General features: G+C 40.2%; 1 protein-coding gene, 1 long non-coding RNA gene and 1 other non-coding gene across 3 annotated transcripts in view; 2 read left to right on the top strand and 1 right to left on the bottom strand.

Annotated features, from left to right (window-relative positions):
• Positions 1 to 31,882: 31,882 nt before the first annotated feature.
• Positions 31,883 to 64,169, top strand: HAS2 (hyaluronan synthase 2). Its single transcript, XM_025871054.2, has 4 exons — positions 31,883 to 32,506; positions 45,112 to 45,738; positions 59,664 to 59,765; positions 61,261 to 64,169. The coding sequence occupies exons 2-4, from the start codon at positions 45,112 to 45,114 to the stop codon at positions 62,188 to 62,190; spliced, it is 1,659 nt and encodes a 552-aa protein (XP_025726839.1). The 5' UTR covers positions 31,883 to 32,506; the 3' UTR covers positions 62,191 to 64,169.
• Positions 56,686 to 56,788, bottom strand: LOC112823728 (U6 spliceosomal RNA). The gene has a single exon (XR_003208105.1). It is a non-coding gene; the product is annotated as a U6 spliceosomal RNA (small nuclear RNA).
• Positions 64,170 to 72,053: 7,884 nt separating the features above from the next.
• LOC141372764 (uncharacterized) overlaps positions 72,054 to 72,089 on the top strand; it is a 670-nt gene continuing 634 nt past the window's right edge. The window contains exon 1 of the long non-coding RNA XR_012378168.1: positions 72,054 to 72,089. This exon is cut by the window's right edge and continues 92 nt beyond it. This is a non-coding gene — a long non-coding RNA (uncharacterized lncRNA).

Here is a 72,089-nt window from a genome sequence, read left to right as displayed (position 1 = left end):
CAAGGGAAGCAAGGACAAAAATGAACTCTTGGGATTTCATCAAGATAAAAAGCTTTTGCACAGCAAAAGAAACAGTCCACAAAACCAAAAGACAACCGACAGAATGGGAGAAGATATTTGCAAATGACACATCAGATAAAGGGCTAGTATCCAAAATCTATAAAGAACTTATCAAACTCAACCCAAAGAACAAATAATCCAATCAAGAAATGGGCAGAAGACATGAACAGATATTTTTCCAAAGAAGACATCCAAATGGCCAACAGACACATGAAAAGTGCTCAACATCGCTTGGCATCAGGGAAATCCAAATCAAAACCTCAATGAGATACCACCTCACACCCGTCAGAATGGCTAAAATTAACAAGTCAGTAAATGACAGATGTTGGCGGGGATGCGGAGAAAGGGGAACCCTCCTACACTGTTGGTCGGAATGCAAGCTGGTGCAACCACTCTGGAAAACAGTGTGGAGGTTCCTCAAAAAGTTGAAAATAGAGCTACCCTATGACCCAGCAATTGCACTACTGGGTATTTACCCCAAAGATACAAATGTAGGAATCTGAAGGGGTACATGCACCCCAATGTTTATAGCAGCAATGTCCACAAGGGCCAAACTGTGGAAAGAGCCAAGATGTCCATTGACAGATGAATGGATAAAGAAGAAGTGGTATATATATACAATGGAATATTATGCAGCCATCTAAAGGAATGAGATCTTGCCATTTGCAACGACATGGATGGAACTGGAGGGTGTTATGCTGAGTGAAATAAGTCAATCAGAGAAAGACATGTATCATATGACCTCACTGATATGAGGAATTCTTAATCTCAGGCAACAAACTGAGGGTTGCTGGAGTGGGGGTGGGGTGGGAGGGATGGGGTGGCTGGGTGATAGACATTGGGGAGGGTATGTGCTATGGTGAGCGCTGTGAATTGTGCAAGACTGTAGAATCACAGATCTGTACCTCTGAAACAAATAATGCAATATATGTTAAGAAAAAAAAAGAAGAAGAAGAAGATAGCAGGAGGGGAAGAATGAAGGGGGGTAAATCGGAGGGGGAGATGAACCATGAGAGACAATGGACTCCGAAAAACAAACTGAGGGTTCTAGAGGGGAGGGGGGTGGGCGGATGGGTTAGCCTGGTGATGGGTATTAAAGAGGGCACGTTCTGCATGGAGCACTGGGTGTTATGCACAAACAATGAATCATGGCACACTACATCACAATCTAATGACATAATGTATGGTGATTAAAAAAAATTTTTAATTAACATTAAAAAATTTAAAGGGAAAAAAAACATAAGTCTTCAAGAAAAATGTGTTAAATAAATCTTATAAAGGTCAATGGTGTCTGAGGCAGCTTCAAAGTAAGTATATGGCTCATTATCCTACACGAAGTAATTACCACAGGAAAAAAATCTTTCATGTTCACAGCAGAAATAAAATATGTAGATTTTCACAAAAATCTCAAACTTTCCCCTTCGTCAATGTATTTGCCCCCTTTGCCTTAAGCAGTCCCTTTGCTGTGTTCCTTCCCAAGGCCTAAAGAGGACTGTTTAAAGATGATTATTTTCTGTCCGGTGGGATGTGGTTGAGAAGAGAGAGGGAAGTGACTACAACATGGCCCTACCTGGATCATCTCTAGGTTGAATGAGTCAGTCCTCAAAGAATGGAAACCCTGTAAGAAGAGGATTTCTTTTGGAAGAGAATGGGAAAGAGCCTTGTTATAAGTGCCACCTCTTCTGTGAATCACGGTAGATAGAAGGCATTCCTGACTGCCTGGTGCCTACCTCTGTCACCGGGAATCAGTGAGAAAGCTGTGTTCTTGAAGGGCCTTTGTTAAGGAAGAAAATTATCACAGGGAACAGAGGTGTGACCATTGCTTGCTGGCTTTCTTTCTTTCTTAAGATTTTTTTTCAAGATTATATTTCTTTATTTGACAGAGAGAGAGAGAGCATGAGCTGGGAGGGGGGCAAAGGGAGAGGGAGAAGCAGACTCTCACTGAGCAGGGAGCCCACTGCCGGGCTCCATCCCAGGACCCCAAGATCATGACCTGAGCTAAAGGCAGATGCCTAACCAACTGAGCCACGCAGGCCCCCCAATCATTGCTTCTTTAATGTGCCAGTAGGTTTGGCAGATCTATCCTTGAAGTGCTGATATATTGTCTGTTTGCTCATCAGGTGGTCATGGATAGTTTGGGACTTCACATGGAAGATTTAGCAGTTATTGCAGTTGCTATTTTAGGCAAAATGTACAGTAAACAGTGGGAAGAATTCCTGTCCCGTCCTCCTAATCACTTGCTACAGGTTTCCAAAATCCCATCACGGGAGATCCATCCCTTTGTGTCAAAGAACAAGGCAGCACCTCTCCAAGCTTCAACTTTAAGAAGCCCCTGGGAGCTAGTAACTCATTAAGCATCCCATCATCGTGAACACTTCCTGATGCTAATCAACTGACCATCAAGCCTAAGTTCAATCCTGGGCCTTGCCTACAAAGAGTTTACCGTGTAATTGCATGGAGGAAAAGGTGCAGAAAAGGCACTGTGATCCTATAAATTCCCTTATAAGAGAATCAAATACAAGGGGCAAACCATGAAAGCTACAAGACTACTGGGAGGCAAGCTTTATCAATTCTTCCCTCTCTCATGAATCATCAGTTATTGCCTCTCTCGGGAAACATGCAAGATTTCTTCCACCTAAACCAAACAATAACCACAACAAAAAATTGTCCTAGGACACTGCAATCTCCTCCAGTACCATTTCCCTGTGACTTCAGGAACTAAATTCCTTGAAAATGTAGCCTTTAATTCCCTTCATTCTTGTTTTCTCTCAAAATCATTCTAGTTGGACCATACAGCCCCACCATGTCATCAAAATATCCAGGGACTGCCACAGCACTAAATCTCATGCATTTAACTTATTTGATCTATCAGCTATCTTTGGCTCAGTGATTACTCTCCTCTCCTTGAAATATTTTCTTAATATTCTAATTCTAATATTTTTGCTTTTGTTTTTAATTCAGTGGCAATTCTTGGTTTCTTTTTCTTTTTTGACCATCCTTATCTTACAAATCACTAACCATTGAATGCATTAGGCTGAATCCTGTCATTACTTCTGTTCTCTCTGCATTAATTCCTGGAAGGTCTCATCTAATTTTATGGCTTGAATTGCCATTATTTGCTGACAACTCCCAAATCTATATGTCCAGCTGCAACTTAGTGTGCTCAGGACCAAACACCGGATCTTCTTCCCAAACCTGCCCTGAATCGTCCTTTCAGTTGCTCAGACTAAATACCTGGAAGTCATGCTTGGCTTCTGCTGTGCTCTCAGATCCATTTCCAATTTCCAATGGGTCTGTATATCTTTCAACCTAATCTAATAAATCTACTTATCTATCTTTCAATTTAACCAATAAATCTTTACAACGGGGACCAAGTAAACAAGGTCTATTTCATTAAGCAGATTAAAGTCTGGATATATGGAGAATCAGAAAATGAGATAAGCAATCACATGCAGTGTGTTAAGTTTTATGTCCGGTATGTTAGCTATAGTTAGGTTTGCTTTCCTTGAAGAGAAAAGCAAATAGAACTTTTTAAAAGATATAAATTTATTTCTCTTTCAAGTAAAATGAAAGAATGAATGAATGAATGAATGAATGAATCCTGGTAAGAGAGTAGTCCAGGTCTGAGAGAACATATCTCCAAAATTCTCAGGGAACTTACATGGTTTCCAACCTCAGGGACCACTTCTGGTCCCAGATAGCTCTTGGCTACATAGCCAGTGCATCTACATTCTAGGTGTGCTCAAGAAGTGTGAAGGAGTAGAGAGAACTTCTAGCCACGTCTGCATCCCTTAAGCAGCTTAGAAGTCCCACACAGTACTTCCACTCACATTGTATTGGCCAGAAATTACATTGCCACATCTGTGACATTAGTCACATGGCCACATTTAGCTGCAAAAGGATGATGGGAAATGGATTATTCTAATATGTACATTGTTATCCCAAATAACACCGGTGTTCTGTTATTAAGAAGGGGGGACTGGACATTGATTGGTGATAGGCATTCTTTGCCATAAATACAGCATGTTATAGGTGTTCAGATGAATGGTCAGAAACCCACATTTGGGAGGTCAGAGGTCAGAAGATGCAGAGAGGAAGTGATTTCTGCACCATTCCCAGTTTGCCCTGATGTTGAATTACATCTGCATATTTCTGTCTTCCCACCAGACTATGAGCCCTGAGAGAGCAGGCACTGTGCCCTCTTCCTATTGGTAACCCCCATAGGGGAACTTTTAACACAGCAGATCCTCAATATGTTTTTGGTAAGTTAAGATGAAGGTAAGAAAGTTTTTGAAGAGAAAGAGGGTGAGGTGTGTCAGTTTTGCTCGAATTTTCACTATCTTTAATCTTCACACACACACACACACACACACACACACACACACACACCTCAGGCTTTATATCACAAAGGCAACTTATATAAACAATTCTTTGGAACATTTATACTCTGTAACCCTTAAAAGGTCTTCTTATTTTTTACTCATCTCATTGAGTAGACCTTCTCCCCCTTCCCCTGCTTCCACCGTCACTCCTGCCCTGGAGGTCCAAACTTGGCCAAGAGCTTAAAAGACAGGCCAACTTCAAAATCAGTCCAGATCATAGGCTTTAAGTAGGTAAGGAGCAGCGACTCAAGGTTGCCGAGACCATGACTTACCACCCTTTCCCGGAACATAGCTCTTGGAATAGGTATGACTATAAAACCAAGATTTGGACACAGATCATTACCGTAACTGATTCCCACATGAATCACATTAGCTATTTCCGGATTTACGGGGTTATCTAACGTTGAACATGACAACTGCTACTTTAAAGAGTCTAAAACCCCAACTAAGACAGATCCTGACGGCCGGGGGAAATTTAAAAGCAGCTACTAACACATTTTCTCTTACTCCGTCTCATTTGTCTAAGCTGGTTTGAGATTACACACAGAAGGAATGCCTCTGTCAGATGACTGCTGATTTACCCAGAAATGAAACCTAAACTCTAACAGCTAGTTACCTTCCTGTTTGGTTTCATATTCTGTTACTAAGAAATGCATGTCTCCATACATGTTAATAATGGCAAAGCGGATGGAAACTTGGCTGCTATGTCTAGGCACTGGCTGAGCCTGGATCTGGCTGGAGACCTGGTCCAGCTCGAACCTAGATTATTCCTTGACCCCGAATTGCCTCTTCCCACTTTCCAATTCTGAGACAGCCTGATATAGGCATGCTGCCAGTTGCCTCAACTCCAACATCCGTGCATTATCAGTTTGGTGTGGAGGAGAGAAAGCAGACTGCCCAGCTTCAGATTCTGCCCAGTAGATATGGAGAGTCATGTTGGAATGCGGATTTCCGAGGATCCCTAAGATGTGCTCTTAAGTGCTCTTCAATAGATGAGCTACTTAGAACTTTTTCTTATCTCTTAGGAAAAAGAGATAATTTTCTCTGTTACGTTTCCGGTTTTCACATGTGATGACTTGTGAAGAAGCTATAAAGCCATGAGGTCCAACTTGCTGTTTAGGACAGTAGTACTATTGAACAGGGCAAGTTGATAAGCTCATGAAGTTTGGGAGCATAAAGATAACCAGGAACTTTCATTCTGCTCTTGAGCCTGAGAAGCACTTTAAGCACAAAGTCTCAAGGAAGAAAGGAGAAAAACCACCCTTGCAAATAGGAAATGCTCCTTTATTTAGTTAAGTCTACAGAAATCTCAAAAATCCAGAACACCTGGTGGGTTGAAATGTTTGGTCCTGTGGACAATGGAATATGGGAAGCAAAGAGTCAAAATATCACAGAGCTGTGGCATACCTTAGATTTCAAATCCAACACTCTTGTGTTCCAGATGGTGAAGCCAAGACCTGGAGAGGTAGAGTCAGTGATTTCAAACCTAGTCCTAGTATAATGATGTGCTCACAAATCTAACTCCTATCTTAGCATCTCAGTAAACTCAGTTGTTTAGGGCCATCACTAACAGAAATAAGACTGCATGTTAACTAATTTATTTGCTTTTGACTGGAATTACATCAGCTCAGTGTGGGCCACTGGTTTCCCATGCTAAAATGAAATAATAATGTCTAATGAATTCAAGATGGCCTAATGGAAAGAGTATGAGTTTAATCCTAGCTCTATTAATCCATTGTGAATTGAACAGGTTACTTAAACTCTCCAAGCCACAGCTTTTTCATCTATAAAACAGAGATAATTCTCACCTGCAGGGTTAACAAAAAGACTTCAGATAATGTATGGAAAGGATCCAATATGGTGTTTGGCACTGTTTGTGCTCAACAAATAGCAATTGTTATTATTGTTGTCATTAAATAATAGGAAGGCAAATTCCCAACTTGAAGATGAGAGGACAGCTCATTGAATCATATCTCTACAAATAGTCAAACGACTCGTTGCCAGCTTTCTCAGAGAAACTTCTTTTCTATGTATAAAAAAACCTTAGCTTTTTCACCTGGCAGTTCATAGTCAAGCCTCCACTTAATCCCCCGACTCCCCGGAGGAGGTGCCCCTCAAACCTTCTTGTCCTAAATTACCCAGTGTTCTTGGATATACTTCCATCCCACATACATTTGTTGTGTTCCAAATATTTCTGCGGTTGCCATGGTTTCTAAATACTCATTTCTAATCTGCAGCAGAATGTCTGAACCGAGAGGTTACCAGTTAAGTAAGGTAGGGACAAGGCAGGCAGGGTCTTGTCACACTTTTTAGGTTATTCAATACAACGTGGTCTCAAATTACCAGTCGATCCTCGTATTTTCCTTTTTTATAAAATAGGATCATTATACCTATTTCACAAGTTTACCGTAGGAATTACATGGACAAATGCATGTTGAAACATATAGCTGGCAATATATCCAGTGTTCATTCTTTATGCCCAGGCTGTCCCATCATAAAGACGACAATCCTACCAGTCTGGTAGGCAAACCTGTCCTTGGCATGCAGACATCTTTTCCTCTTTGTTCTACTCTCCTCTCAAGCAGCTAGTCCTCCCCTTCTTTTGAACCACAGAATTATATGTAATTGTAGCAAAGAATAAGGGACCTTTTACAACTGGCTTTTTATTACTGGCTTCTTTGCTCCACCTAAACGAAAGCTGCCGAAATTCTTTGAGGAACAAGAAGAAGTCCCAGAAAGCATGGACTGTGTTGCTTAGTCAAGTCTGTAACTCCAGAGCTGAGCCAACAGTCTAGCATCCAGTGGGCACTTCATATGTGTCAGGAGTCGGCATGTGGCTCTAGAATCTGAATTTGCAATCTTAAACTTTTCTTGCTACCCTTGGACTTGAGGCAAGTCACTTAACCTTTGTCCATTCTGTTTCTTCATCTGTAAAGTGGAGATAATAGTAGCAGTTTCCTCTGTATTCTGTTGAGGATAAAATGTAAAATGCCTATATCAAGTGTCCAATATATTTTACCTATTTATTGACAGTTATAATTAAATAACTATTAAAATAGCACAAGGAGATAAAATAACTGACAAACAATGCACAAGTAATTTGATATCATTTAACCTGTAGATCGAGAGTTAGATGAGCAAGGACCTTGGGGACACTTTGACTCTTTTATCAAAGGACACCCCAGCCAAATGACATTCTTCTTTGTCCCCACAAAGTCTCCTTCGTGCTGCCATGACATTACCTTTGTTCCTGTACTTCATTCCATTTTGAATGCCTCTTCCTTTCTGGCCTTTAGAAATTGTATCCTCCTTTCAAGATACAAACTTGCATGCAGAGACCCATAGGGTGTCTTCTTGGATTCCCCCACCAACCGCCTTCCACGTCCCTCTCTCCCATTCCTTCCAAATACAACAGGTCATGGGTCTCCCCATCCTCTGTTACTCCCAGGCAACCCGCCCACACCTCTCTCACAGCACTGCATGGACTTGCTGGATTGGCTTCGATGGCTTATCTCTATTAGAGTATGAACTTCTTGCCAGCAGGGCTGGCTTCATTTTTTATCTCCCAAAGTAGGGAACCTGGCAGACCTCCGTCCCATTTGATGGGATCACACTGGATTGATTTAGTTGGAACTAACAGCAGTTTGTGAAATCATTGCTTCTGCAGCTTCTTATGTTCTTGTGGATGGTTTACTCTAATTACCTCTTACTGGAACTATATTGTCAGTTTAGTTTCTTGAGATGGGAAATTAAAACAACAAACAGGATCCAGTGGGGTGGGGCTGCCTTAAGGGTGATTAGAAAGGATTTGAAAGCAGTCCTGTAGAGACATGCAAATCAGTACCAAGAACCCACCCCACCTCATTCTCAGAGTTTTGTAGTTTGTCGCCTTTTCTTTAGGGAGGAATCAGTCTGGTGCATTGAGCACAAGGGTTGGTCTAACAACAAGCGGACTGGAAACACGTGTGAACTCCCTAACTCTTTGGATGACTTTAACTGTGCAAGCGTCTTATGGGAGAGCCCAGCCTTATCCATAGGTTTGGTTTTGAAAACAAAAACAAAACCAAAACCAAAACAAAACTTCCAGCTTAGGAAGGGGTGCCTGGCTGGCTTAGTTGGTGGAACTAAGTTGGTGGAACATGCGACTCTTGATCTCGGGGTTGTGAGTTCAAGCTCCATGTTGGGTGTAGAGATTATTTTAAAAATTAAAAAAAAAAGGGGGGGGGAGCGCCTGGGTGGCTCAGTCAGTTAAACATCTGCCTTCAGCTGAGGTCATGATCCCAGGGTCCTGGGATCGCACCTCACGTCAGCCTTCCTGCTCAGCAGTGAGTCTGTTTCTCCCTCTCCCTCTCTGCCTGCTTGTGCTCTCTCAAATAAATAAATAAAATCTTAAAAAAAAAAATCCAAAATCTTAAGAAAAAAAAATTAAGGGGCACCTGGGTGGCTTAGTCGGTTGTGTATCTGCCTTCGGTTCAGGTTGTGATCTTGGGGTCCTGGGATCAAGCCGCATGTGAGGCTCTCTGCTCAGTGGGGAGTCTGCTTATCCCTCTCCCTTTGTGCTCTCCCTCACTCTCAAGTAAATAAATAAAATCTTTTAAAAAAATTAAAAAAGAAACACCAAAAAAGCTTAGGAAAAAGACTCTCCTATTTCTAGAAAACATCTGTACATTAAAAATATCTCAGTGTACACTGGTATCATATTTTTAGTTTTTTTCCTTGAAAAACATTTTGAACCCCCTCCTGATTTTTTAACTATCTTTAAAATAAATAAATACTTTTTTTATCCGTTACAAAGTGGCATTTTAAAATTATATAAAAATTCTCATAAAATATCTTTTATTTGGGAAAATTATGAGCTATATTCAAGTTATGCAAATAATTGTAATGAATTCATCACACCTTGAAGATGCCACAGGTGTTGAAGGCAGGGGACCACATGACCCTGGACCCCTTCCATCACTGTGGGTCCTTGATGCTATAAAGACAAGAAAAGGGTCCTGTCCTTACTCACACTCTATTTAGAAGAAACCAAGGAAAGTGAAAGAATTAAACTATCTTCTAAATACTGACAGCCAAGAAACAGGGAGCACCGGAAGCAAATAAAAATCTTTGTTTCAGGGGCGCCTGGGTGGCTCAGTCGGTTAAGCGGCTGCCTTTGGCTCAGGTCCCAGGGTCCTGGAATTGAGTCCCACATCGGGCTCCGTGCTCAGCAGGGAGCCTGCTTCTCCCTCTTCCTCTGCCTGCCTGCCTACTTGTGATCTCTTGTTCTCTGTCAAATAAATAAATAAAATCTTAAAAAAATAAAAAATCTTTGTTTCAGAAACTCCAGCTGACCAAAACATTCTATTGGTTTTGCTATTTAAAAGCCCAGAGATTCTAGGGATGCCTCAGTGATTCAGTTGGTTAAGCATCTGCCTTCAGCTCAGATTGTGATCCCAGGGTCCTGGGATCGAGTCCTGCATGGGGCTCCTGGCTCAGCGGGGAGCCTGCTTCTCCCTCTGCCTGCCATTCCCCCTCTTGTGCTCTCTGTCTTTGTCTTTCTCTCTCTCTGACAAAATGAGTAAATACAATTTAAAAAAATAATAAATAAATAAAAGGCCAGAGATTCTAATGGCCAAATGGAGTTTACAGTCTTCCACTAATCACCTAACTTCCAGTTGGAGCTCAGGTGGCGTGACGTTTATCAAAAAGGAGAGGACACAGTTTCTTTCTTTGAGCATGCTGTCCTGGATCAGTAACTTAACACACATTTGTCTCAGCCTCGGTTGGCTTTCTTCTTAGTTTTCAGAGTAATTCCTGTTTATCCTTCAAGAACCAGTTCAAAAGTTACCTCCTCTCTGTTTTTTCTATTTGCCCCCACACTCCCAACAGTATTAAACACATTATCCTCGAGGATTCTACTACACTCCAGCATGTATCTTTATTTTTTTTTAAGACTTGTATTTATTTATTTTTTAGAGAGACAGAGAGTGAGTGGGGGTGGGGGTGAGCAGAGGGAGAGGGACAAGCAGACTTGGCGCTGAGTGTGGAGCCCGACGTGGGGCTTGATCTCACCACCCTGAGATTATGACCTGAGCCGAAATCAAGAGTCAGACACCCAACAGCCTGAGCCATCCAGGTGCCCCTAGCATGTATCTTTATTATAATACATAGTATCAGATAACTAAAGGTTAGGAGTACCTGGCTGGCTCAGTCAGTAGAGCATGGAATGCTTGATCTTGGCATCTTGATCAAAGAAAAGGAAAATGCTTACTAGAAATTAAAAATAATTAAAGGGATGCCTGGGTGGCTCGGTTGGTTAAGTGTCTGCCTTCGGCTCAGGTCAAGATCCCAGGGTCCTGGGATCGAGTCCTGCGTCAGGCTCCCTGCTCAGTGGGGAGACTGCTTCACCCTCTGCCTGCCATTCCCCCTGCTTGTGCTCTCTCTCTCTCTGACAAATAAATAAATCATTTAAAAAAATAGATAAAAATAATTAAAGTTTAATGTGTTACTTATTCTGTAAATATGCAATTTGGGGTATGTCTGACTATATTAATACATGTATTGTTATTACATATCTTGTTTGGCATTCACTAAGGATTGCCTCTTGAGGAACCAGAAGACCAGGTTTTAGGTCTGTCACTAATTATGTGACCTTGGGTATGTTGCTTAATCTCTAGAATTTAGTTTCTTTAGCTACAAAGTGCTAATTTGACTATATAACTACAAAGATACTTTGGGGCTCCCAAATTCTGAGTTTATAACATCATGTAAATTAAAATATGTGGTTTTGTTCTCTATTTCATTTCATTTCATTTTATTTCATTTCATTTATTTATTTTTAAAGTAAGCTCTAGGCCCAACATGGGGCTTGAACTCATGACCCTGAAATCAAAAGTCAGGTGTTCTACCACCTGAGCCAGCCAGCCACCCCAACTTCCCTTTATTTCAAAAATTAGAAAAGCAGAGCTCAGAGAGCATTAGCGCTATTCATGGTATTTAGGAAATAAAGCATGGTGTTTCAAAGAACAGGCTCTAGAGATGGAATGCCTGGGTTTGAATATCGCTTCCACTGCTTGCTTGCTCTGTGATTTTAGGTAAGTTGTTTGAACATTCTGTCCTTTTCTTATCTATAAAGTGGGAGATGACGATGATATCTATAAGATAAAGGTTGATATAAAAATTTGTTAGTTAGCATATGTAAAGTGCTAAGAACAGTGCCTGATTCATCAGAAGTATTAAAGGTCAGTTCCCACCCTTACCCAACATCTCACACCAGTTAACAAAACAGAGGGTCTAGGAACCAAGTCTCCTGGCCACACAAACAGTGCATTTTACACTGTACCACATGGCCTCTAATAGAGTGCTTTAATTAACTACCAACATACACACACATACAGACTGAGTTCGCTATGTATTCTGTGCTGTGCTAAGCACCTTACTACCTTTGTTCTTTATTTCTTACAGTGATCCTATAAGGTGAGTGTTTTCAGTCCGCAATACCTTACCTGCAATTCCAAAATGAGAGAAACTCTGAACACTGAAAGTGTTTCATTATTCATTGGATGACTTGACTTGAACTCCTTTAGAGGCAAAAATATGACTTGAGTTGACATAAAGCTATGAATAAGCTTTACTCCATTTAGTGTGAACATGAGTATGATTCACTATATTTAATGTTTTGTTTTTTTTTTAATGGAGTGCTGTCTCAAATCCCCTGAGAATGTTAACATACATTATTAGGTTGTTAGATAATATATAGTGTTTGCACTGCATTGCCTTTTATTATTCTAAACTTCTTCTTTTTTTTTAATTTATTTGACAGAGATAGAAAGAGAGAGCACAAGTAGGAGTGGCAGGCAGAGGGAGAGGGAGAAGCAGGCTCCCTGCTGAGCAGGGAGCCCAACGCGGGGCTCGATCCCAGGACCCTGGGATTATGACTCAAGCCGAAGGCAGCCTCTTAATGCATTGAGCCACCCAGGCATACCCCAAAACTTCTAAATTGTATCTTTTTAGGATGATGGAAATGTTTTATAACTGAATTGTGAGGACAGTTGTACAATTCCATCAATTTCCTTAAAAAATTACTGAATTGGGTATGCCTGGCTGGCTCAGCCAGTGGAGCATGCGACTACTGATCTTGGGGTTTTAAGTTTGAGCACCACGTTGGGTGCAGAGATTACTTAAAAATAAAATCTGAAAAAAAAATCATTGCATTGTGCACATAAAACAGATCAATGTATATAATATATAAATCATATTAATAAAAAGATAAAAATAAAATACCTTAATAAAGCTATGTTCGAAAGGCCATTACAAAAAGAAAAACATGTTTCATTACTAGGAAGTTAATTAAGGAACACCTGTAACAACTGACCATGGTGCTTAGGGTTTTAGACTGAAGCTGGACCTAGCTGATAAAAGTACTTGAGTGCTATTTACACAGGATTTGAATCTGTAATGATGTGAGCGAGTAGTGTAGCAGTTTTCACAAAAGAGAAGGAAACCACACACACATACACAAAATGAACTAGAGTAGTAAAATATTTAATGAAAAATTAATGAAATTGAAGAATAAGTCCAAATACAACCTCTTTTTATAATTTTTCTTGAATCACCCCATTCCATCAGAATTCATTTTCTCCCTCTGAGCTTCCATAGACTCTATAAGGAACTTAATAATGCATTCTAGTCATCTGCATTTGTTATACAGAATTGTAAGCTGCTAAACAGAGAGGATAGTTTTATCCATTTTTGTATTACTCATGGAGTATGAAAAATGCCTAACTAGGAGTCCAATGAATATCCAAATTATATTGAACCACTTCCTCAATAAAAGTTTCTACATAAAGGGGCACCTGGGTGGCTCAGGCAGTTAAGTGTCTGCCTTCAGCTCAGGTCATGATCTCGGGGTCCTGGGATCAAGCCCCCTGTAGGGGTTCCCTGCTCAGCTGGGAGACTGCTTCTCCCTCTCCCTCTGCCGCTCCCCCTGCTTGTGCTCTCTCTCTCTCTGTCAAATAAATAAATAAATTATTTTTTTAAGTTTATACATAAAAACTATATATTTTACTTCTAAATTCCAAACACAGCTGATCCCGAGTTTTGATTAAGAGATTATAGGCCATTATCACCATAACAGTTTTACAAAAACAAAAGGTTGGTAATGTCAAGTTCCTTGCTCAAGATGACACAGCTATTAAATGCTGGAGCTGGTATTCCAATCTGTGTCTGGTAAACTTAGAACCCAAACTTTCATCTGCTTCTCTTGAAGAAATTTGTAACTCTGGGTACAAAACTAACAAATAAGTAATCTCTTGATATAAAAAAAAAATCCTCTGTAATATATCAGGCAATGTTATTGAAATTTAGAATTTCTAATTTTCTTAATTTTTTTGGTTAGAACGGTAATCAACCTACTTTCTACTCTTCAGAACCTATACTCTATCAGAATATTCAAAACTATTGAGTTTTTATTCTTTTCTTTGTCCACTCTCTTCAAACTGTAAGCATTACCTGAGCTAACCTCAACAGCCAGAATTAGATAAGATAGTACAGGAAAAAAAAAAAAAAAGAAACATTTATCACCAATTGGGTTTTCTTTTTTTTATCAAACTCTTTAACAAATTATCTCCCCAAGCCCATCTTCTCCTCATACATTTGGGTGCCTTACCATGATGTGAGGCCACAGGATGAACTGTCAGATTTGAAAAGCAATAAATACAGTACAGTCCAGTTTCCTGGGAAAGATCAAATGTTTTGAGTTTGACTTCCTCTCTATCCCTAAAAAACATTTCAGAAGGAAAAGACTGATGGATTCCTCTTTGGTTTTTTTCTTTTTTTTTTTTTTTTAGTTTTTTTTTTTTTTTTTTTTTTTTAGCCAAGCTGTGAAAAGTTGTTCATTAATGAAATGCAGAAAGTAGTCAAGGTCCTTTGAAGTTTAAAACAGCATCTGTTCCACTGTCCAAAGAAAGTAGAGAAATTAATATCTCCATCACATGGGTTTCAATGTAATTCAAGTTATTACCACCCAGAAGTTGCAGGTGCAAGGATATAGCTAGCTTTGTTTTATGATACATATTCGTGTGTGTGCATGTGTGTGTGCATGCGTGTGTGCGTGCGTGCGTGCGTGCACCCCTGTGCAACATAAGGATCAGATCTCATAAAAGGAATATTTTAAAAGGTAAGTTACAAATACATTCATATTAAGTTAAAATTGCTCTTTGGGTGGATTTTTCTGTTACCTGTCAAAACCATTTACAGTTCAGTCGATAATGATCTAAGTCTTGTAAGAAAAGCAATAAATATAGTGCAGTCCAGTAGGAAGGAAAAATCTAAATTTTGTAGGAAAAAGCTAAAATTTTCTAAGGGACAACTTAACTTTTTCAGTCCAGCTAATTGAAAGGGATACATTTAAAAGTGGGAAATCAAATTTGAGCAGCATATAAAGAATTCTTATCTCACTTGTTCTTCCCAATCAAGATTTAAAAAGTTAGAGTATTAAAAAAATAAATAAAGATTATATTTTAGCTGAACTTTGCATGTAAATGCACTTTAATTTGTCAGTCTTTTGATGTATAGTTATGGCATTTTGGAGAAGAGAAGAAGCATAAGTCAACTCATCTATGCCATCTACCTTTTATGAGCCCTATCAGTAATTCAACTTCTGTAATTTCAGTTTTGGTTTCCATAGGGCAGAGTGAGAACTCTAGAAACACTTAGAACATGATCTCAATGCAGAAACCATCAATACATTTAATAGTTTCTCATCCATACCTAATGTGATAGCTATTATTTCAAACAACGTTAGTTTTTATAGATCCATTTATTGCCCCGACACACACAATGTTCTATTAATTTATGTATCATTTATTAAAGTAATCACAATAATAACGGCCAAAAATAGGGTAAGCTTATGCTTCTAAGAAGACAGAGTAGATAAACTTCTATTTCTCCTACGAAGTACAACTAAAAACCTCAGAAATTATATAGAAGATAAACAAAAGAAAACTTTGAAAAGTCTGTTTCTGGAAAACAGAAAGAATATGGACAGAAAAAATAAAAAGAACAGAGCTCTAGCAACCTGTGGGACCGTCACAAAAGATTCGATATTTGTGAATAGGAAATTTTTATGACAATTATAAAAGGTGGAAATTAAAGGGACACAAAGGGGAGGTAAGGTTTTTACATTTCACTCAAGCTGATAAAATTTCAACACCAGTAACTAGTTGACAGTGGAACTCTAGAGATCGGAAGAGCGTCGTGAAAGATATATATATATATATAATGTAGTATCTACAGCAACCATTAAAAAAGTTATATAAAGATATGAACCCGGGCGCCTGGGTGGCTCAGTTGGTTAAGTGTCTGCCTTTGGCTCAGGTCAGGATCCCAGGGTCTTGGGATTGAGGCCCACATGGGCTTCTTGCTCGGCGGGGAGCCTGCTTCTCCCTCTCCCTCTGCTGCTCCCCCTACTTGTACTCCCTCTCTCTGCGTCAAGTAAATAAAGTCTTTAAAAAAAGATATGAACCGAAGGAACTCTAAATGAATCAAAATGGAATTTAAAAAAAAATGTTTAAGCAATCCATAGGAAGGAAAGGAAAAAAGACAGAAGTGAAAAACAGGGAGAAGGAAAGAAAATTTCAAATGGTGGACTTTAAGCCCCAACATATCAATAACATTAAATGTAAATGTAAGATACACCAATTATAAGATACAAAAAAGCAGAGTAGATTAAAAAAAACATGGTGCAAGTATATGCACTCTATAAGAAGCTTACTTCCAGTATAATGATACAAGTAGGTTAAAAGTAAATGAATGGAAAAAGATAAATCTTATAAACAGTAAAAGAAAGTAGGGGCACCTGGCTGGCTCAGTTGATGGAGCATGCAATTCTGGATCTTGGCGTTGTGTATGAGCCCTGCATTGGGTAGAGATTACTTAAAAATAATCTTAAAAAAAAATTGAAAGAAAGCAGAAATAGCTGTATTAATACCAACTAAATTAGATTTCAAAGCAATAAAAATTACCATGTAGTAAGAGGTATATTATATAATGATAGGATCATAGGGGAAGAGAGGAAAAAATAAAACAAGATGAAATCAGAGGGAGACAAACCATAAGGGACTCTTAAGCATAGGAAACAAACTGAGGGTTGCTGGAGGGGAGAGAGGTGGGGGGATGGGTTAACCGGGTGATGGACATTAAGGAGGGCACGTGATGTAATGAGTACTTGGTATTAAATAAGACTGATGAATCACTGACCTCTACCTCTGAAACCAATAATACATTATATGTTAATTGAATTTTTAAGTAAAAACAAACAGATTTTTTAAAAAGAGGTATATTACATAATGATAAAAATATCAATCTACAAAAAAAATATTAATCCTAAATGTGTTTGCATCAAACAACAGAGCTTCAAAATCTGTGAAGGAAAAAATAACAGAAATGAAGGGAGAAACAGACAAATTCACAGTTAGAAACTTCCAATATTGCTCTCCCAACAATTGGGAGAACCAGACAGAAAATCAGAAAAACAATAAAACTGAACAACACCATCAACAAACACTATTCACACTCCATTCATCCAGAGGGGAATATATTCAAGTGTCCACAGAAAATACTGTTAGAGGGATCGTATCATGGGCCATAAAACAAGTTTCAAAACATTTAAAAGAAATGAAATCATACAAAGTGTGTTTTCTGCCGCAGTGGAATCAAACTAGAAATTGATAACAGAAAGGAAAGAAAACCACCAAACATGTGGAAACTAAACCACATACTTTTAAATAATCCATGGGTCAAAGAGGAACTTTCAAGGTAAATAAGAAAATATACCGAATGGAATGAAAATAAAAATACAGCACATCAAAGCATGTGGGGAGTAGTTAAAACAGTGTTGAGAGGGAAATTTATAGTTCTACATGCCTGCTTTAGAAAAGAAGAAATATCTAAATAAGTATGAGAGAAATTTTTTAAAAATTCTTACATACTAATGTAGATTCACTTATGTTCTTAAAATCCCACCAGTTGCTAATTTATTTTAGTACTACTACTGATTTACAAATTTATATGACTAAGAGACAAAAAAGGATATTTTTAATTGCCACAATAAATAACAAATAAAAAATATAGGAAACAAAAGTACCTACAATTTTACTACTAAATAGAATAAAGTAGCAACTGATATTAAATTGCTATCGTGGCTTTCATTTGGTGTGTATTATCCACCATTTCCAAATTTCTATTAGTTTCTTTCTTTCTTTCTTTCTTTCTTTCTTTCTTTCTTTCTTTCTTTCTTTCCCTCTTTTTTTGGCTTGGTTTTTTTTTTTGGTGTTGTTGAAAATGTATCTGTTTTGGAAAAAAAGTGGTAGAGTTCTGTGTGTGTGTGTGTGTGTGTGTGTGTGTGTGTGTGTGTGTGATAGGCAAAATGGAAATCTGGCTTTTTATCCAAGTAAACTTAATACATTTAGGTCTACTGTATTGCTATTATAATTGGACTTTTAAAAATATAATTAGACTTATTTTTACCTCTGGTTTCATATGTTCTATTTACCATACAATTGTATTTGTGAAAATAAATGACCTATTTTTATAACATTGATTTTTTTTAAAAGCTTTTACTAATTCCAGTTGATTTAAGTAAGCTCTATGTTCAATATGAGGCTTGAACTCATGACTCCACGATCAAGAGCCACAAGCTCTACTGAGCCAACCACGTGCCCCAGAAAAATGACATTTTATTTATTTATTTATTTATTTGCCAGAGAGAGAGAGGGGGAGAGTACAAGCAGGGGAAGTGTCAGGCAGAGGGAGAGGCAGGCTCCTTGCCAAGCAAGGAGCTGGATGTGGGACTCGATCCCAGGACCCTGAGATCATGACCTGAGCTGAAGGCAAATGCTTAACCATCTGAGCCACCCAGGCGCCCCCCGCCCCCCGCTTTAAAAGATTTTATTTATTTATTTGCCAGGGGGGTGGGTAGAGAAAAATGACATTTTAGATCTGTGCACGCTGCATACTTCACAGTGGTGGCTATATATGGAATTAATCTATGATTGGAAGACCTGTATAAATACTGAGAAACTGAACAACGGACTGGTAGGTGAGTTACAGAGGTGAGATTAGATTTGAGAAATGTATGAAATCAAAACAACTTGAGTGTTCATTGAATGAGGCAAGTGGCAGACAAAAAGATGACTTCGTAAACTCTAGCTGGGAGGACGTACCAGAGGGTATCACTGCACAACATAATAAATGCAGTATAGTTACCATTCCTCTCCCTAGAGCTCCTATCCCTTGGGAGGGCTCCTCCCTGTGGAAGAATTAGACTTTCCACCCATTTGATGTCAGTTTTGTCCATGTGACTTGTTTAGACCAATGAACTCTGAGCAGAGCACTTCTGAGCAGAAGCTTCCGGGACTCCAGCCTCCTCTGCCACCTTCTCTTTTTCCTTTGAATGTCCCAGGCAGGAGCTGTTCTGTCAGCCTAGACACCAAAATAAAAGCCATGAAGCAGAGCCTCAGTCGATCACACAAATACAGTGAGAAAGAAACCTTTGCTTTCATAAGTCACCGTGATTTGGGGTCATTTTTTGTACTGTAGTATAACTTAGTCTCAGCTGACTGATATATGCAAATGAATTTCCTTATTATCCTGTAGGATCCCGTTATTTCTATTAGCTGTAGGCATTGACGCCACTTTTCTCCTAGACTCAAGACTTGCATGAATGGTATGATATATATCAAGTGAATAAAGCTTTAGAATATTTGAAATCGGGACTGCCTAATAAATTCTCCCTCTATAGTCAATTTATTTAAAGAATGTGGACACATATGTGGGTGGGGAGAAAGAATTTATATATATCTGTATATATTTCTTTATATGTTTATATTGTTATATAAATTTGTCATACATTATATATAATTATATTTATTTCAACTTGATATTATTTTTATAGCAAAAGAAAACATTTTTATGTTAGTCTCTACAAAGAATAGGCGTATTTGTGAAAGAAGCAGCACGATTTACGCCAGTTTGTTTAAAGAATTATTTTTAAACCACAATCATTCTCCCCTACTGATCCTAATGGCACCATTTCCCCCAAAATAAAAACTCTTAGCCTTTTAGATTAGAACCCATATTTCAAAATATAAAAGGAGTATTTGGAGAGAGATAAAAGAACAAAGAACCTTTGAAGACTGATCTAATCTCACGTGGGTCAGTTATTGTGGATGTTTGGGGATGATTAAAATTTCATCTGTCAAAATAAAAATAAGCCAATGACAGTTATTGTTAAAGAATAATATTTTGTAGAAGATATCAGCACTAGACTCCCTTTCTTCTTAGCTCCTTCCCTCCTTGTATATAAATATATATATGTTTACGATCTAACACATACCAGGCAGTATGCTAGATCCTAGGGATTAATCAAAGAATAGGGCAGAATCTGGTCCTGCCTAAAATGAATTACACGTTTTTACTTAAAAACTACTGCCTACTTAGCACACATTGCTTCCTCATCGAAAGAAGTGACAAGATTTTCAACAAACTTGCAATCTTCACCAAATGAAAAAATGAATCGCCCTCAGGTGTAGCTGGTTTGTTAGAGGCCATTGAAGAAATAGAAGGTTGTTTTTCTCCCATTTGTGTTTTCTCACTGGCAAAAGGAGAGACCGCCTGTACAAACAGTGATTCTAAGAAGCCAATACCTGTGGCAGAATTCTTCATTAGGATGCAGTGGTGGAAAACCATTATTTAGTTAAAAAGCAAAGTGGTATATTTGAGAAAACACTAGACTGGAGGGAAAACAAAGTATGGGGCTCCTTCTGCAAGGCAGGTAACCTTGGGCAAATCGTTCTTCTATCCGAGTTCTTCATCCGCAAAAGAGAGGCAATGAGATCAGCTTTATCTTTTCATAGCTTTGGTAAGAATATCAAATCAACACAGGTAATGGGGGCACCTGAGTGGCTCAGTCAGTGGAGCGTCTGACTCTTGGTTTCAGCTCAGGTCATGATCTCAAGTTTGTGAGATAGAGCCCCCCCTAGGCTCCCCGCTCAGCAGGGAGTCTGCTTCTCTCTCTCTCCTTCTGCCCCTCCCCACCCTCTCCCCCGCAGCCTATGTGCTCTCTCTCCCAAATAAATAAAATAAATCTAAAAAAAAACCCCGAAAACCGCATGTAATGAAGTGTGTCACTGCAAAGGTACCTCACTATTTTGATTTTAAGCCTTATTATTTCCTTTTTTTCTTTTCTTTCATGCAATTTTTATCTAGGTAAACAAGTAGCATAAATCCAGATGGGCTCCTCCCAGAACATCCAATTACAGTACTGCATTAGGTCAGTTATATAAATAGATATTAAGTAATCAATTGCTAATTTACTAATGAATTTATTTATGTAGGCAATATTTATTTATTATCTATTATTTTTAAGGTTTCACATCGGGCGCTCCAAGAGATACAGAAGTGAATGGCACAATTGCTTTGATAGGATAGAAACTCAGGGCGCCTGGGTGGCTCAGTCATGAAGCGTCTGCCTTCGGCTCAGGTCATGATCCCAGGGTCCTGGGATCGAGCCCCGCGTCGGGCTCCCTGCTCCACGGAGAAGCCTGCTTCTCCCTCTCCCACTCCCCCTGCTTGTATTCCCTCTCTCGTTGTCTCTCTCTGTCAAATTAATAAAATCTTAAAAAAAAAAAAAAAAGGATAGAAACTCAGTTTAAAGAATTTATCCCAAGGGGATAATTGTACATGACTGGAACTGTTTAAAATGAAGAACATGTCTTACAATATTTTTTCATAATAGATAACAGAGAATAAAATAAACGGTGAAGCAAGAGAGATTGGTTAAACCAATTCTAAAGTAATACTAGTGTAGAATAAGAGTCATTTAAAAAGACCGTAGATCTCTATATCAATAGAAAAAAAAGGTACAAAAGATCAATGTTCCTCTTTGTGTAACTTCTATACATCAATCCGTGAGTCCACATGAAAAAATTGGCAACATTTCTGAGTTTTTATTCTCTTTATGCCCTCTATTGTGGTGTGATTCATTTACAACAAATAAGCATACTTTCTACAAAAATAAAAAAAGCTCTTTTCAAAGAACTGAAAGAAAGTGAACGGTACAGTACTAGTCTTCAAGACATCACAACCAAACTAGTTTAAGCACATAACTAGAGACTTAGTAAGGGATAAGTCTGATAGAATAGCATGGAGTTTCCTAAGGGATAAGGAAGGATGAAAAAGAGTATCAAGCCAGGCAGAGACAGAAAAAATATTTTAGACAGAAAGGACAAATAGAGTAAGTTACAGAGATGGAAAGAGGCTCTAACTTGTTTACCATGAGTACACTGGTGTTAAAGAACAAAAACTCAATGAGTAAATTTAAAGATCTAATGGGTTTTATTAAGGGATTCATGAATGGGGCAGCATCCCATCTAGCAAGCAGAGGGGGGTTCTGAGGAGGTGTACAAAATAGGTTTTTATAGGAAAGAGGTTGGGGTGAGAAGTTATTAGCAAAAGGAAGTATTGTTCCAGGCAAGGTCACATTCCCTTAGGGAGAAGGGCAGGGGTTCTTATTAGGTGGGTTACCTCATTTTTGGGGGGCATGGAGAGGTCCCATGTGATAGATTACCTCATTGGTGTTGATCAGAAAATTCCTGACTGACTTGTCAAGATTTACATTTCTGGGGAAAGTTGAAACTGCATTGAGGTTAGTTAGATATTAAGCCCAGGTTTGGTGACTTGGCCTAAGTGACACCATTTTGGACCTGTGGTTTTCTTTTTAACTCTATAAATGGAAAAGTGTGCTATCAGGTTGGAAAGTTAAAGGCCAGATCACGCTAAGAATTTGGGCTTTTGCTGAGTTGACAATGAAAAGTGGTGATATTTTAGAAAAACGATATACTCAGATTGCACAGTAGAAAATTTTAGTCTTGTATGGCTGTCCTGGTCTGGCTCCTGGCCATACCACCCTTAGACTCAAGCATGAAAGGTCTTATTTCTGAGCCTACTTCCAGGGCTAGCAGAAGCTTCTACCCTAGTTTGGAGGGCAGAGGTCCAAAGAATGGTGCAGTGGTGCCTGATGTCAGGAACTGTGGATGCACTTGGATGTGTAAGCTGGTATTCAATGCATGTGTTCAAGGCCCATTGTCACCAGCTAGACCCCAAGATCTGACATTTACTGCCCAACTGCTTACACTTACTAATGTTTGTCCCACATTTTTCCTTAAGCTCTTCCTGCCAGCTTACCTCTTTTTTAAAAAAATTTTTTTAAGGTTTTATTTATTTGCGAGAGAGAACGAGAGACAGAGAGCATGAGAGGGAGGAGGGTCAGAGGGAGAAGTAGACTTCCTGCTGAGCAGGGAGCCCCAGCTTACCTCTTAACTCAGCCAAATGAAACCCCAAACCACCCCTCAGGTGATGGTGACTACCCTGACAAGACCTCGAGCCCCACCAGACCCCGCAGACCTTCTGAGAGATACCAAACTAGCGCCTGTGCAGCTGGACCAGGGAGTGACCTCTGGAATGACCCACCATTACCTTTACTTCATTATAATACTAAAATCTCTACCCAAGGAGAAGCCTCAGCCTCATTTACATAATATACAACGTAAGTGTAGGCACGTTTTCTTAAGGTGCATGAGCCATCTTATGCCTGCCTCTACATGCAATGGCAAGGCTTCCCTATCTAAATATTCATCGGAACCCTAAACAAAAGGAACCCATTCATCCTCTCTTGGGGAGCCATGGCGTTGAAAACCATTCTGTGATCTCCTTATTTACTGCAAATAAAAGTTTTCTTTGTACAACTCAACCCAGTGCAGTTTCTGACTCACCAACGTGAGTGAACTCACGTTGGTTCGGTTACACATCACATTATAGAATGCAGCCAGGAGTGGGAAAAAAGAAGTCAGTTTGATTTATAAATATTAGGCATTTAGACATATGGCGTGTAAGCCTTCCTTTGTACCCTTGTGTTGAGTCCTGCAAATGCTGGTGGCAAGACTGTAGAATAGCCCATAGTAGACAATCAATAAGCTTTTGGGGAATGAATACTTGGCAACAATGAACACAATAACTCAAACTGAAGAGTGATGACAGAGAGTAGACCAAATTGGCCAGAATTTAAAAGAGAGAAACTCTTCTGCTATACTTCCAAGTCAGTATAGTCAAATAGCATAAATTTAGTTATTTAGATGGCAGTTGGGAAGCCATGTTTGAGTTATTATATTTAGAAATATGTTTTCAAATTTTATTTAGAAATTTAAATTTAATAAAGATGCAAACAAATAGCAAATGTATCCCTTTTCTTTGCTCTAAAAACAGAAGTGAAAATATTTATCTCAGTTAACCATTTATTTGTGGACACTCCTACCGAAGAAACCTGCCAGAAGCCCAGGCATAAAAATCCTTGATTCAGTCAGGCCTGAATCACTGACATATTGTGTGTGACCCGGGGCAAGTCACTTGACCTCTCAGCACCGCAGAACATTCAGCTGGAAACACAGGTGTAAAGCAAGGGTGTGCTGAAAACCCGATGCTCCATCTAAATTGGCTTCTTTTGGTAAATATATCATGGGAGAAAAAGAACATTCAATTCTTTCAAAGAAGTATTTTAAATTTGGCTTTTAATTCTTAGATGTGGGGCTTCTTATAATGTAGGTGGACTTGGTGAACACTTCCATAGCAAATTCCTTATGAACTGCATACTTGCTGCTGGTACTCAATTAGTCCCTTAAAAAGATTTTCTTCAGGAATTAAAAACCAAATCTGCGGCTTTTAAATCTTCAAGATTTGACCAGTTTTTAAACGTTTTGAATTCTGAGCAGATCTAGAAATATACATGAGCAGGAAGCCTACCAGAACAGGGGAGGCTGAACATCTCCACAGCAATGAAGGAACAAGATCTTGGCTATTTGTCTTTCAACTTGACATTGTTTTCAATGACACCAATAATATGATTAACACTGCCTGCACACTTACCAGAGCTTAAGATGGATAATTTTATTTATTTCCCACATGAACTTCTAAGGTCAAGTTTTACTACTATGCCTGTTTTACATAAGAGAGAAATGAGGCATAGAGAATTAAGCAGTTTGCCCGAGACTATACGGTTTTGCCCCAAACAGGTAGTGTGAGGTAAGAGTTCTCACTTTCATACTTGCTATTGCCTCACTTGTGGTAGAAATCACTGGATTCAGATGCAAGCAGACAACGTACTGATGATATAAACCTCATCAAAACAAAAATGCTGTCATTAAAAGAGAAATTCTTTGGAATTCACAATTCAATAGCAGTTGTATTCTGCCAAAGAAGCATTTTTATTTTTATTTTTTAAGATTTTATTTATTTATTTGACAGAGAGAGACAGCAAGAGAGGGAACACAAGCAGGGGGAGTGGGAGAGGGAGAAGCAGGCTTCCCACTGAGCAGGGAGCTCGATGTGGGGCTCGAACCGAGGACCCCGAGATCATCACCTGAGCCGAAGGCAGACGCTTAACGACTGAGCCACCCAGGCGCCACTTGACTCTTGTTATCCAAGGAGAGTTAGGGACAAAAATCGAATCTTAAAGAACTATGTGTAAAAAGCCCAGGAAATGATCTCTCCATCTACAAACATGTCTAAAGCAGAAGTTTCCAAGCATCAGACTGCATAAAAATTAATTATGCAATTTTTCAAAATAGGCACGTTCCCAGGACTCGCTGCTATAGATTTGGATGAAGGAGGTCTGGGGTTTGGACACGGAATCTGTATTTTTAAAAGCAGCCAGGTAACTGCCATGGAGGCCACCCTCCATCCACATGTGTAGAGAGTTTTTAAATTTTTTGTCACCTCATTTTTTGTCACCAGGTGGAGACACCCGGCTTTTCAAAACAAACAATAAGGCTACTTCCCAAATTGCTTAATTAGAAGCTTGACAAATTTGGTGCGAACAAACACCAGGTGCTATCTGCAAGAGGTGAGTCAGGACCCAGGTTAAAATGTGTCCTGGTTCTTGGTTTCAGCATAATACATAGATGGAACCATGGCCTACTAAGTTCTCAAAACCACAGAGATCTGGGTTGAACTTCGTAACTTTAAAACACTCGAAAGAAAATGCTGTGGGTGAGAACATTTGCATAATTCAGAAAAAAAATGTAATTCTTTCGAGTAGCAGCTCAGTTGCCAGTTTTATCCCCAAATTATCCTGATACCTACGGTAGGCAGGAAGTGACTAATGCAATGCGTGGAGTCACACCTCTTAATGGTATTTTTAGGCCTGATAGCGGCGGGACCAGCCCTCAGGTGCCATTGGAATGGTAATTCAGCTAATTGGGTCTTGAAGCTAACACCTCTCTTGGATAAAGGTAGGAAGTCTCACTTTACTGAATGGGTTCAGGGTTTTTCCTCCCAAAGATTTCAGCCACCTGTATTTGAAGGCAGGCTTCTTACCTGGAAAGTTTGCAATCACTTTGGGATGTTGTTGTTTTCCTAAAAATACAAAATCAGGTCTCAATGCCCGAGGAAGGCTAGATGTAATGGATTCTTGAAAAACTTTGTATTTCCAGGTTCATATTCCCTTTGAAGGGCTTTCTCCCAAATGCCTAAAATTCCTTTAATTTGAGATTTCCCCTCCCCCAAATTGATGACTTAAAAAGAAAATTAGTGTGAATCATTAGAGAAAAGAAAAGGTTCACTTAGTTTCCCCCCCACTTTGTCTTCTTTTTCAACCTTTAAGTATATGGTGTGGTTTACAATGAATTAGGAAGATGCAGTCTTTCCAAAGACTGAGTAATACTTCTTTGGAAAAAGGGGATTTTCAGTTCCTCCATAAACAGGTTTTGGGGAAAGCAATCTATGAAACCCCTGAACTAGTATGAAAAATTTTGAGTGAATATTCACTTTTCTGGGAACAGAATCACTTTTTTTTTTTCATTACATAAAAAGGATCCCTCCACCTAGAAAACTGTTAACAACTAGTAAGAAATAAATTAGTTTATAATAAATAAGAATAAGAAATAAATTAGTTTCCAGAAATTAAGCATATCCTTTTTAAGATTTTTTTAAAAGGCTGGAAAGTTTGTTAATCTCAGGAATAAGTTGAAATCTCCAAGGCAGATAATTTAAATATTGTGACTACTTACTCTTAATTCCACAATTAAGACTATTAGCAACTGCTTGTGGACACCAGACATAACCTCTTCTCCTTAGTCATTATGATTAAGACTACTAAAATATCAAAGGACAATTAGACCACAGGCTTCCCCCTTGAGTAGCACTTTCTGCTTTTATTGATCTGTCATGTAAATTATAAACCCTTGTTGACAGAAATTGTTGGCATTTAAATCAAGGAGGTTAAATAGTTTTGTCCTTTTCTGTAATCTGAGTCAGAAAAATGCAAGTGATAAACTTGTCCTTTAGGCTGGGTAAAAGAACTTGTCCCCCCTCCAATCTGAAATACATAGGAGTCTGGATGTAATTTTAAAAATTTAAATACTGCAATAATATGAAAGTAAAGCTCCCCCATATTCAGTGATTTAAGGTAAAGTTCCAAAATATAAAGCTTTCTTTTTAATTAAAAAAATTATATAAACATATATTAAGTAAACTCTACACCATGTGTGGGCCTGGAAGTCTCATGCTCTACTGACTGAGCCAGCCAGGCACCCCTTTTTTTTTCTTTTTCTTTTCTTTTCAAGATTTTATTTATTTATTTGACAGAGAGAGACACAGTGAGAGAGGGAACGCAAGCAGGGGGAGTGGGAGAGGGAGAAGCAGGCTTCTCCGCGGAGCAGGGAGCCCGATGCGGGGCTCGATCCCAGGACTCTGGGATCATGACCTGAGCCGAAGGTAGACGCTTAACGACTGAGCCACCCAGGTGCCCCATATTTTAAAACTAGTATCCTCACCTGTGGCAAGACATGCTAGAAGACAATTACAAATAGTGTCTGATGAGAAAGGAATTTTTGCCCCTTTTCTTTCATTTGCGTAATCTCTAAAGCAAACCTCTAATAATACTCAGTATCTAATTTGAAATCACCAACAATTGATAATTTAGTACTCTCATATGGTAAGATGTTCAAAAACTATAATTATAATAAGAAATAAAGTATCCTCTTCTACCTATATCAATGAATCAATAAGCATTTTGATCTCTTCCTAATGTGTTCATTCTAAAACCTTGCGTGTCTGATAGATGCTTCCTTATCTCCCCCTATCCACATCTTCAAATTTAGTCATAAACATAGTTAGCCATACCCTCTTCAAAATTTGGTCTGAATACTAGAGCCTCAAGAGTTTAGCCTTGGAATTAACACTAAAAGTAAGAAGTCCAATTTCTATGTGATTACTGGAAACTCCTTCACATCATCCAAACTGGGATCTAGAAGACTACAGTCCAGGTCAATCTCTTTCCATCTTTGCACAACTCAGACTCACAGAGTTCTATCTCTTGTAAAGCTGAAAAATGCTGTGTTTTAATCCCCACCGGGGTACAGTCTTAGGGTTTAGAGAATGTTACATCTCACACGTACACGGAATAATGAAATATATCAACATTTGGAAAATCTGCATAACTCAGTGCAATGGTATTTTCCAAAGAATCAATTCAGGATATAAATTCATGCGTGGTTTTAAAAGATGCATTTAAAGTGTAAAATAAACCAACAGATTTTAATGTAAAAGAGTACACACAGTTCATTCCTGTTGTTTTAGATACAACATTGCAACTTGCCTTTATAAAATTACTGTGTTGGGGTGTCTGGCAGGCTCAGTGCCTAGAGCATGAGCATGCTACTCTCAAAATCGTGAGTTTGAGCCCCATGTTTTGGGTAGTGTTTACTCGAAAAAAAAAAGAAAACTGTTTGTCAAGTTTTGACCTAGTATCAAAGACTATCTAAAAAGACTACTAAGATACTTTTCCATTTTCCAATTGAAGCCAGATTTTTTTATATATACTTCAGTCAAAACAATTGGATGATAAAGCAAATATGAGAATCCAGCTGTCTTCTATTAAGCCTGCTAGTAGAGATTTGCAAAAATGGAAAACAATGTTACATTTCACACAAGTGTTATTAAGTTGACAGGCCATTGTGTCTGTTATTGTTTTAAATGAACTAATAAATATTTTTAAACTTTTCAGTCAGCTTTTATTTCTAATATGGTAAATATTGATGGATATGACCCATATAAACAAAGTTTTATGAAGTCCTCAATAATTTTTTAAGAGTGTATAGAGGCACTTGACACTAACAAGTTTGAGAACCACTTATATATAGAATTGTGAAGGTACTAAATCCTTTTTCTGGAACCTGTCTCTCAGACATAAGGAGCACTTCTTTCGTGATGCAGGAGGGAGGAGATCAGCAACAATAGACTGCTAACTCACATTAACTGAAGTAAAACTCTTACCTCCAAAGTTCTTTACCACATTGTCTTGTAGAGTTGAAAACGTTGGATAAGGTATGAGTTAACCTGAAACATCTGTCAAAACCCGAAACATCTGTCATCTTCTGATTCAAATGGCTCATGTTTAAAATAGAAGTTAAAATTTAAATTAATTATCAAATTTTATTCAATTGGTTGGTGTCATAGCTTTTTTGTGAAACTGGATCTCATGTCCCCTAATCTATTGCTTGTGCATCAGTACTGGATGGCTGGTAGCCATAATTCAGGCCTGGGACTCAGAAAGGAATTTTGGTTAAATGCGAAGGTTTGGATATATCCATGGGCACACAGAATAATTCAGTCCGTGAGAGTCAGCGAGGGGACAGCAGAAAGCTGAAGTAGGTCAAATAAATGAACTTGGGATAAAACCTCAGTTAATGCTTACCAAGAAAAATATAAAGAATAGAAAGCCAGGAGAAGGGTGCTAATGCTCTTTGAATACGCCCAATGGTTATATTAGAAACCACTGGGTTACATGAGGAACCATTGGCTTACATTACCTTAGGGGAGACGTTAGGCCCTATATTAATCTCTTACTATAATTTAACTATACCATCATAACAACTCTGTAAAGCAGCTATTTTCATCATTTATCAACTAGGAAATAAAGGTCTAGTGAGGTGAATACACTTCCAGGGTCACACAAACGGATTCCACATCACACAATGCCACGTCAAAGATAGGGTTTGAATTTCACGTCTCTCTTATCCTGGATCATCCCTAAGATAATCCGATATATATATATATATATATATATATATATATATAATATTCTACCCTCAAGAAATTTCATGTCTGGCTTTAAATTGTACTGGCCTCTTCTCTATTCTCTTGAGGTCGGGGGAGCTGATACATGGATGTGTAATAAGCTTTTATATTCATCATTAGTCAGGCAACATTTTACTTTTTCTTTATGGGCCATGAATTATAAGTACAAGGGGACAAACAACAAATGCGTTTTTGTTTAATAAAGAAACCCCGTTTTACTAAATGTTCTCATTGCTGGAACTATTAGCAAGGGGACAGCTAAATGCTACTAAAGCAAGAATCCACAATCCTGCGTTACATATAATATTCATGGAAATTTAGAGCTAAGGTTAAGTGTTCCTGTGGGGTCCCACAGCTAGACACTTGACACCCACGATTTTCACCCTACCCCTAAATAAGTTTAATCCATATTATACGTAAGAGTACATAAGTTAGATAATATATTTTATTTTATTTTTTCAAAGATTTTATTTATTTATTTGAGAGAGCGAGAATGAGAGAGAGAGAGAGCACTTGAGAGGGGGGAGGGTCAGAGGGAGAAGCAAAGGGAGCCTGATGCTGGACTCCCCCGACTCCAGGATCACGACCTGAGCCGAAGGCAGTCGCTTAACCAACTGAGCCACCCAGACGCCCCTAGATAATATATTTTAAATTACAACTTAGCATTTAAAAGCTACCATACAACTAAAATTCAAGAAACAGGAGTCTAAGTGGGATGAAATTGTGCTCTGAAATTTAAGCCAGTTCCTCAAGAGCTGAATCACCTAAGGCACTGTTCAAACAAAGGCTGAAGGCTTGAAGGTTTGTAGGGGAAAATTAGTAAGTGGGTTTCCCCAGAGCAGTGTGAAGTCATCAGGCCGGGGTAATGCTTCCCAGAGGTGTAACCGCGCGGGGGTGGGGGGGTGGGGGGGTGGGAAGGGGGGTGGTGCGGGCGGAAATGCGTGGTACTTTGCAGGTCGGCCCCTGGGGACTGGCTTGGCTGACTACCTGGTATTGCCATTAAATTCTTGACCTCTAAGCACATCCCCTAACACCACACCCTGCACGACTTGTTGAAAAGCATCGTTTCTAGTTTTACTCGACTTTTCTGTTTTGACTTGTTCACTATTGTCCAAAATATGTGATAAGGAGCAAAACCCCACTTTTCAAGGCCTAGCCGAGTTCCAAAGACGTCTACACTTCAGAGAAACCTCGGGAGGGAAGGAAAGAAAGAAAGAAAGAAAGAAAAATCTCTTTTTACCCTATAATAACTACAGCGGAACCGTCAATGGCCAAATCAGTGAATTTGTAAACTCACTCTCATTTTTTCCTAAACAGTGCCACCTACTGTCCATTTTAAGTCATCAGGAGACGTGTTGGCGAGGACCAAAGAGAAATAAGGGGAAAAGAGTAACCGGGAAAAGTAACTCTTCCCAGCTTTAGGGCATTGGGAGGGGGGGAGAGATTGAGAAAAGAGCGTGTCAGAGCAAATAGCAGCATTCTGACTCGGTAGCTTCTTAGAAGGCTCGCAAGAAGCAAAAGCCATTCAAGCCATTCTCTTGGAAATGGCTTTTACTCATCGCGCTACCTCCGAGTTCTCCAGAGCACGATTTTTTATTTTATGTTTTATTTATAATGCGTGCTGTTTGAGCCTTTTTACGTTAGGGGTTCAAGTTAAGAAAAAAAATATGATCATGTTTCCATTTTTTCCGTCACCCAAGACGGAAACGTCTGTGTAAGGGAGACTCTGACACTTGACATCTGCTCAGAAAACTTTTGAGCTCCTGGGAAGAAAGGGTTAACATGCGGTAGACCTGTAGCTGATTTTATGTAGAGTCGCAGCCGGCTTTCTAATTTCCAGGTGTGTACACACACACACACACACACACACACACCCCTGCTATCTCTCCCCTGGGCTGTTACTTAGCCTAAGGGCACCATTTGGCCTTAAAGCAAATTAGTGAAACAGTGTGGGGAGTTTTTCGCGAAGAGGGAATCCTTGTAACTCAGACTGGGAGTTCAGGGATGTCTGCAAAGCGCGGCCTCCCCGCTCCACCGCTGGAGGGAAGGAGGGAATCAGGTGGTGCCCAGCATATGTGCAGTGCATTTCTCTGCACACGTTAGCAATCAAGTTAATTGAATTCATTGGAGTTTAGAACCGGCCTCTAGCTCAGAGAGGGCTTTGAATGGCCAATTTCTCTTTCTTCCTCTACCCCTCCCCGCCTTCCTCCCGCCCGCCCGCCCGCGCTCCCAGTTCCCTCCCCTCCGGGTTCCCCAGTCCGCACCTCCCTTCTCCACTCCCCTCACCCCCCACTCCCTCCTCCGCCCTATTAAAACACCCACCAGCTCACTTGTTAAGACCCCCTTAAGTTGGAGGAGGCAGAAAGGCAACAACAGCGAGGAAGGAGAAGTCAAAACGTCTGGAAAGAATTACCCAGTCCTGGCTTCCAGCAGCCCATTGAACCAGGGACTTGAACCAGCCCCAGCCAAAGACTTTCTCCCGATTCTGCGCTTCCTGGGTTCTGCTGAGTCTTCACCGGGCTTTTCTTGATACGAAAAAGAAAAGAGCCTTTCCGATATCAGGGGAGGGGGAACTGGAGCAAAAAATAAAATTAAATTAAAAAAAGTTAATTTATTTTTAAAGCACAATTTTTTCTTTTAAGAATTAGACTGAAGTGCAACGGAGGTATTAAAAAGAACAGTAGTGAGATTTCCTTTTAAAGTGGGGGAGAACCAAACATTTAAGACTCCCCCATCCTTTTTAAATGTTGTTTTTAAATTTTTTATTTTTTTTGGCCGGTCGTCTCAAATTCATCTGATCTCTTATTACCTCAATTTTGGAAACTGCCCGCCACCGACCCTCCGGGACCACACAGACAGGCTGAGGACAACTTTATGACCAAGAGCTGAACAAGGTACGTTACACTGGCGCGATATGGTGAACCAGGAGGGCCCCCCGAATAGGCCAGGGAGAGGGAAGAAATTATCCACGTAAGTGTTAAAAAATTGTAAAGCTGGTTTTCGACAGAAAAGTTTGAGGTCTGCCAATTTCCAACAGGCTGAAAATCAGGGGATATTTCAGATCACTCTCAGGCTTGGCACCCTGTCTTTTCCCATCCCTGCGGCGCTCGCCCGAAATCCGCTGCCTTTCTGGGAACACAGGTAACCTCTGCCTGGGAAAGACCGCACGTCCCGGGATGTACTTTTCCACTCCGCATCTTCCGGAGCCGCAGAGGGGCTCCCAAGTCGGGAAACAAGAATTTCCAGGGCAAGGAAAATGTATTCCGCACAGCCGCTCCCCCATCCCCTTGCCCCTTCCCTTTCCATCCCTTCCCTTCTTCCCCTCCCCCCCAACTCTACGTGGGGAGGAAAACCCTGGAACGGCCCAGCTTTTACTTTAAAGTGGGAAACCCGTTCTTACTTGGAAAGCAAAGGGTTAAAGCGATCCGGGCTCCCAGCTCCGGAGAGCCAAGACCCCCGAGAAGGAGGGTCCTTTGCCACCTCCTCGCAGCTACCGGCCTCGCTCGGCCACTCCCACTTTCCCGGGCTTCCCCTCCTTTGCACTCCCCGGACCCCAGGAAAGTGTCAGGCTGGGTCGGCCCGGGCTCTGCCCGGCTCCGGAATCCTTACTCGGGCCACGGGTCCCTGACGCAGGCGGTGGCACTCGGGGACCCCAGAGGGAGGAGGGCGCGCGTCCCTCTCCTCGCCGCCGCCCGGGGGCAGGGCGTGCGTGGGGACCGCGCGCTGCAGCGCAGGCAGCTGCAACGTCCTGGGAGCCAACTCCGACGTGGCACCGAGCACGCTGGCGCTCCTTTCCGCAGCTGCAGCGCGGAGCCCGGCGGGTGGGGGGCTTGCGGGTGCCGTCCCCAGCGCCCGGCCCGGAGGTGGGAGCCGGGGCGAAGTGGGAGGCGAGCCAGAGGCTGGGTTGGGGTGGATAATCAACACCTTGGGCGGAATTCGTCACGTTGGTTCCCGCCCAGCGTGAGCGAGGGCTCCGAAATGGGTCCCAGTGAACGGGAGGGCGGGTCTGAAAGGAGGGTCTGTGTGCGGGCGGGATGGGATGGCGAGAGAGCCTTTTCCCTCCGGCCGGGCCGACTCAGCTGAGGGGAAACGGCGCTGGAAGGATAATTAAGGCTGGGAAGAGGGGCTGGGAGCGGAGAGGCGGTGCCTGGGGAGGAGGGCTTAGGAGACCCGGGTCCTATTACACCGGCTTAGGTGCCAGCGCCTCTCCCTCCATCCCCCCCCCCACGCAAACGCCCGCACGGAGGACTTGGACTTAGCGACCCTGCGCGCCTCTGGGGCGAGCGAGCTGCTGCAGCCGTGCGCCCCGAAGGTGCGTGTAGGAGCCCTGGCGGCCCCTCCCTGGCCACCTCCCCACGCTTGGGTACCGTCGCCGCGGGCGTCTCCCGAGCAGCAGCTCAGAACCGCTGCGCTCCAACCCACGTGGCTGGCCTGGGATTGCCTTTGACGTCACACCCTGGGGGGAGGTGTGACGCAATAGATCGGGAAGCTCTGATTGGCTGCGAAGGGCTTCCCCGAACTGCAGGCCTGAGTATATATAGACTTTCAGCTCTGCGTTAAAAGTGAAGGGTATTGGTAGCTGGGCTTTGGTGAGGAAGTGAGGGTGACCGAAAAGGGGGGGAAAAGCCTTCACTGCCTGTTGCAGATTTCAAGCTTTTCTCCTCCTCGCAGATTTTTTATTGCAGTGGAGTAGGATCATGTACCTTTGGAAGGGTTAAGCAGGATTATGATTTTTTAGAAAGGTAATTTTAACTTTTTAAAAGGTCAACACATATTCAAGCATTTTCAATGATGAAAGGTTTAAAATTAAGATGTGTATTTATATAGATTGGACTAGGACAAATATTTATGCCCGTCAAACTGTTTGTAGATACGGTTTTAAATTTACAGAATAGGATTGAAAAGAATACTTAAATTCTAAACATTTTCTTTTCATTCCAATGTGTGCAAAATGACTTATTCATTATATTTTCGCTGCGTTTTTCTAGATGTTAAATATGATTACTCAAACTACTGGGGTGCTGCATTTTTATTTTTACTTTTATTTTTATTTACTATTTATTTATTGATACTGCATTTTTAATACCCATCGTGCTCATTGCAGGTCTTTTCACTACTTGGTTATTTTACATTTTCAATAGAAGGTTAACTCTTTAAAGTGCCTATTATAGTATTTATATTATTTCATGTGTGAGTTTGCAGTTTTGGAACAAGTATTCAGAATTCTAGGTCAACATTTCTCAGTGATAGCTTTGGAATTAGAATATCAACACTCCTGTTCACTTTTTCTTACTTATGTATTTCTTGAGTTGGGGGAATAGCAAAATGTCTTGTAGATATATTGGCAAACATATTACCTGGTATTGTACCTAGAACTAAATCTTTACTTTACCAGAGAAAGTTAAGCAGCTTCGATAAATTAAGGTCTTAAATCGGTGATTAGCCTCAAATTTGAATGTTACTCTCCACAAAGCAAAGATGAAGTAGCTGCCATCCTGGAACACAAGAATTGAGCAACAAATAAGAAATAAGAAACTTCCTAGAAAGTAAGTCAGATTGAAACTAATTGTTTTTGCTAGGTTTCTGGAAGAGCCTCATAGTTTTGAATTTCGTAAACACTTTTATATATGGTTTCCGCACCAGCTTTCTTTTAAAACAATTTTTTTAAAGATCTTATTTATTTATTTGAGAGAGATAGTGAGAGAGAGCAGGAGCTGGGGTGGGAGAGGGGGAGAGGGAGAGGGAGAAGCAGACTCCCCGCTGAGCCGGGAGTTTCATGTGGGACTCAGTCCTAGGACCCCGAGATCATGACCTGAGCTGAAGGCAGACACTTAACCAACTGAGCCACACAGGTGCCCCTAAAACAGTTTTTTTTTTTTTCTTGAAAGTTTAAGCACAGACCGTTCACGGATTCATTTATCTATTTTTGGAACTGTGGGGAAAGCCCGTATGGATAATGTGTAGGTCCCCTTTGGCAAAGTTATATTACAGTGTTACATTTTTTAATTGAAGTATGGTTCACACACAAAGTTACATTAGTTTCGGGTGTATAACATAGTGATTGAACAAGTTTGTACTTCATGCTATGCTCACCACCAGTGTAGCTACCCAACCCACCTCATCATCCAACAATATTACAATACCATTGACTGTATTCCCTATGCTGTACCTTTTACCCCGAGACTTATTTACACAGTTACATTTTTTTTTTTTCAATCTGAGAACAACTGGCTCATTACGTTATTAGCTTCCTGACTTTTGCATAATGTGGAAGTGATGAGTTAACAGAGTAATTGGAGAACAGAGCATAAACTCCACTGTCCTTTTCTGGGTTCTGTTTTTTGTTTTGTTTTGTTTTTAATCCAAATTCACTCAGGTTGTGTCCCACTAAGAGGCTGCAAGGACCAAGCCAGTTGCAGCTGGTATGACAGCTGAATGGGGGAGACAACTCCCTGTAGAAAGATCGTTTCCACCCCAACTTGGTTTTAAGCCTTTCCTCTCTAGGGGCAATCTGCATAGAATAAGTATCACCCCACCGCATATACCTTAAATTATTCAAGTATATTTTGAATGTCATCAACGTGTACAGATGTATAGAGTTTGTATATATATTGCCTTGTCCATAATCTATCTTTCCAAGTTACGCCCAAGGTGGGGCTTGAACTCATGACCCCGAGATCAAGAGAAGCATGCTCTACTGACTGAGCCAGCCAGGTGCCCCTCACAGTCTAGGAAAATGTTGCTGATATAGGAGTCAAAATAAATATAATGAGGTTACACTCTTAAATTTTTTTTAAGATTTTATTTATTATTTATTTATGTATTTATTCATGAGAGAGAGCGAGTGAGCACGAGCGAGCAGTAGCATGAGCTGGGGAGAAGAGCAGAGGTAGAGGGAGAAGCAGGCTCCCCACTGCGTAGGGAGCCAGATGTGGGCTGGATCCCAGGACCCTGGGATCATGACCTGAGCTGAAAGCGGACACAACCGACTGAGCCACCCAGGTGCCCATCTTAAATATTTTTTTGAACTTAAATAATAAAATATTTACAAAAGAATGTCTCTAAAATGCATTAATTTTTACTGCAAATTTTTAAAAAGCAAATAGGATGCAGTTCACATTTTAATGGAATTTGTCATACAGAAAAATATACTCAAAGAAGTCTTTATAAATAACCATAGTGTAAGGCAAAATCTAACAGGGCCCATAAAAAAGTAAAATAATAGCTACTGTTTATCACATGTCTAATATGTATCAGGCACTGAATTAGATACTTTATATACATTATATCTAATCCCAACCCCCATAAAGAAAATTTTGTAATTAAAGGAACCTTGCCTCAGAATGATTAAGCAACTCAATCAAAGTCACAGTGTTAGAGAGGAGTGTGGATGCAATTTAATCCAATACTTCATGAATATAATGCCCCTGAGCTGAACTATGCTGCAGCTGGACTAGTCAAGTTTTATGGGGGCTTACATTGAGGAGAAACCACATCTGAGAGAGATCAGAAAAGATTTCATGAGGCGACTTGGCGTTTGTGGTGCCTATGGCTACGTGGGATTCTGACCTATGAAGATAGTGCCCAGGAGCCAAGGGAGGAGGAATTTTAGGATGGTGAAATTCAGGAACCAATAGGGCAGTTGGGAGAAGTGGCATCCTAGGAGTGATCGATCAGTACTGATGGTACAAATGAAATCTGAAACCTGCAGCTCAGGATCCAGACACAGCTGGGGTGACAAGGCCTTTGAAAGGCCTATTGCCTAACCTTGCAAGCTTGCTCGCTCCAGGGTCTCTGCTAGGATCAATGCAGTGGGACTGGAGAGAAAAGGCCAACTTCAAAGCCAGGGAGGAAGAGGAGGTCAGAAGGGGAGAGGATGGGGGTCATGTGCTCTAATACATCCCAGAGGGTAATGTGCTGTAATGTGAAGACTATTGAGAGGCTTCATTTGGGTACTTTTACCTCGGATTTCTGGTTGAGGACAGTAGCAGAGGTAATACAAAGGAGGGATGCGAATCGATGCAAATAAATCATTGAAGTTTTCTTAGACTTTAACCCAGTGATTGCCAAACTTTGTTGCAATTAGAATTGCTTAAGATTTGAAAATTACTCATGCCCTGTTAACACCCCATACCAATGAACTCAGAATGTTGTGGAAGCCACACATGAGGAGTTTTTACAGATCCCCCTAAGTAATGTGGATGTACATGAAAATTTGGGAAACCCTGCTTTTTACCTTTGCTCACCATGCCTTCCTAATCCACCCTTCGCAGGCAAATGGCTACAAGCAGAGTATGTCTTATATTACAAAGAAGCAGGTTTCCATGCTCCTTGGCTAGTGTCACCTGCCTAAGTTAATATTCTTAATTCTAATCATTCTACATATGACTGGAGGCCTAGCCACCCCCACCCCACCCCCCACAATACAACAAGTTAGGGGTAAAGAAAACCTGTGTTCTAGAACCAGTTCTGCTATTCATGAGATGTGATTTTGAGCAATGCATTCGCTAAGGAAATACTCTTTACATATCTCCTTTTGGCCTCTGTATGCGTAAATATTGGCTACAAATTAAAAAGACAGCAATCTAGTCTTCAGTGGGTTTTAAAATATAATGAGGAAGAGGGACAAGTGCACTTTATCATGTAAGTTACTCTTTCTTTACATTAAGACATTAAAGCCATTAGTATCCCACTGAAGCTGGGATAAATATATATATATTCCTTGCCTACTTACAGTAAGCCTGCAAAAAGGTTGCATTCCTGTTTTGCAGATGAGGAAATAAGGCTCAGGGAGAAGATAGTTGCCGAAAGGAATTTACCCTTTGTACTCCTCCTTCAGGTGAAGAGCACACCCACATTGCAAAATATATTCGTCCTTATAGACACTCAGCTATGGGCGGTTGTGATATGAAAATTAATAAAGTTTCCACCCAATCCCTAAAATTTGAAGTTCAGAGATACTGATTGTGTAAGGACACATGGCTCATTCACAGGAACTGTCAGGGAGTCCAATAGCTAAAATGAGGCAGAGCTTGGGCTTCAGTCCATTTCTTCCCAGTCCAGCTATGCCCCATATGTCATGCTCATCCCTTATTAACTAACAGTGGATTAGAGGGAAGGGGAGTCAGGCTGACTGGGGAGTTAGCAGGAAAGAAACTGTTGGTCATTTTTCTTTTTTTAGGTACTTAAATGAGTTCTCTCTTTTAATTTAAAGATTTGTTTTGTGAAGTCAATATGATTATTTCCATTTTATCTTAGATGAAGAAACTGAAGATGTCTAGTATTATGTAACTCGCTCAGTGTTAACCACGCCATTAAAAGGAAGAGCCCCGAATCTGTCCCAATTTAGTCTGGTTCCAGAGACGTGGAGGCATGCCTGCCACACACAAGAGTATATACACACACAAGTCATTAGAAACAAACACAGAACAGTATATGGATCAATGGACAGTAAATAGTGTAAGAGTACCAGGTTTGAAGTTGGTAAAAGATTATCTCATTATCCCCCATGCCCCAGACTTGACCCCCGAATTCATAAGGTTCCTCAAATTGTAACTTGCAGTTTCTGGAAATGCTTTTGGAAGGCCATTTGCCTTTTCTAACTTTATCATCCTGAGGTCTTCAGTAGCTGGTCTGGTACTCCCTACAACCACTACATTTAGATAGCTGGGCAAGAAATTATTATTATTATTTTTAAAGATTTTATTTATTCGTCAGAGAGAAAGAGAGAGAAAGAGCACACAAGCCGGGGGAGAGACAGGCAGAGGGAGAAGCAGGCTCCCCGCCAAGCAAGGAGCCTGATGCGGGACTCAGATCCCAGGACCTTGGGATCATGACTTGAGCTGAAGGCAGACGCTTAACCAACTGAGCCACCCAGGCATCCCTGGGCAAGAAATTATTAAAAAATAAAGGAAAAAAAACCTGCTGGAGGAGAGGTACCCTTAAGGGTTCAACATATGTTCATTGGCCCTGCAGCGAAGATAGAAGGACGTGTTCTTAGTCTGCACGGATTGCCTGAGTCCAAAAGGACTTACTCATTTATTCAGCATGCCTACTATGTGCCAGACCCTGTTTTTGGTACAAGAACACACAGCTGATAGAGATCATCAAGTCCCTGTAGCCATAGAGTGTACATAGGGCTAGTTAGAAAATCAAGCGGAATCTGGAGGGCAGGGCAGGGACTGAAGAGAGGGAGGGATCGTTTTAGAAGGGAGTGGTAAGCTAAGACTTCTCTGAAGAGATAGCACTTGGCCCTGCTCTCTGGGGCCTTTCCCAGATGCTGGCGACTAATTTGAATTCACTTCCTCTTCTCCCAGATCCCAGACAGAAGGACTACTTCGCAAAGCTATGGAACTCAGTTCTTGCCACGGCGCTAGTGCTCTGGGAGCAGCTGCTGTTCTGGCTCATCCCACATTGCCTTCTGGTTAATAAGAGGCAAGGGGGACAAAGGGCTCTGATACCCAGTGACTTACAGAGTCCAACTTGGGGTATGTGAGCTAACAGCAAGGCTTCTATCTGCTCTACAGGTGGAACAATGAATGCAGGAGCGCCTTTCTCGTGGTAATAGAGCAGGATTTTGGCTGCAGGCATGAATAGCACTGCTGTTGCTTAGACGCAACCGGCTTTCTTTGGGACAAGGTCACTCTATGTCCCTTTCGGCTGCATCCACGTAGAAAAGTATATGAGCCTAGAAATCCTCCCAGAGTGTTGGCTGATCTTGTATCTGTTCCTGACTGTCAATTCCCCATTTTCCTTAACATCAGGAAAAGGGTTTTTGAGGTTCATTTCTAACATTTCCTTACACAAGGAAATGTGGTATTAACCAGAGACAAAAGGATCTTGCCTGTTGTGTCATGATGATTCAAATCTATTCAGCAAATATTTACTGAGAATCCTCTAATCTGGCATTATGCTACCATGTGGACCCTACTCCTGGTTTTGGGACCATGTGGACAAGTCACTTACATACTTAAGAGTCTTGGTTTCCTCCTCCTTTGAGATGAAGAATACATTTACCATTTAGAGTTATTAAGATTAAATAGGATCGTGCAACCCAACAAAGCAGACAAGACTTGCCCCGGTGTCTGAAACCTAATGAATGGTGAATGTTAGCTGATATAACAATGCCAATGATGATGTTGATGCAGAAAGTTACATCCATTCATTCAGCAAATATTTACTAAATACCACCCATAAACCAGGCAGTGTTTTATGTCCTTGGGGCACGTTAGTGAAAATAGATTTAAAAAAATCTGTTGACTTTGTGGAACTTACATTATGGTACATCAAGGTATTCTTTAACACTTGGCTTAGCCTAGAATTTACTGTGAAGACTAGTACTTAGTGAATCACTGGTATCAGGTCTAATATCGGCTTAAAAATCAATTAAGTTTTGATTTGGGCAAAAAATTCAAGTTTTATGTTTTAAATACTTATGGAAGGTGGATTTCTAAATCCTCTTTCCATGTAGCAGTAAACTCTTATGATCCAGGATGGAACTAACCATATTTTCCAGCTTAACAATAAAGCCATATGTCTGACAAGGAGAGTTTGCTTGTGAAGCAGAGTATCTGAATTGAGGATTGTCTCAGAAAGTCTCACACATATGGTGCCCATATCTATGAAATTGCCCCCAGGGTGGGGAGTTATAAAACAACACACACTGTGTGTCACTCCTGGAGATCAGTGTATTCCCTCAGTAAAGCTTGCTCTGAAATGTGCCTTTTGCCCTTTGGCCTGGCCTGAGATGCTGCATGGGTCGTATCGGGCAACAATAGGATACATGGCAGAAATATAAAGGTTCGATCTTCGCCATGTTGCTGCAGTTTACTAGCAACTTTTCCCAGGCTTCAAAGGGACATTCTGGAGACTCCTCTGATGTAAGAGGGTGTTCCCTCTTCAGCTGGGGCCAGCAGATGCTATGTGAACACTCTTTGTCCACGTGTGCTGATAAAAGCAAGGAAAAAGTGAATAATGGAAAAGAATGGCAGGCAGTTCTTTTGCTGGCTCTGGTGATGTTAAACACAAGCAAAACACACACTTCAGCTTCTCCCTGGCAGAGTGTTGTAGCCCCCTTGAAATTTTTCACTCTTGTGAGAATGACTCATGTCTTGGAAACGACAAGTTCCAAGTCTGGTCCTCCCCGTACCTTTAGGCATTGGTTAAGGTGCCCATTGGGGGTTTTCGGCATCCTGTCAGCTGTTTTAATTAACCAGGGATGCTGTGCTCTCTTGCCTTTCGCTGGGAACTCCCCATTTCACCGATCCCCAGCATCGAGAATTTTCCATTGTGTTGGGATTACCTGTATCATATCAGCCTCTGATGTCCTACGTAAGTGCTGGGAAGGAGAGACACATCTGGGTATGTTGTTTTAGCTTCCTCGTTAGCCGATACTTTGGTACTTTAAACTGTGTCGTGCTTTTGGTTTTTTAAAACCCTTTCATAAACACTTTGATTTGGCTCCTCACTGCAGCTCTGTGAAGGGGCCTTGACAAATATTATCTCCACTTAACAAAAGAAAATAATGCCCACAAGCTAGAATCCTGGTCTCCAGGCTGCTTTGCATTACCTAGGTTGTATTAGTTAGGGTGAAATGGACTCAAAATTCATAGTGGGTAGGGCGCCTGGGTGGCTCAGTTGGTTAAGTGACTGCCTTCGGCTCAGGTCATGATCCTGGAGTCCCGAGATCGAGTCCCACATCGGACTCCCTGCTCAGCGGGGAGTCTGCTTCTCCCTCTGACCCTGCTCTCTCTCTCTCTCTCTCAAGTAAATAAATAAAATCTTTAAAAAAAAAAAAAAATTCATAGTGGGTAAGCAAACAAACACAAACAAACTCAGCAATTAATTCTGGCTGACTAAGCGTCCAAGGCAGGTCTTCCTGATTGGTGGCTGGCTCCCTTCCATGTGGCAGTTCGAAAACCAAGATCCCTCTATCTCTGGGCTCTGCAATCCCCAGGGACCTTGCTGGTCTGTGCATCAAACCTGCGGAAGGAAAAGAGAGATTGCAGGAGACCTGCCCTCAAGTCCCTTTTGAAAGTGACCCATCTCAGATTTCCAAAACCTGGAACCCAAGGGTCAACCACCCCAAGCCGTCTTGTGCTTAGGAGAGGAAACACAACTGGTGAGCAGTTACCCAAAGTTTCCCCAAAGCACAATTGCATATCCACTCAGGACCGCCTCAGTGTGTAACTACAGGCACTGGAATATGAAAGGGGCCTCTTGGATCTGAGTGACGTGTTGGCCACACAACTGGTAACAACCAACATCATACCAGGTGCTGTGTGGACATTCAATTTTAAGTCAGTTTGGAGTCGGAAAATAGAAATAGCATATCCAGCAAGGGACTTTGCAGAGATAATTGCTCACCTTAATTTTCCACTTAAAATAGATCTACTTACGTTTCAAAAGCTGGTTGAATTCAAGAACAAGGTCAAGTATTAATTATATATAGATATGACAAAAACCCCGAATTCAGTGTAAATGATTGAAGATGGGGACGCTGCATTTCTACCAATGATGACCTTCATTATAGTTCGTTATTGGAAGAGGAAGAAAATAAATTTGGGGGTAAAATTGTTACTATGGCTTAAAATAAGAAATACATATTTGATCTTCATCTTGTGCCTGGCACAGGGCTTCTAAAACCCTTGGTATTTTGAAGTGAGACGGATAGAGGTGTCTTTTGTTATGTTAATGGGGTGACTTTAAAAAAAAAATGGTCTAAGTAAGGGTGGGGACTGGTTGCTAGTGGAACCAACCATTTGATAGGAGGATTGGAGCATCCAGTCCCACCCCCAGATCTCTGGGGGGTAGAGAGGGGCTGGAGATTGAGTTCAATTGCCAATGGTCAATGATTTAATCAAATATGCCTGTGTAATGAAGCCTCCATAAAAATGCAGAAGGAGAGAGTTGAGAGGGCTTCTGGGTTGGTGAACACAGAGATTTGGGGAGAGTGGTGCTCTTGGAGAGGTGTGGAAGTTCCGTGCCCATTCCCCAAACCTTTCATCTGGCTGCTCCTGACTTATGTCCTTTTGTAATGAACCAGTAATCTAGTGAGTAAACAGGTTTCCTGAGTTCTGTGAGCCACTCTAGCAAACTAATCAAACACCAGGTGGGTGGGTCTTGGGAACCTCTGATTTATAACTGGTAGATCAGAAGTACAGGTCACAACCTGGGCTTGGGACTGGTGTCTGAAGTTGGGGAGATGGGGGGCAGTCTTGTAGGACTGAACCCTTAACCCGTGGAGTCTAATGCTATTGGGTAGATGGTGTCAGAATTGAGTTAAATTGTGGGACACCCACTGTTGCCTGGAGAATTGTTTGTTGGATGTGTGGGAAACATCCTTCCCACCACACAGTGGAATTGGGTCCAGGGACCCCCAAAGACAAACAAAACAACAAAAGTCTACCAGGTAACTCTTCTATGTTCAGCTTTGGAGATACTTAAGGAAATACAAAAAAAAAAAAAAAAAAAAAAATTGTCCTCCTATACTCTGGTTGTTCAAAACCTTATCCAGGAGTTATACAAACCCTAGGGAGGAGTACATAACTGGCTGCTATTAAAAGCTGAAATGTGTTTCAGGTCTAATATATTACAGCTTTCAGATGATGGGGAAATTTACCTGTTGAAATTAAGCATGATGCTATTTCTTCCTTAATTTATGAATTATTTCTAAAAACACTTATTGTGTGCTTAGTGTGTTACAGTAAGGTTTCTGATCCCCAGGATCTAACCGTCTGGTGTTAGTGCTGGTGGATGGAGGAAATAGACTTCTGAACAAAGGATTGCAAAAGAGAATTACAGGGGCTTGAGAGATGTATGTGCAGGATCCCCAGGCATCAAGAACTTTTAATGTCAACAGAGATTTGGAGTCTAAACTCCTTCATTTAATGGATTAAAAAGCCTGAGACTCAGAGAGGTAAAGTGACTCTCTCAAGGTCACACGGCTAGTTGTTGGAAGAGTTAGTACTAGAATCCAGGTATCCTGATCTCCAACCTCAGCTGGCTGCATGGAAAGGGTGTGAGCTGAGGGATTTGCACTGAAGAGGAGATGAAATTTAGCAAAATCTCCTATGCATTTTTCACTGGTCAGTATTGGGGGGTCGGGGGCAACATGGTGTAGGAAGATAGAATGCCTTGCTCACTAGGATGATTAGGTTCTACACCTAGTTATGACCACTTACACAGAGTGCATCCTTAGGTAAATGATCTAACATACTAAAAATAATACTTCCATGTATTTGTTGAACACGTCATGGTTTTCAATAGCACCTTGCCATCATCATCTCGTTTAAATGATTCTTGAAACAGCCCTCTGGGGTGTACCAGAAGGGCATCCTTATCCCCATTTTGCAGATGAGAAAGTCACGCAGCTGGTTAAGTGAGAAAGTGAGGTTGGAGCTCTCGGGTACTTCTAGTCCAAAACTCCCCATGATGCCATGTTTATAACAAGTATGGGACAAGAGTGGTTAACCAAGAGTATCATTTGATTATATTACAGATGCATTGTGAGAGGTTTCTATGTATCCTGAGAATAATTGGAACCACACTTTTTGGAGTGTCTCTCCTCCTTGGAATCACCGCTGCTTATATTGTCGGCTACCAATTTATCCAAACAGATAATTACTATTTCTCTTTTGGACTGTATGGTGCTTTTTTAGCATCACACCTCATCATCCAAAGCCTGTTTGCCTTTTTGGAGCACCGAAAAATGAAAAAATCCCTAGAAACACCCATTAAATTGAACAAAACCGTTGCTCTTTGCATTGCTGCGTATCAAGAAGATCCAGACTACTTACGGAAATGTTTGCAATCTGTGAAGAGGCTAACCTATCCTGGGATTAAGGTTGTCATGGTCATAGATGGGAACTCAGAAGATGACGTTTATATGATGGACATCTTTAGTGAAGTCATGGGCAGGGACAAATCAGCCACTTATATCTGGAAGAACAACTTCCACGAGAAAGGCCCTGGTGAGACGGATGAGTCACATAAAGAAAGCTCACAACATGTCACCCAATTGGTCTTGTCCAACAAAAGTATTTGCATCATGCAAAAATGGGGTGGAAAAAGAGAAGTCATGTACACGGCCTTCAGAGCCCTGGGACGAAGTGTGGATTATGTACAGGTAGGTTTCCGAATTCCTGCCAGGGCAAACATACATTTAAATAAAGCAGCTTTTGTATCTCTCCAGGCATATGCTATAGCCCACCCTTGTCCCTCTGAACACAGTACTTCTTTCAGTTCATTTGAAAACAGCGTGACTGTTGAAAGCACATTTTGAAAGAGAGGAAAAAAATCTTGTGTAACTGTTAAGACTATCTACGAAAATGCTTAACTTCTGCAGTGTTATTGGTTGGAAATCAAGATTATTTTGAACAGGAGACCCTTCCTTCTCATTCCCTCCCTTACCTTCTCTGCCCCCTTGTTTCTGCCAAGTCAAATCCAACGTCATTTTCCACAGTCTTAAAATCTCCAGCCTTGTAAGAAAATAGTGTCTGCCGAGCAGAAGGGTCTTGAGAAAATCTGCAGGCTCAAGAGATGGCTATAAAACGTTTTTCACAGAGACTGGGCAAAATGGGGGTGGTGAGAACAATTTTGATTTAAAAGGGTAAGGAATTCAAAACTGAGAGACGGAAAGAAAAGGAAAACAAAAAAGGGAGAAAAACAAACACACACAAAAACCCTTCCCAGAGCAAAACCAGAGTAATGTTTATTTCACTCCCCAAACAGCATTACCTCACTCACTGCACTTGACCTTTGAAAGCATTTGTGATGGTGTTTGCTCTCATGAAAATGAGACAGGCTGTGTCTGTCATTAATTCCCTGACTGCTTGCCCTTGGGTTTCTCCCCTCTTAGTTCTCATTGAAGCTTTCTTCAGAATGTTAGTAGGGTCCCCGTGAATTTGCTAGTTGCAATTTTCTTGCAGATACTTTAGTTAGATTTTGGCCATGATGATATGATGATGTGGAAAAGGGAGACCTGTCTCTGATTTAAGAAAATCCATTGGGACACCCCTCCAGTCTTCTAATAGGTGAGATTCTGCTTTTCAGGAGACCTATCATATACTTCAGGGGCCTTGACTGCCACAAAGTCATGGCCAGTGGGATGACAGGCTCTGTGTTATGGGATGGGAATGGGCACTGGTTTCAGAGTCTGTTGACGGAGGTGGTAATCCAGGCATTGTTAGCTGGATGAAGGACCACCTCCCCGAACCTCAGTTTCCTGCATAGAATAAACCAATCTCATAAGGGGTTTAAGATTACCATGAGGTTAATTTTGGTTAATAGCTGAAGAGTTTTGAGGCATTTTTTTTTTCAGTTGATACCAATCTGCATATTAATATCTTCTAGGGAGTTGATAGAGTTTTACTCCCAAGTTTCTCCTATTCTCCTAATTTCTAGAACGGTCACAGTTCAGGTACTTTCTAGTTAACTCAGGACATTTTTATGTATTTTCATAATGCAACTTCAGGCCCAGATAGAGGATGAGATGATCCTTTTATTTATTTATTTTAATAAATATTTTCTCTCTCTTTTTTTAAAGATTTATTTATTTATTTATTTATTTGACAGAAAGAGAGAGAGAGAGAGCACAAGCAGGGGGAGCAGCAGAGGGAGAGGGAGAAGCAGACTCCCCGCTGAGCAGAGAGCCTGACGTGGGGCTCGATCCCAGGACTCTGGGATCATGACCTGAGCCGAAGGCAGACGCTTCACTGACCGAGCCACCCAGGGGCCCCCAAAATGATCCTTTCAAAGGAAGTGATGGGATGGCTGGGGAACTTACAGAGGGTTTGAAGAATGAAGCTCTGAGCCTAAAATGAGGAAGCTTGTTTTGATATTCTGCCTTTAATTCTGGTTGAAACTATTGCTATGTTTGTCATTTCTAATCAAGATGTCATTGTGAGGGTTTCTTTTTTCTTTTCTTTCTTTTTTTTTTTAAGCCTGTTCCAAATCCCCTTCTCCCATCATTCTTGTTTTGAATTTTGTTTGTATCCTTGACAACTTGACATTGTGCCTGACCAGGACAAAATAGCACAAACTATGAAATGTTAGAGTAGGCTCCTTGCTAGAGCCCTAATCAGGCTCGAGAACTTTCCTTCCATCAGACTGAGGCCTCCAGAGAGACCAACCCAAGCAGCAGCTTTCCCTGGGCCCTGAATCCTACTGGAACTCTCAGCCCATTCTAAGCACTCAAACAAATGTGGAAAACCTTTTGGCATTCTGAAACCAGGTGATTCCATGCTGCCATCCCTCATTACATCCCCCGATATTTCACCATGTGTTCCCTGTAAAAATGGAAATGTCATAAGGTTCAAACCAGTACATTCTCACCATCCATTTAAAAGATGTTGGCTACTAAGCATTACAAGTGACTCAATGTGGAGAGCAGGTTGGCCACAGAAAGAAGGAAGTCAGGTTTAGGTGCTCATACACAAGAGAAAGTAGGGCTGGGGCAGACAAAGGACTATCTATCTGCTCACGTGCTTGCTAACCTGGCTGAGGACACTGCTTAGCTGTGCGGACATGGCCAAGACGATTGGTCTCCTCCAGTTGCAGTTGGGTCTTGGACACTGGTTAGCTCTCTTCCCACTTGATCTTGATAGATGTCCTGCCTATTGCTTCTCATGACCAATTATTTCATGCCTTCACCATTCTCCTAGTGCCTACCCAAATTCCTCCCTAACTAACACATGGCCCTGCCTCCTACAAGAGAAAATCAAACGTACTGCTTCTGAATGCTATCAGGGTCTTCCTTCCTCTTCCTTTTTTGGAGTTGCAAAGGTACCCAGCTTCATTTCCTATCTCAAGGTTAACCTTTCTGCATACACGCCTGTGCTCTCTGGGTCACCTGGGCTCTCTGGGGCAGCTCCCTCTGGTCTCTACCAGAGCAAGGTCCTACTGCCTGTCCCTCCACCTCTCTCAGCTCTCCTGTCTAGTCTTCTCCACCTAAAGCCAGTCAAATAACTAACACTGACCTAGAATACGGAGAGAAGCTTTAGTCTAGGAGAAAGCCAGAATGGTAGCAAATTCACCCAGGATGCTAGTGGCTGGTTTCAGAGATAAAGAATACAGGAAATCATAAGTAACGAAGTGAGTAAAGCAGGAAATGAGAAATAGGGAGGAGAATGGGGAAGATTTTTTTGAATTTTGAATCAAAGTGTTTTCCGGAGAGAACTTTTTTTTTCTCAAAAAGAGACAGGTTCTGATCTGTCTCGTATGGCGTAAGTAAGCTAGGGCAAAACCTTTCTTACTTTTGCAAAATAGTACTTCTATTAGCTTTTTTATTTACTATAGTAACACATGGTGGTGTGTTTAAAAATACAGAAAAGCACAATGAGTAAAATTGAAATCCTCCACAGCACATACATGACACACAGATTCTCAAATTTGATACTTGACAGCATATGCCTTTCTAATTTTCCCTTATTTTGAAAATAGTTTTCAGATTATATTGTATTTACTTTTTGTTTGTTTGTTACTTCTTCACAATGACAGAAGACTTTTTAGGTGTACTTTGATGCCTAGATTATATGATTGCTTTATTCTTATGTCCTATTACTGAACCTGGATAATACAACATAAGTGGCCACTGGTAACCATGTGACCAAGGTAACTGTCATTATCCCCTGATGTGTGGTATTAGGGATTGTCCAGGTAGAAAATACATAAGAAGCATAAACATGTTCTACCAGAGAAGACTATAGGAGACAATTTTATGATTAATTTACTCTGACAGTATCCTAGGCATCCATGTTTCCTTTAGTAGGAGAAAAGTAAGACTAAATTATTCTTAATTGTAGAGTTGACCTTCATTATTCATGGAGTCTGTATTTGTAAATTACGCCACTCAGTAAAATGTATTTGTAACCCCCAAATCAGTACTTGCAGTGCTTTTGTGATCATTTGCAGACGTGCAGAACAGCATAAAATTTGAGTCACCTGATGTACGTGTTCCCAACTGAGGTCAAAGAAGACTGTGCTATAAACTGTCCTGTACATGGTACAGCACAGCAGAAACAAGTAACTTCATAATCTACTTTGTATCATGTTTTTCACATTGTTGTGCTTTCTGTGGGCGATGTAGTTTTTTAAAATGCCCCCTCCCCCCACCAAGTGTAGTACTGGGCTAGTGTTCCTGAGCACAAGGCTGTGACTGCCTTATGAAGAAAATAGATTTGTTGGGGGGCTTGGGTCATCTGTGTTAATGACTCAATTTCATATAATAAGATGTATTTAAACAGGAATGCAAATAAAACAGGGTTTGGTATTGGTCAGTAGACAAAAATTTGTGACCAGAGTTTCAGAGGAACCCAGCCCCGTATTTGTGCTAGAAGCAATTGTTTTGCTGTTCTCTAAGTCAGTGTTCATGGAAACTTTGTGGAACATAACTATCATGAATCGTGAGAATCAACTATATGTCAAATTTGCTTGGTTCCTGTTCCCTATGGGAAGCCTAAGCAATTGAAATATTCCAAGGGCTGATGTTGCGAATGTTTTATGTCTTCCTGTATCATTCATACTAGAGGGTAAGATTAGAGTTCATTAAAATAGGAGTGGGGAAATCTGAATTCTAGACTTAACTCTGTTGTTTTCTTGCTATGGTAGAACAGATGATCTTCGAGATCATTCCCAGCTCAGAACACTAAGTCAGTACGATTGGTTCTTTTTTTTATAATTTTTTCCAGTACAGTTTTAATTTCTCTGACATTTTAATTTCTTTCTAGCAATACACCTAGGCTTTGCATAAGTATAATCAAAAAACAAAGCAAAAAAAAGGGGGGAGGGTATCAGAATCTGCTTTTCACTTAGCAGTTATTATCATGTTTTCACTTTCATTTTTATCTTTTCATTTTTATTTTATTCTATTTTTTTAAGATTTTATTTTTGAGTAATCTCTACACCCAACATGGGACTCGAACTCGCAACCCTGAGATCAAGATACACACACTACCAACTGAGCCAGCTAGGCTCCCCTCACTTTCATTTTTAATCTGCCCTTTGCCCCAAATTTGGATTCTTGAACGTAAGCCCAGAGTTAAGTGCCACCATAATGGGATTTCCTGACTCCCTTCTTTAGAATGAGAATTCCAACCATTTGGAATAAGGGTGTTTCATGGCTTAAGCCTTAGAGGTGACAACATTTGGTTTCCCACGTTCCCAGCTGGCTTGTCACCTTTGTTTTGCACCTTCTATGACTTTCACTCATGTACAAGCCTTCCTAAGAAGAAAAGAGAACGACTCCTTTTTTAACCTTCAGGTTTGAAGAGATTCTAGGTTGATGGAAGTCAGTAATTATTTTACAACAATTTGGATAATTCATTCTACCACGGCAGGCATATTTCTTCCTAATTCTTTTTTTAAAAAGTCAACGGAGAAGGGCCAAATTGCTTAGATGTCTATGATTGTCTTAGATGTTCATTGGCTAGATTTGAGGTCCCTTGCCGTAAACTCAATTGGTGTAAGAAAAGGTGGTCTTCCTCATCCTGCCTCCCTCTCACGAAAGATTATCTTTTTCTTTCTTTGAGCATATTTTTTTTCTGGAATGGTTTTACTAATTAATTTTTTTAAAATTTTTTATTGTTATGTTAATCACCATACATTACATCATTAGTTTTTGATGTAGTGTTCCATGATTCATTGTTTGTGCATAACACCCAGTGCTCCATGCAGAATGTGCCCTCTTTAATACCCATCACCAGGCTAACCCATCCCCCCACCCCCCTCCCCTCTAGAACCCTCAGTTTGTTTTTCAGAGTCCATCGTCTCTCATGGTTCATCTCCCCCTCTGACTTACTCCCCTTAATTCTTCCCCTCCTGCTATCTTCTTTTTCTTTTTTCTTAACATATGTTGCATTATTTGTTTCAGAAGTACAGATCTGTGATTCTACAGTCTTGCACAATTCACAGCGCTCACCATAGCACATGCCCTACCCACTGTCTATCACCCAGCCACTCCATCCCTCCTACCCCCCACCACTCCAGCAACACTCAGTTTGTTTCCTGAGATTAAGAATTCCTCATATCACTGAGGTCATATGATACATGTCTTTCTCTGATTGACTTATTTCACTCAGCATAACACCCTCCAGTTCCATCCACATCCTTGCAAATGGCAAGATCTCATTCCTTTTGATGGCTGCATAATATTCCATTATATATATATACCACATCTTTTTTATCCATTCATCTGTCAATGGACATCTTGGCTCTTTCCACAGTTTGGCTATTGTGGACATTGCTACTATAAACATTGGGGTGCACGTACCCCTTCGGATCCCTACATTTGTATCTTTGGGGTAAATACCCAGTAGTGCAATTGCTGGATCGAATGGTAGCTCTAATTTCAACTGTTTGAGGAACCTCCATACTGTTTTCCAGAGTGGTTGCACCAGCTTGCATTCCCACCAACAGTGTAGGAGGGTTCCCCTTTCTCCTCATCCCCGCCAACATCTGTTGTTTCCTGACTTGTTAATTTTAGCCATTCTGACTGGTGTGAGGTGGTATCTCATTGAGGTTTTGATTTGGATTTCCCTGATGCCGAGCGATGTTGAGCACTTTTTCATGTGTTGGCCATTTGGATGTCTTTGGAAAAATGTCTGTTATGTCTTCTGCCCATTTCTTGATTGGATTATGTATTCTTTGGGTGTTGAGTTTGATAAGTTCTTTATAGATTTTGCAGACTAACCCTTTATCTGATATGTCATTTGCAAATATTTTCTCCCATTCTGTCGGTTGTCTTTTGGTTTTGTGGACTGTTTCTTTGGCTGTGCAAAAGCTTTTTATCTTGATGAAATCCCAATAGTTCATTTTTGCCCTTGCTTCCCTTGCCTTTGGCGATGTTTCTAGGAAGAAGTTGATGTGGCTGAGGTCGAAGAGGTTGCTGCCTGTGTTCTCCTTTAGGATTTTGATGGACTCCTGTCTCATGTTTAGGTCTTTCAACCTTTTGGAGTCTATTTTTGTGTGTGGTGTAAGGAAATGGTCCAGTGTCATTCTTCTGCATGTGGCTGTCCAATTTTCCCAACACCATTTGTTGAGGAGACTGTCTTTTTGCCATTGGACATTCTTTCCTGCTTTGTCGAAGATTAGTTGACCATAGAGTTGAGGGTCCATTTCTGGGCTCTCGATTCTGTTCCATTGATCGATGTGTCTGTTTTTGTGCCAGTACCATACTGTCTTGATGATGACAGCTTTGTAATAAAGCTGGAAGTCCAGAATTGTGATGCCACCACCTTTGCTTTTCTTTTTCAACATTCCTCTGGCTATTCGGGGTCTCTTCTGGTTCCATACAAATTTTAGGATTCTTTGTTCCATTTCTTTGAAAAAAGTGGATGGTATTTTGATGGGGATTGCATTGAATGTGTAGATTGCTCTAGGTAGCATTGACATCTTCACAATGTTTGTTCTTCCAATCCATGAGCATGGAACGTTTTTCCATTTCTTTGTGTCTTCTTCAATTTCTTTCATGAGTATTTTATAGTTTTCTGAGTACAGATCCTTTGCCTCTTTGGTTAAATTTATTCCTAGGTATCTTACGGTTTTGGGTGCAATTGTAAATGGAATCAACTCCTTGATTTGTCTCTCTTCTGTCTTGTTGTTGGTGTATAGGAATGCCACTGATTTCTGTGCATTGATTTTATATCCTGCCACTTGACTGAATTCCTGTATGAGTTCTAGCAGTTTTGGGGAGGAGTCTTTTGGGTTTTCCACATAAAGTATCATATCATCTGCAAAGAGTGAGAGTTTGACTTCCTCTTTGCCAATTTGGATGCCTTTGATTTCTTTTTGTTTACTAATTAATTTCAAAGTGACTTTTTAGCTCTTAAATTCTTCTATTTTATGATTTTGTATTTGCCACTTTAATCTGAGGCTGGTAAATTTAGCTGTAGGCTTACTTGTAAATTCCATTTATCCAGAATCCAAATAAATAGAAAATCAAAATTTTTAAAAATTGAAAGTACCATGCAATATTGATAAAGTCATATACCATGAACTTTTGAGTGACCTTGTTGGTTATATTGGAGAAATTTTAAATTGTGTGCAATAGTCTATTTTTGTGAAGGTTATTTTCCATTCTAAATTTTTAGTTTCCCCCATCTCCTGCATGTCTATGGTCCCATCCAAATTATGTATCTTTTTTCAGCAGATACTTGAGTTCTCAAGTCCAGATTTAAAAATTAAAATTCTGTCCTATACATTTAGGTACTTAACAAAACCAATTTTAAATAGTATCATGTTCAGCGGGGGTTCAATGTCAATGAGGTATGAAGTCAAGATGGAAGACTTTTATAAGTCTTAATGGGTCCAGGGTCTACCCTTTGCTTGAGGATGAACTTTCACACATTACACCCCAAGGGTACATTCAAGGCTGTACATGAATACTAAGCAGCTGCAAACTACTCTTTATTTTTTTTTCCTTTAATTTCTTTTCTCTAGTAAACAACCCAATCTAAGGATTTTTACATTGCCTGCCCAGAATTCAGTTTGCTTAACTTGAGCTTATTGGGTATCGGAGTAGGCATCGGTTTTCTGCTCTCCCCGTGAGTCTTAACTTATTTACAGTGAGAATAAAAAGGACCCCTTCTCATTGGATTAGTGTCCTTAGTTAGGGCCTCTGTTTTTGGTTTATCACCTCTGGTTTAGGTTGATCACTTTATGTCTTCTTTTTATTGAGCATTTACTATGAGCTAGCCATTATTAAGTGCTTTACATGTGTTATCGAATTAATTTACCAACACAACAAACTTTAGGTGGATATGATTGTCCATATTTTTCATCTGAGCAGTGGAGGTTTAGGAAGGTGAGGTAAGGGCACCAAGGTCAAGAAGCTAGTCCAAATTTATGTAAATTTGGTGAATGGTGGATTAAGGCAGATCTGTTTCGTCCCGATATTGGCATAGTGCCTTCTCTTCCACAGTGGTGTGTTTCCTCTGGTATTATACTGTTAAGAGTTCAAGGAGACTGGCACCATCTTGTGTTTGCTAGTAAATAACTCTTTGTGATTTTTTGTTGTTGTTCTGGCCTATCCCTTTTCACTAGAGAAATGTCCTCAGGGAAAGGAAGGGTGAAGGAAACTCCATTTACTTCGTGGTAAAGCTGTTCAGGAAGGCTGGTAGTGGGGTCATGACCAAGAGTAAATTCCACACACTACAGAGAAAAATAGTTTCACTGGGTCAAGGTTAAGATGAAGGGTCAAGCCTTGCAAGCGGGCAAAGGATAAAGGCAGTAGCAACAGAAGGGGTCCTGATTTATTTTCAACCTGTTAACTCATTGAAGGCAGCCAGAGTAATTAAGATTTTCTCTTAATCTGTGTAGCTCTCAACGCCCTTTGAAGTGGTATGGGGCTGGAGGAGGGACGGTGGGGAGATCCACCAGGCAGTCTGAAAGGAAACACATTAAAAAAAAAGTGAAACATTAAAAAAGGTGAAACACAGAGACTTAAGATTTTATTTTAGTCTTGGGTCTTAGAATTTGAACAGCATTTGGCAGAATAAGTAACAATATTTCTAAAGGAGAATTACAGACAGTTGCAGACACATTTTAATTTGTTCATTGTGATAAGAGATCCTCGATAAGTAATCAATTCCGATGGCCATTTTAGAGATTCTCTGCTGAGCCATCCATTTTTGGTAAGGATTGACATGATCCCTTAGGTTATGGGTTTACTTAGTGGGTACAAAAATGTAAAGATTATTACCTTATACTAATGGTGTACTTCTCTATGGTCCTTTCCAATTTACAAGGGACTTTGATATGTTCTGTTTCCCTCCAGTACCATTCAGATGGCAAATGGTTTGTTAAAGTTCTCAGAAATAGTGAGATACAGGCCTCAAGACTTCTTAATTCTGAAGGCATTTGTCCTTATAATAGGCAAGTCTTGGCCAAAGGAAAAAAATCTACTTTACCTAATGTTTTATACCTTTTATGCCATTACTGTTCCTTATACCACATAAAGATGGGAATGTTTAAAAAAAAATCCACTAGAATTAAAATTGGGTTTAGAACATATTTAATCTCAGGTTTGGTTTTTTTTTTTTTTTTTAATTTTATGAAAGAGAACCTTCCCCCTGCAACCAATTATTTTAGTCCCAGGATTGGCAAACTTTGCTTGTAAAAGTCCTGATAGTAACTATTAGGGTTTGCAGGCCATATGGTCTCTATTACAACTCTTCAACTTTGCTGTTTTAGTGTGAAAGCTGCCATAGATGATATGACAATGAATGAGTATGTTTGAGTTCCAATACAACTGTACTTATGGATACTGAAATTTGAATTTCATATAATTTCCCTGTGCCACAAAATAGTATTTTTTTGAATTTTTTCAATTATTTTAAAAGGTAGAAACCATTTTTTGGCCACGGACTGTATCAAAACAGGGGCAGGCTGGACTTGACCTGAAGACCTTAGTTTGTCACCCCCTGTAGATAGGGAGGAAAGAGAGGCTGTTATCTCTTAGCTGCAATAGGGCAGGAGGAAGAAGGGGGAGCAGCGGTCTGAGGCACTTCAGCTGATGATTCTGTGGTTAAGACTGAGGTGGCTGGTTCCTTCCCAAAGTGCCTTTTTGTCTTGACATTTTCTACTCGTTTTAGTGACAACTCGATGATTTTGCTTCATTTCCATATCTCCTAGTGAGAAATCTTAATGACTAGTGATCATGTGGTTTAAACAAATTACAGGGAGACCTTCAGTGTGGACAGAGAGACGCTTTGATTTGTTCTCTAATTGTTTTCCTGTGTGTAAATCACGGCCTGTAGCTTGTCCCCACGTGAGGTCAAGCTCTATGTCAACTGGTGTATGTCTCTCACAGTTTCTAGCCTAGAGCTAAATGGCCAACATTTATGAAATTACATCCTTGTTATTAATTGGTGGGGAGACGACTAGAAATCCTATTCCCACTATACTGGTTTTCAGAGGGGCTAAAGTCACCCTTTAGATAGTAATAAATACATGCTAGTAGGTCCATGAACATACATGCTGACTGTCTCAGATGATAGCTTTCTAGCCGGCATTCTGTCACCAAATAGCATCCAGAAATCCAGATTTTGAACTTACTTCTCTTTCTTCTTTTTTTAAAAAAAATATGGAATGCTTCACAGCTTTGCAAGTCACCCGTAGTCAGGGGCCATGTTAGTCTTCTCTGTATCATTCCAAGTTTGAAGACAGTCACAGAAATTGAACTTCTTTAAAGCTCTTTCATCCTGCTATAGCAAATACGTGCCCAGGAGACTTCCGGGAGCTTTCCCTTCTGACACAGTTCAGCCCACCCTGAGAACAGTCTCTCTCAGAGAACTGCTGGTGCTTTGCTGTTGGAAACTGGGAGGGACAGGACCAATTTAAATATTCCGAGCCTCAGACGTTTGGTTCCCGCTTAGTCATTTCAAAGGGGCAGTTCCCTTGGCTTGCCTGTGCTCACAAGGCGGAGTTACTTGAACATTAATTCTGGATTGCCCCCTTCCTGTTGTTTTTAGTCTTATTTTAGCCTTCGGTTTTACCTTTCCCAGCCTGAGTCAATAGAGGTGGGTGTGGCCATAAACCCCGGATTCTAAAGGTGGGTTGAACTCTTGCCTTCACCCTCCTGCCCTCGTGATGGGCTGGACAAGCTTGCAGCCAGCCATATACAAACCAGTGATAGGCAAGGCACAGGAGAGGCAAAACGTCGCTTTTGGAGAAATTTGTTTAGGCTTCTGAGGTTTGCGTACAAACCCAAATATTATTAAAATCCTGTTTTCTACAGTGAAAAACTAATGCCTCCCTGTTGCCTAAATAAGCGAGATCGTGCCGGACCAAAATAGAATGCTAAAAAATGAAACAAAACAAAATAAACGATTTTTGTTTAGAAAATGAACACTTCTAAGTGAGTAAAATAAAATAAAAAATTCAGATGTTAACTCTAAAATTATATGGTTAAATCCAGAACGGTTATTAACTGAATACCCTATATACTTCTTAATTTACAAGTTTCAATAATGCATTTAAATTGCTGTTTTCACCAACATTATTCATTAATATATATTAATTTTTTTCAGAAAATATAGCTATTAGTAAAACGGAGACAGACACTTTTTTTTTTTTTTAAGATTTTATTTATTTGACAGAGAGAGAGACACACACAGCGAGAGAGGGAACACAAGCAGGGGGAGGGGGAGAGGGAGAAGCAGGCTTCCCGCGGAGCAGGGAGCCCGATGCGGGGCTCGATCCCAGGATCCTGGGATCATGACCTGAGCCGAAGACAGACGCTTAATAACTGAGCCACCCAGGCGCCCCGACAGACACATTTTTTAAAATGTTGGAATTCCTTAGTTATTTATGTGAGGGACTCAGGCTATATATATATGGAGAGAGAGAGAGAGAGAGAGTCCCCTTCAACTCAGTTTATGCTTCTTAGTTTTTTTTTTTCATTCAAAACTGGTATATCAAATCGCTATTATTTTAATGAACTAGTATGGAGAACTGTAAAAATGATTACTTTTCATATAAATAAATAGGCTAAATCTTGATTAAATCCATCCAGGGTCGTCAGCGTTGATGGCAAAATATTGGGAATTGCTGATAACTCTCCAGTCTCTATTAATTATGTTAATTACCGTTTGGATGGGGATGTGAAACTGGTTCATTACAGGCCAACTCTGATCAGTTTTTATCTACTAGGCTTTGCTGCAGTCCCCAGAAAAGAATACTGTGTCTTAGTGGTATTAATCAGGGATAGAGAGGTGGGAGCACTTTTCCTACTTCTGATTTTCTTTGATCATGTGGGAGTAGCTCTGTCCACAGGTATAACTCCCCTGGCGGTAGTAACCTTTCTCGGCTGCCTCACTCCTTCCCTGCCTAAGAGAAGTGATTTAATCTGACTGGTGAGTACAGGAGAAGAGAGAGCTGGCTCCTCCTTCCCCCTTTCTTCTGGGAGTGGGCTTCCACCAAGAAGCTGGCATCTTCCATAACTTTAGAAGGGAATGCACTTTATCTGCAGGAGGAGGCTGACCCCACTTAGATGCTATTTGGACTTGATAGGTCTGTCTAATCCTGGAAAATGTAATTATGAAGCCTGCTATTCCACAGGTATAAGCTCTGTTCTCTGTATTAGCTTTAGGATTATACAGGTGCTATTTTGGTTTCTCATCTCCCTTAGTCTTTTGTTTCATTTTCCAACTGGCTTAGAAATCAGGCTGGAAAGAAAAGTATTTATAACCCTGCCACCTTGGGCCTCCAACAGAACTGTCTGTCAGAGGTTCACTAGTATAGACTCATCCCAATAATTTTCTTGAAATTGTAGTTTGGTTTCGTTTCAGAATTGCTTTTTTAGACCCATATAAAGATTGTTTTTAAAAACAACTATTAGCTTTTCTAGAATGGCTTATGATAATTTACATTTGTTTTTATGTACAAAGGGCTAGATGAATACTTAATGCTTTAGAATAAGAAAGTGGTCTGCAAATCATGCTGGTTCCCTTCCTGATGGTCTATCAGCGGCTAAGCTCAGCTCATATGGACATGTTGCTTCTTCAAAAGTATACAACCAGACATAGGAGAATTGCTTTCCTGTCTTTTACTCACCATATTAAAATAGGGGAGGGAAATTATTGTTAAACATGCCTCCCTTTCAAGACTCTTATAGGATTTTCTGACCACCATTCAGACCTGAGGGATAAGTTGCCTAAAGGACTTATTTAAGGCAACAGCAACAGCAATAAAAAGAGACCTCTGTGGTGACCAACCTAAGATGTTTACTAAGTCCTGGAAAATTGGGGTGTTACCTGGGGCATAAGACTTCCATTGCCAAGATGAGGAACATCCATGGTAAACCAAGACAAGCTGGTTAGCCTGCAAGGCATACCTAGCACTTCGGCTGTTCTATCCAGCTATGCTGTTTACTTCAATTTTGAGCTTGCTCTTTGTATTGGTCATGACATAACAAACTCACCCCTGCAATACTTGCTTACTGAGGCCCGGTGCCAATAAAGCTGAAGGCATAAGATGTATGCCCAATTTTGACGGTAGGGACCACACTCATACTTCTTCCTTTTCTTTAACTCATTTCTACTTTCTGCTTTGCAGGTCTGTGATTCAGACACCATGCTTGATCCTGCCTCATCTGTGGAGATGGTGAAAGTTTTAGAAGAAGACCCTATGGTTGGAGGTGTTGGGGGAGATGTCCAGGTGCATATGGCTTCACTTTCCGCACGAGTCACTTTTAGTTATACTTTTACTCATTGATTCATTGAACATATGTTTACTACACACCAAACTCTCTGCCAGATGTTCCTTTGGTGCTAGAGACACATTAGTATGTGCCTCGGACCCACTTTATTGCCTCTTTTCTTTCCTACATTGAAAAAAAAAACACAACAACACAGGATTTTTTTGCTTAATCCTGTGATGTAACCCTTGTCTGTTGTGCCTGATGAATTATATATAATTAATTTAAATGTGTATGATTTCTACCATATCTTCTTGAGCCATAACTTGATGTTCTGGTAAAATCTGATGTTGGAGTTCATTTAGCTGCAAAGGTAAAAAAATGGAAGGACTGAGGATGGATTCTATATTCATACCTTCATATTTAAAAGCTGATTAATATATGGCTGACTAAAAATCCAAGTTGGAATACAAAGGAAGAGAAATAGGAACTCAAATTTATACTGGTAAGAAAGGCAAAGGAACAATTAATTAATAAGTGGGTTTTCTGATTATGATCTATTTCCCACTAATAATTATTTCCCATTATTTGCTCTAAATGAAGAAACAGTTAATGAAGTAAATATTAATGAAGGCAACTTGGAATCTGTGGGATGGGAAATGAATATATATGTGAATATGTGAAAATATGTGAAGATTAAAATGAGTGCTTTGCAAACGTGTGATCAAATTTTAGCAAAACGTGAGAAGCCCATGGAAACTTGACTTTAAAAATTAGGTACTGTGTTGCTGTATAACCCATTTTATACATGCATGGTGATAGTGAAGGCAAAGACAATGCCTGGAATAGACAAACGGCCTGGTGATAAAAGAGGAAGCATGCAAAATCCAGATGAGAACTGAGCAAAATTGAGATGGAGGAAAGAATTTAGAAATATTGCCAAGAAAAAGCTGATAACTTTCAGTAGCCTTTACACAGAGCATTATTTCGGGACTTAAGTCTTGGGAAGAGGCCAGAACAAACAGTTTAATCACTGGCATTGCATAAAAGAGGGAAAGAAGGAGAAAGAAAATTAATGGAATTGAATGAGTTGGAAATTAACCAGAACAGGAGAGGATAGGGCTTAAAAAACCTTCAAATTTTAGATGGGAGGAAAGAGTGGGAGGATTTAGGATCTGCAAACTGAGCCTAAAAACATGTTCAGTATTATAGCATAACAAGGAGAACAACAACAAAAAAAGCCCTGGACAAGAAAGAAGACAGAGTCATGAAGTAGAAAAACTGTTGCTCCTCAAGGAGTCCCAACGCAGGCCCACAATTTATCAGATTAATCTATTAACACAGAATCAGAGAAAATAAAATATAACCATGTCAAAAAGAAGAAGGACGCTAACATAGGAGGACCGAACAACAAACCTCCCTCTAGGTAGTAACCTCACGATGGCGCAGATTTTGTTGGTATTTTAGCTGGGGCTTATGTTTTATTTATTCGTGTTTTTTTTTTTTTCCTTGCAGATATTAAACAAGTACGATTCCTGGATCTCCTTCCTCAGCAGTGTGAGATACTGGATGGCTTTTAACATAGAAAGGGCCTGCCAGTCTTACTTTGGGTGTGTCCAGTGCATTAGTGGGCCTCTGGGGATGTACAGAAACTCCTTGCTGCATGAGTTTGTGGAAGACTGGTACAATCAGGAATTTATGGGCAGCCAATGTAGTTTTGGTGATGACCGGCATCTAACGAACCGAGTGCTGAGTCTGGGCTATGCAACAAAGTACACAGCTCGATCCAAGTGCCTTACAGAGACACCAATAGAGTATCTCAGATGGTTAAACCAGCAGACCCGTTGGAGCAAGTCATACTTCCGAGAGTGGCTGTACAATGCGATGTGGTTTCATAAACATCACTTGTGGATGACCTACGAGGCCGTTATCACTGGATTCTTCCCTTTCTTTCTCATTGCCACGGTAATCCAGCTCTTCTACCGGGGTAAAATTTGGAATATCCTCCTCTTCTTGTTAACTGTCCAGTTAGTAGGTCTCATAAAATCGTCCTTTGCCAGCTGCCTTAGAGGAAATATCGTCATGGTCTTCATGTCCCTCTACTCGGTGTTATACATGTCAAGTTTACTTCCCGCTAAGATGTTTGCAATCGCAACGATAAACAAAGCTGGGTGGGGCACGTCTGGAAGGAAGACCATTGTTGTCAATTTCATAGGACTCATTCCAGTATCGGTTTGGTTTACAATCCTCCTGGGGGGTGTGATTTTCACCATTTATAAGGAATCTAAAAAGCCATTCTCAGAATCCAAGCAGACAGTTCTCATTGTTGGAACGTTGCTCTATGCATGCTACTGGGTCATGCTTTTGACGCTGTATGTGGTTCTCATCAATAAATGTGGCAGGAGGAAGAAGGGACAACAGTATGACATGGTGCTCGATGTATGATCTTACATTGTTTGACGTTTGCAGTCACACACGCAGACACACACAAAACCTTAGTTCCTCTCGGGACTGTACAGTATTGTGGCATCCGATAATGCCACCAAAGGAGACATATCACTGCTGCTGGGACTTGAACAAAGACATTTCTATGGGTTTATTTTGATTCTGCCAAAGTAAAACAAGACATCAATGAGAAGAAACTCAGATTTAACCTGTTATTTCTATGAAAATGGGAAGCATTCTTTGTTTATGCACTTTTTCCTTACTGTACATCTGCCTAACAGTGTTTGCCCTATATACCTCACTAGCCATGCTTTATGTGGGTTATCATGGAAGAAAAGGATTTTGGAAACTCAAGGAAAAGTTCTTTCAACGTATACAACCTAACTTATGGACTGTGTTGATAGCTAATTTTTTTTTTTTTTTAGAAAGGATTTTCTGTTTAACTCTACCAAATGAAATGCCAAAGGAAATTTCAAAGGCCGTTGGCTGTGCTGTATTTTTATATAATTGTACTGTGTTTTAAAATTTTGTATGCCAATTTTTAAAACAAATTTTGCATATTCTATATTTTACTTCTCTGCCAAAATACACCTGTTCTTTTTTATTATTATTAAAATAGGTTCTGAAAAAATTCATACTTTAAAAAAAAAAATCTACCCAAAATGTGAAGCTTGGTTGACTGATGTTGTTCATGATAGAAGGAATAAAATGTTTCTCTCTCTCTCTACCTTTTAACATGGAATAGTTTATTTCTGTGAAAAGTATTTAAACTTTCAATATTTTAACTTTTTTTTTTTTCATTTCTTTTAGAAAAGGCCAATATACCTGTCACACTTTGGGAGTAGAAATACATACTCATGTGCACACACACACAACAAGGAAGTCATTGGAAATCAAGGCCAAAGGGGTAGAAAAGTGCAATTTTCCATAAGATTTTTAAAAAAAGGGGGGGTGGGGGAGTGCTACTCCTTGAAAGAAAACACTGGGTAAATGTGGAGATTCTGGCAGTGTTTTCTCACGCTGAGTAAAATGGAAAGTGGAAAAAAATCATCTGTGTTATTTGGACAAATACAATGCAGTTCATCATTTTGTTCTGTGGCCTGAATTCACCAGATCCTGTCGACATTGAACATAACTGACCTGTCTTTTTTTTCAGCTTGCCAGTTCACTTTCCATGTTACTAGGAGGCTTACACGGGTGAGTTGCATACAATTGAATAAGTGTAAAAGCCTATAGACACAAAACTGGCACATTTGAGCTTGTCTTCTACTTCCCAGGGAGGATATTTTTGCTGGATTCATACAGATAATCGCTCCATCTGTCCTGTTATTGGCCTACATAGATATGTTTACGTAGTCAGAATAATACCAAGGTTTAATAAGTGTATCAAGAATTGGCACATGAGAAAAATTGATGAACCAGGTACCCTTAACCCGGCTAATTTCACTACTCGAAGGGCCTCAGTTATCCAGTTTGGCTTTTGACATGACCCATCTTGCCTTGTAGCTGGTGCTGTGTAGACCTGTGTTAAAAACAATCAAACACATGAGTCGTTGCACAAAGCATGTTGTGATGAAGTGGAGTATGAATGTGGAGAAGTGTTCAGCCATGTGCTTCTACCATTCTGCTTCCTCGCCATGCAGACACCCATGTTCCATCTATCCGGCCTAAGGAAAAGCTGCACATTCTACCTTCGGAGTACAAAAAGGTACATACCATTCTGCAACTCAGACTCACTGTTGGGAGAGTTTGCGGGAAACAGCACAGCATGCCAATAAATGAAACTAAAACTTGAGTTTGCCTTTTTAACTATTTATGTTCTAAGTTAAGCTTTGATAACTTTCAAATGTCAAATTCTCTCATTCTTTTAAAAGATTGAATTAATTGCCTGTATTTATTTTAGCAATTATTCAATGTATTTCCAGTATAGGATGTATAGTATAATTGATTTTTTTGTAAATAAAATATTTTTGATAAGAGCATTGCCTTTTTTTCTAAGGGAAGGGGGCATTTCAAACAAAACAAAAACTTTGTTTTTCTGATTATAGTGGAATAGATTTAAGAATGGGGTATGCGGAAAACAAACAAACATGCTTGGTCAAAGATCATAGAAGTCACTTAATGTTACTAATCATGAAGCAGAAATCCCCCAGATTGGTGTGGTTTGGAAATCTGGAAAACAGGAGAGAGAGAGAGAGAGACCCAATTAATATAACGCTTGTCTTTAATCTTACCTTCTATTTCCCTTGGAAGCAGCCCAAATTTAGACAGAAATTGTTTTATTATAGTAATTCATCATAGTAGGGAATAAACATTTCCAGAAAAGTCATAAGCAAGTCTCTTTAACTAATAATAATATTTACAAATAATAGCAATGTCTTAAAGTAACTTTAAATCCAATAGAGAGCAATAATTAAATGAATTATGGCATTTCCAAACAATGGAACATTATTACCCATTAAAATATTCTCAGAAGATATGTGAAATTGGACAAATGTTACATTAAGAATATATAACCATTTTGTACAGTAACATCCCAATTTTGTAAAAAATACAAATGTTTACATGTGGTTATCTCTACTATTGGCAATATCACCAATTTCTATGCTGTATACATTTTTGTATTTTCCAAATACCATGATCCTGTATTGTTTTTATAATCAGAAAAAAGACAATAAATACTGCTTTTTTTAAAAAAGTGGGTTGGGGCATCTAATAGCATTTCCTGTTTTGAGGAGCTTTGATGGTAATCCATTTTGCCACTCATGCCTCAAAATTCATCTTATTTCCCAATTTTGTTTTTATTATTTGGTTCCTAAGAATCCCTCTTTACTTTGGTACAGTTGAATTATATATATATGTGTGTATATATATATATGTATATATATGTATATATATACATATATATATATAAACAGTAGCCACTGAACATTATTGCCACTCTAGTGATGGTTCTAATCCCAATAATTGACTGATAAAGTCACTTGGTGCTATTTAAAAGGTTGGTCAACTTCATGTAAAGGGCCAGTGAGTGTATGCTGTAGGCTTTCCTGGCCACGTGGTCAGTCCTGGGACTACTCACTCTGCTCTTGTAGCACAAAAGCATCCATAGGCATTATACCAACAAACGTGTGTGCCCGTGTTCCAATAACCCTTTACGGACATCGAAATTTGAATTTGTAATTTTCATGCATTATGAAATCTTTTCATATTTTTCTAGTCCTTTAAATATCTTAAAACCATTCCCAGTTTATCAGCATTACTCAAACAGGCAATGAGCCAGGTTTGGCCTGCAGGCCATGGTTTAATGGCCCTTGCTCTTTAGGAATCTATTGACTCATTTGTACCATTAAATTACTTAACCCAACACCTAATTTTTGAGCACATACCAGGTGTCAGGGATTGCCAGGAGCACATTGTATAGACTGGCTATTTTAATTCTATCAGTCCAAAGAAGGGGTTCCACTATCATTGCTATTTTACGGGTGAGGAATCAAGAGCCTTAAAGAGAGTTGGTACCTTGAGATCATAAAGCTGGTAAATTGTGATAGTGAAACTTAGGGGCAGGCATTCTGAAGTCAGACTTACCCTTTAAACAGGTAAATACTCAGTGTGCCATCCATGGTCCAGCAGTGCCAGCATGAGTTGGCCATTTGTTAGAACTGCAAATGCATGGCCCCACTCGAGACCCACGGAGTCAAAATGTCAGGCTGGCCCCCAGAACCTGTTTAATGAGATCCCCAGATGACTTCCTCACATTGAATCTGAGAAGCATTGCTCTCATCTGGTATCTTCTGTTTTCCTCAGACGAAGTATCGTCTCTCTGATAACTGTCTGCTCAAATATTTGCATCTTCTTTCTGAGCTATTCAAATATGGATGTTGACAGACACCTGGTTTTAATGAAGCTTACTGAACACCTATCATGAGCAAGAAATCAAAAGGTGGACTCAAAGAGCTTATAACTGAGTAAGAGGGATATGATAATTACATAAACATTTGGTGCAAAATGGAATAATACAGGTGTGAAGAACGGCATGGGGAGATAAAAAGAAGGAATGAAGTGGACGATTAGCTCTGTTAAGAAAGGTTTCAAGATAGTGTGGCATTGGGTGATTCTTTAAGGAGGTGCAGATTTGTGGGGTCTAAGGACCAGATGAAAAGAATATGGGTAAAGTAATAAAGGTGTGATTTGGGTATATGTTCCTTTCCACAGAATTAACAAGTTTAAGGTGGGGGCTGTATTTAACCAAGAGGGCAGACTAAGCTATAGAAAGTATCTTTGAGGGGCGCCTTGCTGGCTCAGTTGGTAGAGCGTGTGACTCTTGATCTTGGGGTTGTAAGTTCGGGCCCTACATTGGGTATAGAGATTGCTTAAAAGTAAAATCTTAAAAAAAAGAAGGTACACTTGAAGGTATATCACAGAAGACCATAATCCAACTGGGAGAAATACTAGAATGAGGTGTTTCAATTTGATAGGGCACAGGATGTGCAGATAATTTTGAATGGGCTGATAACAATATCGCAAACCAAACTACATTGATGGAGGTTTGGGTTTGAGTGTCCCACATAAACAAGTATGATTTGGTTCAGGTGTGCTTATAATAAATTGGTATTGTTCTTCCAAGTACTTGACTACTTTCATCCCATTCCCTCCAGCTCTCCCTCCAGTTGCCCAAACACCATCTTTAGCTTCTTTTACATGCCTTGCAACCAGCTGGTCACAACTGTTTGAGTCCTTGCTTGCCATGTCACTCAAATTCCTCTCTCACCGTAGTTAAAACGTTCTGTATCTCTTACTTGAACTGTTAAAGATACCTCCTAACTACCCCTTTTCCTCATTTCTGTTCCATCCAATGGATTCTCTACATTTCTGTCACAATTCTCCTTCTAAGACCTAACTCTGAATACAAAGGTTTAATTTCATCTCATTGTCAACAAGATAAAAGCATTAAATCTCTACAAGTGCCTTCAAGGCTAATAATTTTCTGTTTCTACCCTCTCTTGCAGGCCTTAATCCTACTATTTTTTTGCGGTCCTACTAAAATAGACTGCTTTGCTCCCTCTTGCACACACTTTGCCCTTTACTTTAGTCAGCTTTCTTTCAGGCAGAAATTCTCAGAAACCTCAACATGCTGATCATGTTTTATGAATCTGCAAGGAAGGGCCATCACATGTAGAAATTTCTACTCTTAGACGACTAGGGTGTCCGTTCCACAGGGATGTTAAGTCACATCTGGACTAACATTGTTATCTTGCAGAATATAGTTTAGGTAACACTAGTATATAATTCCTGACACCACAAGATGGATTTTTTTTCACTCAAATCTAGAAAAATCTTGCAACGCTTAAGCTCCTTATTTCTTGAGTAATCAGCTCCAGGTGCGGAGACCACAGGAATAAAGGGGAGGAGTCTTCAGGTTCATTTGACTCAGCCTTTGAGCCAAGGGACCCGCTCCTCTCCAGGGGTTCAGTTTGCCCATTTGCAGTCAGAAAGCTCTCCCCACTCTGGCTTCAGCAAACCTGGGTGACTTGTTTTAGCTCTGCTATTCAGGGCAACCAGGAGTTTAATTCTGATACGTCAGGGAAATGTTTGAAGAGTAAGTGAGACTAATGTCTGAAACAACTTGGCGTCGTATAGGGCACTGACTGAGAAGAAGCACAATGGCTTCATAAACTGAAGGGAAGGTTGCCTTTTATCTTGGATTGAATTGGGTTGTCGAGTCAAAAAATCAAATACAATCATTTTTCTAACCAGGTCAGGAGAGGATTGTACACATTCCCTCAGAAAGAACGGAGGCAGGAGCGTGTCACATAAGGACACATCCCTCTTTTTAAGACAACACGTGATGTGTCTCTTCCAGTAAAACACAAAGAACATTGACGAACGTCTTAAGGAAATCAATATCTTGGAAAAAGGATCTCTGGGATCAAAGTTGAAGGGCTGTTAAATGAAGCTATCAGTACCATCCCTGTACAAAGGAACTTTGAAGTTCATTGAGTCCAACTCAGCTGGCTCAAATTTTTGTTGAAATGAGTCAGGACCTAAAGAAAGAGAGGGAGAGTGAAATCTCCCTATCTCAAAGGAATCAATTGCAATGCAGTTGATTTTAGCACCGAGCTCAAGATTGCACATCTGGCTACAAACCCTGAGGCTAGCATCTGGGTCTCTCCTATCCAGATGTTTTGGCCTGCTTTGTAATGCAGAAAACCTCAAATTAGCAATTTCTGGGCAGCTACTCTCCTCTTAAATCTGACAGATTGAGGCTATGCTTCAATCCATTCCCCTCAAAAAGAGTTGTAAATTATAAGCTTTTAAGGTTTATGGGCCTTTGACATTTAGACTTTAAATAAAAAGCCACCCTGTGCTGTCTACAACAATACCTGAAATTTCCAGTACCATGAAGAAATATCTTAACCTGTCAAAAATGGATCTTCTAAAGTTCCTGCCCTCAAACAAAGCGTTGCCATATCACCCACTTTGGAAGTGCACAAGGCCAGAACAAGTTTGGATGTCTCACTTATTTTATATCTGGGCTTTGGTTGCAGATTGACTTAAACTGGAGAAAATTACCCCACTTCTTTGAGTCTTATTTTCCTCCTCTGAATAATTATGGAGATGATGCATTTCAAAGTTACTGTGCAATCAAGACAGCCTATGAACCATCCCTAGGAAAGATATTTGCCACATAATAGAAATTTAATAAAATTTTTTCTTTTCCCCTCCTTCCTAAGCAACTAACTTCATTTATGTTCCTTTCTTCTTCTTCTTCTTTTTTTCATTTGTTCCTTCCTTCTTAAAATTTCTTTCCGTAGCAAACCACTGGACCAAGGGCTGAGACATTTAACTCAAATACCGAGCAATTTTACTTCTCAGAAATGCATTTTATCTGGGGCGCCTGGGTGGCTCAGTCAGTTGAATGGCTGCCTTCAGCTCAGGTCATGATCCCAGGGTCCTGGGATTGAGCCCCGCATCGAGCCTTGCATCGGGCTCCCTGCTCGGTGGAGAGCTTGCTTCTCTCTCTCCCTCTGTCTGCCGCTCTGCCTACTTGTGCTCTCTCTCTCTCTCTCTGTTAAAAAAATAAATAAAAATCTTTAAAAATAAAAAAAAGAAAAGAAAAGAAATGCATTTTATCTTAACTTTTTTTCCAGGTTCATAATGTATCATACAAATTGACTATCACATGATGAGCAGACAGCTTCTCCAGGCATGGGAACTTAACAGCTTAAAACCCATTTATGTTGCTTTCACAGGTATTGTGTTTTTAGGGAAGTATAAGACCATCACAGCAAGACCTCCATCTGTGGTCAGGACACAGTTCATTCTACCTGTGAGAGTATAAGAGTTAAATTTTTTTGGATACCAGTGAAATGGAACGGGGCAGCAGTTTCTGGACCTGCCATGATTTCAGTCTTGGCAAAAGTCGCCAATTCCCTGGTTGTGTCCTTCGGTGCACTTCAAAAATGCATTTTAAATCATCCATTGGGTGGCTTCTATCCAGCCTGAAGATTTTTTTTTTTCCAGCAATAGGGGGACTTCTTTTCCTTTAGACACAAAGTAGGTAAACTGTTATAATTGCCTAGTATGTTCTGACTTCGAGAAGAGCACTTAATACAATTTTGTGTCTGACAAAGTAAATATTCTGTAATGCCTAAAACATGGTAGGGGGCCAGTAGGAGAAGCATGGCATTGACATCCGATGGATTTGGGTCCTGGCCCTCCTGTGTTTTGGTTGACTCTTAGTGAAAACCCCAATTTCTTCATTTGTCAAAGTCTAAGAACTTCTCTGCTACAAACCTCATAGGACTGCTGTCGGGCTTGATAAAAATAATAGAAGGGAAAGGCCAGGAAATTCAGAAAAATTCCTCAGGTTTGAATTCCTGTTATGAGTTCTGAGCATTAGGAGACGTTCATATTGGTTCCATGCAGAAGTCAGTCCTAATGGACACTTTTCTTATCTTTATTGTTACCACCCCAGCCACATTGCTCCACCCACTCTTGCTCCTCTTTATTTTTCCATGGAGCAGTCGGTGTGAGATCATATCATTCATCTGCTTAGAAGCCTTCACGTGTCTTCTTCTTTTGGGCTACCATGCTCCACAAGGTTCTCCATGATTTGCCTTTGTTTCCATGACCTCCATGGAACTCCTATCTTTCTTCCTTATTACACTACACACTTGAACTCTTTCTGCTCCTCAGCCAAGACAAGCATGTTTCTTTCCACTTCAGGATCACTACCTGTTGCTATTTATTTGCCATGTTTGTCACCTCCTCAGAGAGGCCTTATCTGACCATGCCCCCTAAAGTGACATCCCCGTTCCCAGTCACTTTCCAACACAGTATCCTGTGATTTTTCTCAATACATTTATCATTAATGGAAACGATAATATTTATTTATTTGTTTACTTGATTGTTGTCTCTCTCGGCACCTAGAGTATCGATAAAACCCCTAGAGCAGGGGTATAGTCTAGATTTCAGAGCCTAGAACAATGCTTGATAGATTGAAAGTGCCCAGTGAATATTATTTGAATGCACGCAAGTCTAAAATAATGGTGCTAAAGGCTCAACTTTTGTAAATCTTGTAGCTGCCTACCCAAAATCAAATTTTAAAAAGGGATTTTCCTCTTTTCTTCTATTCATTTCCACAAATCAAGAACTTACCCAAGTGAGACCCAAGGAAATACTTAAAACTGTGTGCCTTGATTGTATATAGACTGTGGATCCAAAATTGTTTTTATCCATGTTTTAATCAATATTGCTTAAATGTGTGTTAAGCACACAAACCAGGGTTTTACATTTTTTTACTGTCTTTGATAGCTGACAACATTTTTTTTAATGACTGCGTATCTGGAGGAGATAATTTTAAAAAGGGAAATACACTAATTCTGTGTGCATTGATGACCACAGCTATCACTTGCCTAATTTTCAGCTCCACCCAGAAAAAGTCCCACCCAGCATTGCCAAGAATCTAGGCACTGGATGGCAATTTGGAACCAGTAATAGTTTTCCACAAGTATATTTTTGGCAGAAGAAAAAGCTAGAGATTAGAGAGTGTAAAGAGGGCTGAAAGCTTCCATTGACCTTCTGGGACCTCGACTGAGGCTGCTTACGTTGCTGTGACTGCCATTAGATGGCCACTTTCCAAACCGTTCAGAACATTACTTCTGGGCATGTAGAGCTGATATCTCACTGCATGGACAGAAGCCCAGGCTGGACAAGGTCCAGTTAAGAAAACATCTCCATTGGAATGATCCTATCTGGCAAGGGACGAATCCAGTGATGCCATAGGTATTATCTGTCTTTCTTTTCTATGCCTGAGTCATTTCCTTCATAGACCAGATAACAGGCAGTCTACAGAAATATAACTGGGTGAGAATCTGTATATAAACACTGAAATATTTCTTCAGAGTTGATCTAGTCCAGCTGAACTTCTGGAGTCAGACGGATATGGGCCCCAGCTATAACCTCATTCTCTTTCTACCATCATGAATGAGAACATATGGACCAGTTGTTTTGTTTTGTTTTGTTTTTTATTCTAAACCCACTGGTAACATCATTGTTTCCCCCTGTTTAAACTAAGTTGATGGGTGTGAATGGTATAGTGGATGAAGGCTTAGATTTGGAGTAAAAATAGTAGATAATCATTTTAATTAAACCGATTCCTATTCATGACTGGTTCACCAGTCTTGATTAGTTCGCTCAACATGTCCCATCGTCCTGTAAGGCCCATGTGAAGTAACAACCTCCTCTGTGGAACTTTTGGATAGTCACTAAACAAGTCAGTGACTTCATCTTTTATTTATTTCTTTATTTGTTTATGTATGTATGTATTTATTTTTAAAGATTTTATTTATTGAGAGATCACAGAGGCAGAGGGAGAGGGAGAAGCAGACTCGCTA

Source organism: Callorhinus ursinus, unplaced genomic scaffold (genome assembly GCF_003265705.2).
Source record: "Callorhinus ursinus isolate GAN/ISIS: 27379988/994484 unplaced genomic scaffold, GSC_fseal_2.0 scaffold5, whole genome shotgun sequence".
Classification (NCBI taxonomy): domain Eukaryota; kingdom Metazoa; phylum Chordata; class Mammalia; order Carnivora; family Otariidae; genus Callorhinus; species Callorhinus ursinus.
The sequence above is the reverse complement of the archived record's forward strand: the minus strand, read 5'-3'. Positions and strand labels throughout refer to the sequence as shown.

Excerpts from the sequence above, each read along its gene's own strand:
- HAS2 (XM_025871054.2), top strand. The coding sequence starts at position 45,112 with ATGCATTGTGAGAGGTTTCTATGTATCCTGAGAATAATTGGAACCACA. Across the intron at positions 45,739-59,663 it reads GAAGTGTGGATTATGTACAG|GTCTGTGATTCAGACACCAT; the intron begins GTAGGTTTCCGA and ends TCTGCTTTGCAG. Across the intron at positions 59,766-61,260 it reads GTGTTGGGGGAGATGTCCAG|ATATTAAACAAGTACGATTC; the intron begins GTGCATATGGCT and ends TTTTCCTTGCAG.